The 60,908-nt window shown below is 42.6% G+C and overlaps 1 protein-coding gene across 1 annotated transcript; it reads right to left on the bottom strand.

Moving 5' to 3' along the window:
* Positions 1-26,197: 26,197 nt before the first annotated feature.
* Positions 26,198-57,813, bottom strand: SPTLC1 (serine palmitoyltransferase long chain base subunit 1). Its single transcript, XM_048503908.1, has 15 exons — positions 57,711-57,813; positions 52,679-52,786; positions 51,623-51,717; positions 50,499-50,592; positions 49,650-49,722; positions 46,351-46,483; positions 43,209-43,338; positions 42,277-42,366; positions 39,306-39,413; positions 36,108-36,203; positions 35,769-35,865; positions 34,604-34,658; positions 32,025-32,142; positions 28,094-28,167; positions 26,198-27,621 (listed from the first exon to the last, which is right to left on the bottom strand). Exons 1-15 carry the CDS (start codon positions 57,765-57,767, stop codon positions 27,528-27,530), a joined length of 1,422 nt encoding a protein of 473 aa, XP_048359865.1. The 5' UTR covers positions 57,768-57,813; the 3' UTR covers positions 26,198-27,527.
* Positions 57,814-60,908: the final 3,095 nt, after the last annotated feature.

Genomic DNA, 60,908 nt, shown 5'->3' with positions numbered 1-60,908 from the left:
AGAGCCAGATTCTGAAAGGTTCAGATTCTACTGATGGAAACTACTAGGGCTTACCTTAGGAAGTCTCAAAGATTATTTCAAGGCAGAACAGCTGCCAGGCATCTGTCCTCTGAGCATTTTCTCTGTAAGGTGCTTCATTTACTTTAAGGGTCCCCAAAGCCAGAATGCCTTGAGGCCCAGATTGCCTTCTTTGCATACAAATGGAAGAGACTTTCCCACATTGTAAGCAGCTGCTGTAAATATGCAGTGATAATTGTAAATTGCCTAGATTAATAAGATATGAACATTGTCTGCATATCAGGATTAATGCAGTAGAAACAAAGCAGACGTGCATAGTTAGAATGCAGTAGAAACAAATGCAGTAGAAACAAAGCAGACGTGCATAGTTAAAACGAATGGGGCAAAACAAATGTATTTCCACAGTGCAGTTTTAAAGTGCTAATAGTTATAAATAAGGAGCAAGATGTTATGGAAAAACCATTCCCAAAATGTCCATTACTTCAAATGACCAAGAAAGTTGACAAAAGGCATAATAACAGAATAAATAGTAATGGTTTACAGATGCTAAATTAACAACGTTTTAATAAATAGCATATAGTAAAAAAAACAACAACTATTAAAACCAAACAGTGGAACAAATGATTGAAATACATACCACAAAGTAAAATTATTCAAAATACAAAAAGACAACATTTCTGATCTGACTTTTAAAACACTCACAAGAAGTCGAGCAAATGTTATTTTTTCTTCTGGGCTTTATGAAGTCCACAGTTCCACCAGCACATTAAAAAAAACTCTTGTAATTTTGCAATTATTTTCCATTCTATCTTTTTATTTCTTGGCTGCCATTGGAGCTAAAAACAAAAGGGTTGTCCTTTCTCTAAGTATTGTTGTTTAATAATAAAACACAGTTATTTCCTACATGGCATGCCTCCAAGTTTCATCCTTTCTTGTTAACTGTGGTCTTTTGCAAGGTCCCTTTTTTTCTTTAATATTTTATTCCCCCAAAGTTTTGCAACTTTATATAGTAATACATTTTTAAAAATGTCTTCAGATAACTGTTGATCTGAATGTTTTTAATGCTCTTTCAAAATTGTAGGCAGAAATGTTTGGGTCTTTTTTTCCTGTTGAGTTGGTGTCAGGATTCATTATGATGTTAAAACCTCTCGCACCCAAATAAGTCTCTGTTCCACAAATGCTACCATATGTTCAGCTAAGAATTGATAAAAGAGGTTTTGATTTGGGTTTCCAGTTTATTTATTTAACGGCATCGTTCTAAGACTGTGATTTTAGGCATGCTTAATAGAAAACAAGAGCAAATGTGTATTATTACCACGTTGTCCATATACCACCCCATTTTTTTTATGTACTCATAACAGATCCTTTCTTGTGGCTAGTAGTTTTCTGGTTCATTCATCGTGGGCAGAAGCTGAAATTTCTATATGCCACTGCTTCATATACAACCATACTGGGGAACTTTGTGGTGCAGTGCACAATTTCAGCTCTGTTTGTGGTAAACAAGGGTGCCATGTCAGATTTCAGTTTAGAGTTAACATTTTCCATAGCTTTTAAAAGTCTGCTAAATATAGTCATACATTCTTCTTACACACACAATGTTTTAGAAGCAAAGGCTTTTGGTAGACACACCAAGTAGAATAGGCCCATTTAACTGCTTATAACAATTTTGAGTTTAGAATCAATTTTGAGTTTAGAATCAATTTGCCAAAATAAGTACTAGAGGTATACATCTCAAAATTCCTGAGCTGAACATATATATGAAAAGCACTATTTTGAATTGGTCCAAAAATTTCCAGAACAAATCATAAACCAAAGATTCTTAGGCATCATGAACCCCCCCCCCCATTTTTTTGTGTTTTTTGTTGTCAGCAACAGGAGGCAGTCACCTTGTTTTTCTTTGATTCTCCTAATTTCCCAAGCAACAACTTTTATTTCTTCCAATTTACTAACAAGAACATTAGGATAATTAGGATAACACTCATATCCAATTACTACTGGAAACAAGATTCAGAGACAAGGTTTTAAAGGTAGTCAGATGAGAGTCATTTACCATTTTTCTGAGTTGCTCTGTGCGTGCATGCATGCTTGCCTAAGGAATCTGGTTTGATGTTGACAGTGTGGGTGCTTTCAGGTACCAGTACTGGGATATTATTACTAGGATTGAGCTGCTACCTCTGCCCTCCACTAGCAAAGCCAGTTGGATGAATTGATGGCCTGAGGTGGGGCAAATGGCAATTACAGTGCTGTGAAATGGTGGTGAGCTTGATAAGTTGCTGGCCCATCAACCAAAGGATGAAGAGAATGACTTAGGAAGAAAGAGGGGAGAGAAGGGCGAATGAAGAGAAAAAGAGACTATCTGAAAGAAGGGTGAAGGAGAAAAGAGACTGTGTGAGAGATGGATGGGAGGGAGAGGAAAGGAAAGGAAGCAAAGGTGGATCCTAGCTTCTTGATAAGGCTAATAATGACCTGATCATATTACTTCACTGTGACAGTATCTGCTACATTAGCTTTTTGTTGCATCCTGTTAAATTTTTTCTTTAGACCAATGTGGCTATGTGGTCCCAACCTGATACAACACTCTGTCACGTGAGGCCAGGACCCTGCGAGACTTGATGGAATTCCACAGGGTCCATAAGATGGAGCTGTTCCACCAGGCACATGGTTAAGGCAGCCACAGTTTTCTACCATCAAAAGACCTCCCTCTTTTCCTGTGCTTTATTTTTGTTCTGTTTTATTGGTTGGGATGTTATTGAGATCTGGAATTTCTAGTATCATTAAGATTGATGTGTAGTTGCCATCTATATTTTTATATTGTTATTTAATACATTATTTTTATTGTTTTTACGTGATAGTAGCAGCCCTGAGCCCATGAAAGGAAAGGCAGCATGCATGCTAAGTAAGTAAATGAATTTTAAAAAATAACAACAGCAACAGGTCCTGTTCCCTGTCCCTTGAATCCCAGCTCAGTGTTTTTTTAGATTAGGGAGTGTTTTGCTGAGTGTTAAAATTAGGACTGATTTTGCATGGTGGGATGGCTAAGGGGGTTGTGGGTTCTCTTTTTACTCTCCCCCCTCCCAATCAACATCTTTTGTTGCCTTCTGCCTAGTCTGTTAGACACAGATAATACAGGAGTCATGGAAAATCTGGGTCCAGGAGTTACTGAAGTCTCCTCTGATGAAGGTCAGCCAGAAGCTGTGGCTCCTGCCCACAGCCAGTGGCCGAAGTGATACAGCTCAGAGTAGTTCCCATGGAGTCAGATTTGAACCCACAACCAGGAATCAACCCAGTGATCCCTTAGCCTTGCATCTCTAAACCAGTTGCAGAAAGCCAGATGCTAGTCTGCTCACTTTCTCATCACCAGAGCCTCAAGAATGGCCTAGGAGGAGAACAGGACAGAAGGCAAAGTGCACATCTGGCAGACCAATACAGACCCAACATGGACTGTGAGGATGAGAGTTTGCAGAAGCAGGTCTGACACAGCTAGCAGGTGTATGACATTACAGGACCTCTGTAGAGCATTGTGTGAATCAGCATCTGGAGAGGGAGCATGTGTGGAAGCAACACACTGAATTGCTAGTGACCTTCTGGCTCCTGCTCTCAATTGCCTGGCCTGAATCTCTGGACTTGTGCTGTTGGATTACACTGGGACTCACCACTGTGAATCTGAAAACTTTTGGTGCTTGACTTTTAGTAATAAACTGTGACAAGTGACATGTGTGTGTGTACCAGGGAAACATAATGATGAGAGCATATTTAGGATGTTTGTACAGTTGTTTTGCTGCAACATTTGTGGGGAGTTCTAATGTGGTGTTAGGTGTAAGTTAATTTCTGGGGATGAATACATTATTTAGAGTTAGTGTCCCAAGGTGGCAGATAGATCCACCACCCAGGATTCCTCCGTCGCTCTCAGAGACAGCCCGTGAGCCCCCATGCCTCAAAGAGCTGGCTCCCAAAAGTAACTCCTCTCCACCTTTCCCAGCATTTCTGCATCATGGGTGACCAGACCTATTGGCAAGGAGGAAGGAACTTCAGAGTAGTGCATGCAGCTGGTAGGACATGGCAAAGTGGGGAGACAGCTGCAGGCTTCAGTGTCAGCCAAGACATGGAGGGAGGGCAGGCCCCAGGAAAGGTATAGGAGGGGGTGGAGCCCAGCTTGGAGGCCCTGGTGGGGGATTGGCTCTCAGAGGTCGGACAACCCCTATAATAACAGGGAGTGATGGAGGCCAAAAAGAAGGCTGTTGACTGAGAATTCCTGTAGAGCTGGGGAACTGCCCAAACCATGAGGGAGAGACAGCCAGTAAGTCCTCCTTCCTTCTTTCTGAGGCCTTGAGAAATAATGAAGAACTGGAGACTTTCAGTCCAGGAGAGACTAGCCAGGGGTCCTTGCCAACAGGAGGCACAACAGATAGGTTTTCCAATTAACAGTTTAGAAGGAATAATTAGGCCCTATTTTTTTAACAAATTAACTGGTCTGATCAAATGAAGTCATGCCCGCAGGGTCGCAAGGAAGAGGCGAGACGCGGTGATATCATCTGGTGGAGAGAGCCAGCAGCAGGAAGCGCGGGATCCTTGGATCTGGCAACTCTGCCGTGTGCTAGTCCCTGGCACCTTTTATTAGGGTTTCTCGGGGGGCGTGTAAAGGAGGCAGGCAGGAAGGAAAGCGGGAGAGCGGGAGAGCATCATGTGATGCATGATCTCATCAGGCTGCTACGTGCAGGAGGAAGCATCCGCGTCTGGGTCTAATCCATACCTGGGGGCAGGAGCCCTTTTGTCCCTATGTCTGGGACACCTGGTGACCGTGAGTCAGGTAGTTCATGACCTGTGACTCATGGGGGAACGGGGGGTGGGGGAGCGTGTGCGCCCAGAAGGCCGCAGCTGGCACCGGCATTCCAAGCGCTCTATCTGCGGTTCTGCTGGGTTCGCGGGCTCACCCCTACATCAAAACTGTACTGTTGGGTAGCTTAAACTGTTAACAAACAAATGTATTGTGCATAGGGAGCGGTCAGTTTCCCTCAGGTTTGAATTGGTGCATCACCCTTAATAAAACAAACAAACAGCCTGGGCCAGTTTAGGGACCACAAAAATATAGATTAGTGGAATGGAACTACACATTAAAATAACCTTAGGTTACAGGTTTACGAGAATCTTCCTGAGAAACGAGGAATCAGTGTAGGATTATTAGCTTCACACTAGAAAATTATTGTCAGGGAAGTTCAGGGGGGCCCTGAAGTCCAGTTTAAGAAAAATGGTAAGAGCAGTTGGGGTGCAGGAAGGAAGAGGAAGGCCTCTGGTTTTCTTTCATCTGTGCAGAGGTCAGCATCACAGCAGCACACTAACACCCCTTGAGAGGGGTCTGTAGTCGACCCACGCGGTCAGCGTAAGAACGAGACGAGACGCGGAGATAACATCTGGTGGAGATCGCCAGCAGCGGGAGACCGGAGGTCCGTGTTCCTAGCGAATCTCCCGTCTGCCGGTTCCTGGCACCTTTTATTGTTACTCTATCGGGGCGTAGGAGGTGGAGGACCGGGGAGTTCCGGGAGATAGTAGGATCGGGAGATCATCATGTATGCATGATCTCTATCTGGCTACGTAAGGGAGAGGAGCGACGTCGCTGCCTGAGCTTCCAATCCTCACCTGGGGTAAGATCATTGTCCCTGCTACCGTGACTGAGCTTATACAGTTCATGACCCGGTGGACTCATGGGGATGAGGAGTGGGGTGCGATGTCGCGTCAATGCAGGTCCGCTAATAGCGCCCCAACGCTCTACTAATACGGTGCTGCTGCCAGTCGGCAGTGCACTACTACATCTCCCTCCTTCTTTTTTTAAGACATCTTTAGAGAAGGAGGGCCGCAAATGCTATGCATGATGAAGGGACGCTTTGTCTCCTCCGCCAGCTATCAAGTTGACCAAGCTGCTTTGTGTAACATTAGAACTTACGGCGGGTAAGGGAAATTCTTTGTGCTTCTTTGGCACATGTTACAGGCATAATATTAAGTTAGACACGCGATTGAACGTAAACAAGATCCGGATAACAAGGCACACACAATTAAAACCAATGCAGAGCTTTCGTGTACAATAGCACTCAACTATCCTTCCGCAGCCAGCTCCAGAGGGCCATTGACCACCAATAGGGCAAAAAACATCATAATTTCAGATTAGATAATAACTTCTTGCAGCTCACGATCCTTTCTAAGTGGAATCGAACTGGGAATTTATTCAGGAAAGATTAAAACGCACATATTATGTACATTCTCTACAACCTTTGGTGGTGTAACAACAACAAGTAATCAATAGTAACGATTGTCTAGGGTCGCTTTGATCTATGTTCCTGCTGCCGGAGTGCGCCAGGGCATCCAGAGCGGAGGTAGAGTTGATGGACTTCTCGAAGGGCAATTGGCCAGCCGCCAATAGTCTTAGCATTGCAGGAAGCGAGTCCGGGACCTTTAATTCCACTAGGAAGTTGGCGTAGGAGACTAACTCCGCTTCGAGAGGGCTGGTAATTGCTGGCCGTCCTGAAGAGGAGGGTCGAAAGGCAGAGCTGACGCGGCGGCGAAGGCCCGGGCTCCCCGGCGGAGCCTGGGGTAGGACAAATGGTGAGGGGCTTAATTGAGGCAGCAAAGAGTTCCGCAGGAGTCATGGAAATGTAGTTAACGTCTCTCCCCGCAGGCGGTTCCAGAACCAGCCCCTGGGAGCAGGATGTTCCCGAACACGGGGAATGTCCTCCGCGTGCAGTGTTCCAACTGGCCGAAATGACGTCTGGGCCCGGTTCCCCGCTCGGGTTGCGCCCGCCGTGATGCGGGCGCTGGTGTTAGACCTGGATCGCAAGCGACAGTCTTGCCCACAAGGAGAGAGCCAGTCGGAGTGCTCGGACGACCGGGTCCCCAAAAAACGCCGCGTAGGCATCTTAACCCATGAGGTTTTGATGCAGCGTTGCTCAGCCCGGTTCCGCCATAAAAGTCTCCGGTGCTTTGCAGATGGGAGCAGGCAGAAACTTAGCAGGCTCCCTCGAATTCTGTGGGTACTCGGCCCAGTAAGAAAGATGAGATCGCTGGCAGCCGCAGCAAACTGCTCCTGGTAGATGTTGGTCTGGTGAAAGCTCGCCAGGCAGCCGCATCGCCATCGGCAGGAGGCAGCAGAGCAGGCAAAGTGGATGGTGGTCGCCGAAAGCTGGCGGTGATGACCGCAAAGAGAGCTGCGCGCAGAGGTTCTCGGGTGTTTCGGGTATCTCTTTGCCAGCAGCAGCCTCAGGGCCTGGCTGGTGGTCACTTCGACGCTTCCCCACGGTGTCACCGGTCTTTGGGCATTGGCTTAATGGCGCGTCTGCTGAGATCGGGCGGGATCTCTTAGGGAGATGCTGCTCCATCTCCGGATGGGGGTTGGTTTCTCCTCTACGCCATTCCATGGGTTGGCCTGGTCCGCGCTAATCGAGTCCACGTGGAACTCTGTAGAAGAGGGACTGAAACACACACCCCTTCCCAGGTTACTGGGCTGGTCATCCGCCAGGCTCAAAGGCTCTTAGAGCCGATGCATGGGGATCGGGATCGAAGTTAGTGCTTGGGATTTAATATAGGAAGCTATTAGGCTTGTTTTGGCAGCCTGTGAAGGTTGCTTTTACCGCAACCTCTGGGGCCGCTTCTTACACTCCTCTTTGAAGTTGTTTGACAGGGAGGGCAGGAGGTAGGCGCAATCCCTGGTGGAATTCGGCTTCAGAGCCATCACTGTGGGCGCCACAAGGCGCAGGGTCCGAGCCTCGGTGGGGAGGGAACAGGCGGTCCTGGGGATTGGTATGGGTATGCATAATCAGCAACACAAAAGGCTTGGGGATTTCTTTGGGGATGGGTGCATCCGGGAATGAAGCTAACCGGGCAATTTGGAGAGGCAAAATTCCTCGACATTGACACAAAGCGAAAGCGGAGCGTAGCTTTTGCAAGTGTTGCACTTACCGGTGATCTTGGTGCATAATGCAGGAAGCTGGATGGTGCTAAATTTTGTGATCGACTTATCTCGGGATTGCCGCCTACCGAGACCGCTTCTCTCTTCCTTTAAGGGCTGCTTCGTCGGAAGCGTAAGGCAAAACACCACCTACCCAAATCATGCGAGAGAGGATCTTGTGTTTGCAGCAACCCCAGTGGGTATTAGGGGCATAATGGCGGCAGCCCCTTTAACCAAATGGGCCTGTCCCGACAGTGCGCTACGTATCAGGATCGGCTCCAGATTTTAATCCAGGAGGGCCAACAGTCAATTGGCTCCCTCCCGCCTTTCTGGTCGAAAACAGAAGGAGTAAAGAGGAGGGAGAGGGAAACAGTTTTCCTGCGGAAATTAGAAAATAATTTTCGGAGGGCAAGATTGGGATCAACGATCTGCACGGCTTTAATTCGGGTCCCCAGACCAGAGAGTCGCTTTGACCTGACTCATGAGGTCCCTTCCCCAGAGATTGACATGGGCCGTCCAAAATAATGGGCGGACTGTGAGCTGCCGCCGAAGTCCTGGGTTGTTGATCGCGGAGCTGGGCTGGATGTTCGCCTCGCGGTTTGTCTCCCCTACCCCCCCAGATGTGCGGGAAAAGCCTCGTGCTCTGCCACTGGTCGGGCCACTCGGCTGCTCTGAAGACGGTAACATCAACAGCCGCGTCCACCAGTCTCTTGAACTTACATCCTTCTATGTATAGCTCCAGGTATGGGCTACGATTTCCGAGAGCGCCTCCACCGCTGGGCGATGGTGGTTTACGCTGCTTCATGTTGGCTGCCGGGCTCAGAGTCTTTATTAAGCCGGGCAGCTGGCAGCGATGGGGCAAGAGAATCAGCTGAAATGAAATAGCTCGCAGGCACCTGTGGATGTTTGTCCAGACCTGGAGATGGATAACTTGGTGCGGGAGTCGGTCACCGGACGTATGAACAGTCCTTGTTCACGTAGAGGTTTTGGCAGCATCTAGCCCAATTGTCCCGGTAGGGATGTACCTGCCATACTTGGGTTGGGGCCACAAGAACCTCGCGGGGAACTTAAAGGAGATGGGCTGGGTGGCGAGCCAGATGCCACGCAGAGGGGGGGGGTGGTTTTGGCAGGGCCTTTGGCGCTTTGAGTCTGCTCTCAGTACTTCCTCCTGGTCCTTGCTGGGAGAGCTCGGCGGGAGCCTCTCGACGGGTCTGCTTTCCAGTGGAAGCCTTTCTGGCAACGCGGGCACCGGTTTTGGTGGTGGCCTTCTCCTCCTGGGGAGGACCTCTCCATCGCCAGAATCTACTGGCTGCCTACACTCCTTCGGAAGTTCCCGGTCTGCCGTGAGTTAAGCGCAGTCATCTCTGGGGCTGCTCTCCCGCCGGAGGAGAGTGCTACGGGCGCGCAGGAGGCCAGCTTGGTGGGCTGAGGTGATCCGGCGTCCTGGCAAGTTTTAAGCATGTCGGCCAGTTCAGGATTTTGCCCAGGCCCTGATTGCCCTGGCGGCACTCCGGTGGATAAGCGCTCTCCTTTATATGTAGGCTTACGAGTAGCCTTTCGCTTTGGGCCTCCTCGCCATCTACTCCGCCTCTTGAGCCGCCTTCCTGGTTTCTGTTCACAAAATCGGCATAGGGCTCTCAGTTGGGGTTTTGGCCGGATGGAGGAGAAACTCTGGGTTGGCTTACCGGGCGTTGGGGACCTTTAACAAATGCCTTTATAGGCTTAATTCCAGAAGCGAAACACCGTGAAGGGTACCTTTGGCAGGACAATCAGGAGTTTTGCTAGCACTGGCCATAAAGCTGTAAGGCGGCGCGGCGGTGTAGGCTTTCACCAGAGGTGGCTGCTCTGTTGAAGCACTGCTGGCGGAACTCGCCCTATAACCACAAATCTGTGCAGGGCTCAGGAGCATGCGAAGGTGGTCTTCCAGCCATCTGGAACTATTAGGTGGTTCTCGTATGGCTCTTCCAGCATGCCTCTCACGAGGGTTAGTGACTCCTATCATTCCCGCATTGCTTCTATGAGCTCGGTATGATGTTATAGTTTAGGCTGCGGTAATTCATTAAACTCGGCTGATGACGCCACCTCCCCTCTGTTATGCGTGAAGTGGACGGGCACAGTGCAAGAATTCAGCATCGCCTTCCGCCAGGGTTTTCTTCTGCAGATCGTGGCCTAATACGCTCTGGGCGAGTTTTGGTGTCCATTACGCATGCTGACGGAGGTACGGAGTAGGTTTCGAAAATGAAGGCGGAGCAGAGGCGGTATGAGCCGCCGAGAGCTTCTGAAATGGGTGAAGGAGCCAGGGGCAGGAAGGAGGACAGGGCGTTCAATTTAGTGGGATAGAGAAAATTCGGGTTGAAATTGAAGGTGAAAGATCGAAGGAGGGCGGCTCTGCGCAAGGGAGCCAGCCGATGGTCGGCAAGGCCGATGGCGACAAAACATTGTCTCCACGCCAGTGCTTTATCACGCGCTGCTGAGGCTTCAGCGAAGAGTGCCTCGCGTTTTCCCAGTCCTTTTAAGATCACTGTCCCCCCCTCAAGGTACTCATGGACACTGAGCTTCAATCTCTCAACCAATTTGGCGCGAGCTCCCTTCTCTTTACGGGATCTCTGCGTCGCATTTCGGTTAACGCCAGTCTGGCTAACGGCTTGTCATAAGCCCTGCTTTCGCAAAGCCCGCATACTTCACCGGGTGTTCCGCCGGACGAGAGTGTCCTTGTAGACGCTGCGTTCCCCGATGTCGATCCAGAGGGGACAGGCGATACCGAACGGTGGTCCCTTTGGGATGCGTCATCCAATGATCTCCCCGTATCAGCGCCCCTTCCCTATGCGACGGTGTGAGCAGGGTGAAGGTTCGAGGATTCCTCGGCTCGGCACCAGTTTGTAGCTCGCACTCCACGCTGGCCAGCGAACGGGTATCTGGTATCGATAACCATCTGGTGGAGATCGCCAGCGGGAGACCGGTAACGTCCGGGTGGTTCCAGCGGTAATCTCCCGCCTGGCTGCTCCTGGCACCTTTTATTGTTAATTTATCAGGGCGGTAGGGAGGGAGGACCGGGGAGTTCCGGGAGAGCGGGAGGATCGTGAGTATCACTGCGTGATGCATGACCAATTCAAGCTACGCATGGCGAGAGGAGCGTACGCTGCTGAGCCTAATCCTCACCTGGGGCAAGATCATTGTCCCTGCGCTCGGTGACTGAGCCAGACAGCGTTCATAATCCGTGACTCGCTGGGGATGAGGGGAGGTGCTGGCGCGCATCGGGCAAGGCCGCAGGTCCGTTGGCGTCCCAACGTTCTACTACGGTGCTGCTGGGTCGGCAGTGCACTACTACAGGGTCTATGGAGGCATCATTGGGAAACCTCAAATGGCTCTCTTCAGTGAAACTTACTTTAGTTGCAGGCACCTGTGCAGGTTCCACACATACTGACTGACACTCACTACTCCTAAAACTCCAGCAATTGTTGTCACTCAACATCAGCTGTTGGACTAAGAACAGTTATCTTTTGGGGTGGAGACTCAACTAAGTCTTGGGAACATCCCAAAGGTGCAATGTTCCCAGGCTTCTGGAGGAGCCTGGAGAAGAGGTTGGAGTCCCTTCTCATATAACTTCAGGATCCAGAAGTCCTGAGGTAGGGAAGGAGAGAATCCACAGGTATGTGGATGAAGGAGAGGTGATCCTCATGGAACTACCATAACCCTATTTCTCTTTGGGCATCCTGTCTATCCAAAACACAATGTGTCTGCCTGAGCATCTTCCAGGAGGTGGCTCCATATGCAGTTACCATATTGCCTCTATGCAGGGTTGATCCTCAGACAGCCGTGTAAAGAAGGTATAGAGAGCAAGGATCAGCCAGGAAACATATTGCTCATTTTTCAACTTCTGAGCTGAGAAGCCATTTGAAGAAGCAACAATCTATGGTACTCCCTCAGGGGAGAAAGGAAAGGGCTTATGAGTAGCTGCTCAGTCAATAGCCACACAGGAGGTAAGTTGATCTGCAATCACCACCTCCAGTGATCTTTCTTTCTGGATTCCATTAGTCATAGATGAGGTGCGCCAAAAGTCTCTGACAGAGATGTTTGGTGCTTCTCTGTCTCTGTGAAATGAGAAGAAAAAAACAGTCAGTACATAGACATTTACTGCCATAATTTTATTTAACAGTGTCTCTTCCTCACCAGACAGGCTCACTGCAGACAACACAGTGCTTACAGGAATGTTGTTAGGAAAAGATGAAGTTTGATCCAAGTGCTCTTAAGATGGAAAAGAAAGGAACAGCTCTTATTAGGAAAAAAAGTCCTTTGTATCCTTCATGAGCTCCTGAAAGGACAAAATGTTGTGAATTGCAGCTCACAGACTATATAAGCACAGCTGATAATGTTGAAGCTGTATTAAGACTATCACAAATTAAATGCAAACAACAGTCAGTTAAATAAGATACCCTCAGTAATAGAAGCCAGCAAAGTGAAACTACAAATAAGAGTTACTAAAGGAGGGAGGGAAGGAAATGGCTCGAACCACAGTATCTTCAGCTATACCAGGCAACCCTACCACAAAGTGGCCTGAAACAGAATGAGTAGAATTCAATTAACTGTAAACATTGAAGTACATGGAGCAGCTATCTCCCTATTCTTTCTCCAGTAATGCTTCAACAAGCAGGGGAATAATATGAAATCTTCCCCCCTTATGTTTGAGCTGTCGTTTCATATTGAAAAGGTCATGCAAGGGGAAGGCTATTCCTTTGAGCTACAGCACTCCATACTGCCTTGTTCCAAAGGCTCTTAGAAATCTGGTGCAGGAAGCTGCAGGAGAAATATAAAAAGGAAAATATTTGTTCTGTCTACTTACTGTTTATGGTTCACACAAAATATGGTGGTTCCGTCCAATAAATAGCACCCATAAGGATGAATAAGCCAAATAACCCATGCCTCATGAGCAGGGTCCAGGAACTCAGGGTGCAAATCCAAATGATCACATGCAGTTGTATTTCCTTTATCTATGTATGTTGAAAACTAAGGTGCAAGACTTGCTGGACAAGATAAAAAGGGCTTGGGAGGGATAGAGTCCATTTGATGTACTGGTTAAAGTGCTGGTCTAGGATGTGACAGCTCCAGGTTTGAATCTTCATTCTGCCATGGAAGCTGTAATGGCGACATCCAGGGACAAACACCCTGGGTGCCCCCAGTGAGTCACATGGGGGTGGAAAATAACCCACCATACTTCTGGCTGCTCCATGCAGCCCAGACTCCAGACTCCGAAACCTGCTGGGCAGGCCTGGGCATGGGCTGCGCCGCTGCAGGCTGGCTGCCTAAGGAGGAGCAGCCAGTCAACCCACCCACCCCCCAGCTGGAACCTGGGCTTACATCGGTTGGAACCTGGGCTGCGCAGCACCGGCTCAGGTAAGTGGTGCAGGGAGGGGAATGTAGCTACCATGGGGCACCATTTTGCCCCAGGCACCATTTTGTCCCACTACGCCTCTGCATGGAAGCTCACTGGATATCTTTGGGCCAGTCATACTCTCTTTGCCTAACCTAACTGGAAGTCCATTGTTGTGAGAAGGAGGAAAAAATAATTTTGTAAGCCACTTGGGTCCTCATCAGCAAGGAAAGGGATAATATACATTTCTAAATAGATAAATAATTCCAATGCAAGATGGTCACCTGGTTTGCAGGGCCAATACTGCAGCATTTCAGGGTGACATGCCAATACATGTGTCCAAGATGGGTTGCCAGTACAGAATGAGGGTTTTTGCTGACCAAGTAATTGAACATGTCTTTCCAGGAAGTCATGGAAACTCTTGTTAGTTTCAATGGGAATGATATAAATACATCCAGAGGATGATATACCCCCCTAAAGAATCTATTTAAAAATCCAGGAGAAGTCTTAAAGACAGAGATTTGAATCAGCATTAAGCAATAACTGTCCAACAATTTTGATTTGATCCACACTCTGTGGGGTTCTTTCAGTTATTCAAACCATGTGTCATCTGCCTGGTATTTAGAGTCCAGTACTGCTGCTGTCAGCATTTATTTTAAAATCTGATGCAATATATTAAGTTGATTTAAAGAATAACAACTAGATTTTTTTGTTGTGTGTGTGTGGGGGGGAGACTTGAAACAAAGAGCTTTATAAGATGGAAAGCTTATGGAAATAATAAAATCTCAAATGTTAGAAGGGGAAAAAATGGAGGATTCTCCTGGGAGCAAGTTTACAGCTTTCTTGGCAAATCCTAATCAGACATATGTAACAAAAGTATCCTAACTAGCTTCTATATAAACAAAAACCACACATACCTTCCAACAAAGGGATTAAACATTAACATTGCCATATTTTGTGAAATTACCCTGTACAGAAATATGAATCACTGTTCTGTCGTTAGCTTTAACTAAGAATATTCCATGGATGAAAGAAAAATTCACAAGATGTATCTTTTGTCATCATTTATCTGCTTTTTCATGCTGAAGAAGAACACACTCACATTAACATTTACAAGGTAATTCTATCAGTGCTTTCCCATGTAAGAAGTCCCACAGAGGCTTTTGTGTTGTTGCCATCCCCCCTCCCCCCAGCCAAAGTCTTGAGAGAAACAATACTCGTATTGTCAACTGTAGAATCTTATTGCAGCCATGCAATGCAAATAAAAGTTTATTACTAATGCCTGTTTGTGCTGATCTAATAGGATAGAGCTGTGCTAGGACCCAGAGAGGAAATCAGCAGAAATCAACATTTTTCTATGCAATTCAAACAGTTTTATGCAAATCATGCTGCCAAAGTTATGAAATATCCATTGTAGTTTGAAAAGAGAGAGACGTCTTTTAAAAACAGGAGACTGAATACAATGTGGCAAACACCTCTATAAAAACTGCTACCCACAAGCATCTTCACTAGACACAAGACACAGAGTGAGTTATTTCTAGCTTAACAGGGGTAAAAATAACTGTTGTGAGTCTCTGCTGCCTGGTCACACACAAATAACTGACTGGTTACAAGCCAGGCAAGCAAACAGGAAAGTTTATATTCTAGGGTTGCCAGCAGGATTACCAGGTCTTTTCTGACTACTGGCAGGCGATGGTTGGTAGAGCTGCCAGATCCAGGTTGGAAAACTCCTGGAGATTTGGAGATGGAACCTGAGGAGAACAGGGACTTCATCTGGGTTCAATACCACTCTCCAAAACATCCATTTTCTCCAGGAGAATTGAGCTGAAATTCCAGGGGAGTCCCCAAGTCTCACCTGGAGGCAAGCATTCCTCATTGCCAGCTCTGGGTTGGGAAATTCCTGAATATTTAGGGGTGGAGCTTGAGGAGGGCAGGGTTTGGGGAGAGTGGGGACATCAGTGAGGTATAATGCTGCACAGTCCAAAGCAGCCATTTTCTGCAGGGGAAGGATCTCTGCAGTCTGGAAATAAACTGTAAATCAGGGATGTCTCCAGGCCCCAGCTGGAGGCTGGCAACCCTGATGTACACACTAGGCCTCAACATTTATATATTTGATTAAGCACTATTTGGGACAGTTTCCATGTGTGAGTTTACATGCTGATCAAGAGATAGCAATTGGCCAGATTTGTGCAGAACATACTGTCCAGTGTCTCGGAAGATCTTACAACAGTGTATACAATAGAATTTACAATAGCCCTATTTCCATGAAAACACTGTGGACTTGAAGTACAGTGCCCACGGCACACTTTTTTAATCACACCGGTCTATGACATAGACTCTGCAACGGTGACCCCAGAGGTACAGGGGGATAGACAATCAGGGAATTTTGGCTTTGAACTTGGGATATTGGCTTGGGGAATCAGACTTTAAAGGTGCCACTCCCTCCACAAGGTGCCATTCCCTCCATGACTGAGCTGGTTGTGGATGGAAGGAAGATGTCCAGGGGAAAGCAGTGCTCACTGGCAAATCTGTTTGATTTTGGAAGTGAAACAAAATAAAATCATACTAGATGGTCTCACTTGCTGCAGAGAGAATGGAAAGTGAAAGCAGGGTTTGAGGAAATACATCTGTACAAGAAATCTTGCCACGATTGGCATTCACCCTTATTGCTCAGCAGACACCTTGTTCATAATTGGCCACTAATTATTCCTATAATTTCACCTAAAAAGAAAAAGGAATTCTGATAAAATCTTGCAGGCTCACTATTTCTTTGAAATCATATGTCAATGAAACTAAAATTTCATGAGTTGGAGCCATACAGTTAAAAAAAAAAAACAGTCAGAGGTCCCAAGGGGTCATATAACAGATTTGCCAAAACCTTTGCATTAGCATCTCTCCCATAAAAGCCATCCTACAAACTTAATGTGCTCAAGATACATTTTCTGGCCAGAGTTCAGGGCTTCAGCATGCAGCATATTGGCCAACTTGCTGTAATTACCAACTTAATTAGCCTTTGCAGGGATCAAACTACAATTTTAAAAAAGGTTACAACTTTTCCCTATTGAAAACTGTTCAGGATTTTAAAGTGATAAATATTTGTTTTTTAAAAATTCATCAGCACAAGAAAAAACACAATGAAGCCATAGTTTTGGCGTATAAATAACTGGTTTTACACAACTGTCCTTATTTTTGTTATTGTTTTGCTTTGTTTTCACTGACTAAGAATGTAAATTTAGGTGTAGGGCTTTTGTGCTTTGTTCTCTCCTGGTGGAAATGTGTTCAGCATTAAAGTTCCCAGATAAACTTGAATGGTCCCAAATCTCAGAATTCAGCTTTGTATAACACAAGAGCCAAGAAAAGATAGAGAATGTGGTTTTATGACCAACAGATGGTGTAATTGGTGTCAGAGATGTTTTTTATGTTAAGGGGCTTTAGGTTCAGCTTCCATCTGGAAACTGCTCAGATCTACTGTATCTCTAAATGATTAAAGGAGCTATGTGAATACAAGTTCAAACATAACCACCTTCCTGGAGGAAGAAAGGTGTCACTTTTTCAATGTGGCCATTAATTAAACTTCAATTATCTTTTGTACACGCGCAACAATAGACCTTTTAGAGATGTATGTATGAATATAGCTAAAGACAACAGAGGACTGTGTTGGGGGTGGGGTTGGATCTTTTCATCATATGTTCACTTTGACATTTTACACTTTACATACCTGCTTAAATCAGCCGCGAGCCTTTGGCTTCGCGCAGATGCGCGGATTTTGCCACCCTGTTCAACCACACACACATAAAACCATACTTGTTGGAATGAAAAATGGTCGCGAGTCTCGATGACAACAAATAACACAAAAACTTTTGGAAGCTGGGCAAGCATAATGGGGCACATCCTGGCCAACCAGGCAGCGAACCGCTGACCCTGGTCCTTGTCAGCCCACTGCTGACCCCCGGCCCTTCGGGCAGCAAACCGCTGAACCCAGCACCATCCCCCATACGGGACTGGGACAGGAGGTTTCTAGATGCCCCTTGGGCACCTACCCATTTGTGACACCCCCTCCTGCCGGGGATGGAGAGCTCGAGACAGGACTTCCAGACCTGCGCCCTCAAGCCCTCCACAACCCCCAGACCTCTTATTGAGGCCCCCGCCGTGGAAGGTCTGGCATGCAAGCCTGCCTACCCACAAAGGATGTGCCCCTATGCCCTGAAAACCACCCAGACTGCGACAAATGTATAACAATAAACAACATTCAATGTCAACCGCTCCAACTTATAGGAGGGCGTAATCCATTGACCGCAGAGCTCAGGAGAGGCTGAGCCGAGCCGGGCACTGGCTTAAATAGCCTGCTTGGCTCCCTCGTCATGTGACGGTTCTTTCCCCTATCACGTGACCCATCACCTTGGCATGGGGGAAGGTGAGCTGTCCACTCCAACCTCCCCTGCCGCAAACAGCGCTCCAGGTAAGTCTGGGCGCACTTCTTCCACTGGCTGGTAGAAAATCTCCATACAGATGACAAGAACATGAGTTTAAAGAGAAATGGGAGTTCTACTTTAAGTATTATACAATGTATAGACTTATTTATATGTGGTCTTTTATGATGTTACAGCCTGTGCTTAAGAATACTTAAGAATACTACATATATATTAATAGATAATTTTAAATATAAACATGTAAATAACCTGATTAAAGCAAGAACATTTATTTAATTTATTTATTTTATTTATTGGTCTTATAGATCGCTCTCCCCCGGAGGGCTCAGAGCAGTGAACAATCATATAATAAAACTAACAGCCAACAAATAAAAATAGCATAAAATAAAACAGGAACCATATAAAGGCAGATGGCACCATCACACCCCCTCCCCACCCTTGCACCCACGGGAGGCCAGATGTAATAACAGCGATGAACCTAACCAGGCTGACCAAATGCCCGGCAGAACAGGTATGTCCTACAGGTCCTGTGGAAACTATACAAGCCCTGATCTCCCTCGGGAGCCTGTTCCACCAGGTAGGGGCCAGCAGGGGCGAATCTAGGCAAACTGGAGCCCGGGGACAAAATCTGAGTTTGGTGCCCCCCCACCCCAGGTATGGACGACCACCCTCCCCCACAACGACCAAACAATGATTTTTTGCACCAGCTCACAAAACACCTCCCACCACCAGCAAAACATACATGGCTTTCTCCCCACCAACTCTCTTTCCTAATTGTGTCCTCACACCAACCCTATGAGGTAGGTTGTTAGCCTCAGAAAGAGCTCCAAGCCAGTGCAAGTGGGAATTAACTTTTAAGCATGTAAATCTCTCACAAGTCACCCCCCATCTGAAGGTTTACCAAGCAAACATCAGCATCATCTCTCACAAATCACCTCCTACCCCCAGCAAAACAGGCATGGCTCCCTCCCCACCACTTTCCTAATAGTGTCCTCACACCAACCCTGTGAGGTAGGCTGCTAGCCTGAGAAACAGCTCCAAGCCAGTGCAAGTGGAAATTAATTTTTCAGCATGTAAATCTCTCACAAGTCACCCCCCATCTGAAGGTTTACCAAGCAAACGTCAGCATCATCTTCAGTTCTGCTGCTGCTTCTGGGCTCCCTGCTCAGCTTGCCTTTTCCTGTGCCTGCCGGCGCGAAGGCTTCTGAGTAATGCCACACTTAATTTAAGGCAAATAAGGCATGCTGGGTTAGAGGGAGGGGAGGCAGAGCTCCCCAGTCCTGCTCCTGGGAGCCCAGTGGGACTTCTCCCCCACCCCCTGGACACACCAGGCCACCGTACAGAGTGGGCGGGGCTACGACAGGCACTGGGAGCAGTCGGCTGCTTCAGTGCCTGCTTTCTAGGGCTTGCTCAATCCCTCGCTGTGTAGGAGGATGTTTTGGTGCCCCCCACGTGACCTCAATCGATGCGCCCGGGGACAAGGGGTACCCCATGTTCCTAGGCAGGAACGCCAGTGGGGGCCAGGGCTGTGAAAGCCCTGGCCCTTATTGCTTTAGGGCCAGGGATCACCAACAGGTCTTCCTCCAAAGAACGGAGGGGCCTGACGGGGCAATATGGGGAGAGGCGGTCCCTCAGGTATGCAGGTCCAAAGCCGTGGGTGGCTTTAAAGAATACTTTAAACATGACCCGGTACATCATAACATTGTTTTCTTTTTATGTACAAAAAAGTATATGTATCTAATGATCATTTTAAAAAAATAATCAAAGAGAATGAAGCAAGAAAAAAACTAGATTGCTTAGTGATTAACAATTAAGGTGGTTCCTATCAGTATATTACCTAATGTTAAACTATTTTATTAATGTTACTATGAAATATACAAGATTATAAATGCAGATGCATTTAATATAATCATCTCTAAAATTTATCATCATCATCAACAACAACAACAACATCATGATGTTTGCCCATGTCTTATAAATCCTGGGTTCTTTTTTCTAGATACTCAAAACTGCGTTTTCCAAAGATTTTATTGAAAAAACAAAAAACAAGAAATGTTCTAATACATAGATTTCTCAGCTCTAGCATTACTCCGTGCAGGTTTTGTCTCAGACCTGGGATCAGGGGTTGCTTTCTCCTGTCCGGCCTGGATCAGAAATCCCCTTGTTCCCTCTCTTTGGTTCTCAGGTAAACTCTGTTTCCAGGCTCTGCTGTAAATCAGCTTCTTTGATCTACCACCATTTGGCCTTCTAGCTTCCTTTATGTAATTTATTCAAAAGCTTTGGGCTTCCTATCCGGAGATCAAAGGTCCTTGTCAGGCTAGTGTAAATCTGCCTGATACTGTAACCAGAACAACCTCTTCACATGTTGCCAACCTGTGAGTAACAGAGATCAGTTTCCCTGTGGAAAATGGTGGCTTTGGATGGCAGACTCTATGGCATTATATGCTGCTGAGACCCCTTCTCTATCTAAAACCCGCCCTCCCAAGGCTCCACCCAGGTGTAGTGCTTAAGAGTGGTTGACTCTAATCTGAAGAACTGGGCTTGATTCCCTGCTCTTCCACATGAGCAGTGGATCCTTATCTGGTGAACCGGATTTGTTTTCCCACTCCTCCAAAGCCTGCTGGGTGACCTTGGTTAATCACAATTCAGTCCCACCTCACATGGTGCCTATTGTGGGGAGGGGAAGAGAAAATTCAGGAAATTGTGAAGTATTCAGGAAAATGTGAAATGACCCTCCACCAGTCCTTGCAAATTTCCAGCTGTCAACTGGAACCAACCTGACAGGCAGCAACATGCTACTGGAACCATGCAGAATTTTTCCACAGAGAATCTACCAGGGGGAGGGCAAGCTGATGGCAGGAGGGCAGAGATAGACCAGGGTGTGGCAGCTGGCATCAGGCAACTGGGCCCAACAGTTGATTCTGTACAGCTCAGCCAGAGTTTTTGCATTTGCCAGGGGGAGGGAAAGAGGGAAAACTGAAGATAGAGGGACACACACAGAGAAAGGGTAGGTTTGCCGGTAAGTGTGGAGAGAAAGAAGCAGGAAAAGAGGGCAGGTTATAAGGAGTTTTGGAGAAAGGAAAGAGAAAATAGTGGTTGAAGGGGATATGAAATGCCCCCTGCAAATCCTTGCAGGTTGCCTGCTTGTTTTGTCCTTTTGCTGTATGTTAGTAATGCCTTGTTGGTAATATATGTAAGTGCCATTTTTTAGTGTTCTGCTTCTTAATGGGATAGTGGTAGAAGAATCTTTTTGTTGGAAGTGTCAATGTCAAATGTGCAAAGGAAAAGACAAGATCATCTGGCAGGAGTAAGGCAAGTGTCAGCTGGATAGGACTGTAAGAGGTTAGAGACCCTTCTGGCCTTTTCTGTCACTTCTTGTCTGTCCTTAGTTTGATACTCTCAAGTTTAATTCCTTTTTCTTGGAAGTTGTGTCCTCCCTCCATTCTCTAGCTTGCAAAGTACCTGCAGGCTGTTCCAGTCTGTCAGCTTTTCTTTCTGAAATGTAGTTTCCTAATAAACATTTATCTTTATCTTTTAATCAGTGTGGCTGACACTTCTCTGGGCATCTAGCATCCTTCTAACACTTTTTGCCTAATTCACAAGTATCTAAATGCACATATGTCAACACTCAGGCACCAGGCAATACATAGCCCACCATTTCATACTCTGCAGATCTTGCAGTAAATGCTGAGCTGTGGTAACACATTATCATATAATTATGTTTTTATAATTTATCTTTAATGAAGAACAGGTTCAGACTTGGGGCTAGGCCTCAAGCAAGATGAAGAGCTGAACATGCACAACTACTGAGGAAGAAAAAATGTTTTATTTCAGTGAAAAGACAATGTATTTTTAAAAGTCACGTTTTTGACAAATTCACTTTTTAGCTGAAAGAGACAGCATGCTTTGAGTCAAACAGGATGACATTTAAAAAAAAGACTGTTTCCTCAAAGATCCAGATCTAATACTGTAAACTTAGACATAAGCTTAGAGGCTGTTAACATGGCAGACAGTTTTTCCATGAATGGGTTTTCTATATCCTATTTAGCATTAGAAAATGTCATTGTTACACGATCTATCATGTTCTGGTTACAGCAAAGGATTCCAGTACAACTGGGTGTGGCTTTGATTCACATTTATTTGGAAAATTTCTATGCCACATCTCCAGAGGCCCTGCTGAATCTTTTTTATACTCCCAAGTCCGTTGAGATACATCTATATGCATTCAGAAATTGTACATAGAAACACAGACACCAGTATTTAGTACAGAATGTGGCACACCTGTGGATATTCTTCTTTAAAGCAAATTAAGGCTGAAAAGCCAAGTATGTGGCAGTGGTTGGTTAGCATGCTAGAAAGATGCATGGGGGGAACAGAGGGTCAAAGACCATGGATCAAAAGTGCCAAGGATCCAGATAGAGAGTTCATGCTTGGCTCCCTGTTTGGAAGACCAGTGTTTCCTTGACCACTTTCCTGCCATGTCTGGGAATGTGGGTTACTGGGGGAAAGATGCATCAGGGCCATCTCCTATTGTTAGTGACATCTTGCTTGCATTCCTAAATCCCTGCTTTAGAAGCTTCTTTTTGGGTGAGATTCTTGGGTGTCACAAAACACAGCAAAAATATGTGTGCTTGTACAGTATATTTTATTACCTATCAGTTATAATGGATCAAGGCTGAGCTTCTGTTTCCCTTCCTGTTTTGGGTACTAAAGTCTGGGTATAGTCAGAGGTGCAAGGTTTTGGGCTAGAGCCAAAGGGATTACAACCTGTGGTCTTCAGTGAGCTAGCACAGCTGGGTCAGGACTTGTGCTGAAATTAGCTCCCTCCAGTTACAGCTTGTCTGAAAGGGGGAAATGTTCATCATGTTGTTTGATCTTCCTAGTGCCAGGTTATCACTGATTTCTTTACTGGCAAAGTGTTCATCACTGTGTCAGCAGAATGGGCAGAGAGAGCAGCGTTCCATGTTGACTAGTTTCTGTGTGTGATTCTATTGCATCTGTGCAAACAGAGTTGCGCCATCCCAGTGGGAGCCAGTGAGGCCAAGATAGGAGTGATATGGCCCCTATGACCCACTCCAGTCTACATCCTGGCTGCAGTATTCTGTACCAAGCACTTTTCAAGGACAGTCCAAGGCAGATTGCATTGCAGTAATCTAATCCAGAAGCTATCAGGGCAATATATCCTAGCGGTCAGATCCTTTCTGCCCAGGAAAAGCCGCAGCTAGCTAGTCTCTAAAATGTGATAGCTACAGCCACCCTGTGAGGTAACTAATTTTAAATGAGGATCATTCAAGATGACCGAAATCTTCCATTAGGATCTCTCATCTACTTAGCAAGTCCATCCAATAACTCTGAAGATTAAGTAAGGGGGGAGGGTTACCATTTAAAGCATCTTCCTTTCGCTTGGGTAGTGAGAAGACAGGTGACCTTCCCCCCAACCCCCGTTAGGGATTGAGGGATAGAATAAAAATAACAAAAAAGGAAACTAGTCACAGACCTCTAGACCCATTTCTTTCTGATCCCCAGTGCGCCACCATTTTAATATTACTCTCTAACATAGCCTATTTGAGTTGCTACCACTTCCACATAACTGGATTTGAGATTATTTGAGATTGTCTGGATTGCTGTCAACTCCTCCCTCAAAATTATGGAACTGAATTTACTACCCTTGGTCTATGATGCTGTGATCTCATGTAGTATCTTAACCAATAATTTGCATTAACTATGCCAAGGGAAGAAAGAAGATGAAACACAGAAATGATTCATCTAGTGTTTAGTTTCTGCAACATATTTCTGGTATTAAAGCTGAAGTTATCAGGCACAAAATACAATATGTGATCAAAGGTGGCTGAAAACCATCGTTTCAGTTGATACCTGATGTGATTCATTCATGCATTCTTTGGGCGTTTTTACTGTGCATGTTCTGAGCAGATCCAAATCTAGAAGAAAATCTAAAAACAAGCCAATCATTTATTGATGAAGCTTCATCTCTTAGTTCTACAAAGAATGCTAAGCAACCCCAAAAACACTTTCCAGACATTTCCTTTTATTGGAGCTCCAAAACTGTTAAATACACAAATGCTTGGGGTTAACCCTAAATATTTCTTTTGCTAAAGCAGCATTTACAGCTCCTGTCAATTTTGTGAATCATCACAGGATGCAAGCATGGTTTGCAGCAGCAGCAGCTTCAGAGATCAGCAAATGCCTACACCCACAACCTTTTTTAAAGTAATAAATACCAGATGGGAGTTATTTTAAAAAAGCAAAAAAGAGAAAAAGCCAGTCCTCCGTTTTTTGCAATGACCAGGATCATATTTCAAAAAGTGTTTTTAAAAATTGAAGATTTTCAGCTGTACATCCACTTCTAGGTTAATAGTTTCCTGGTGAATTACTGCAAATCTCAAAGTATCAACAGAGGACTGCAACTGAGATTGAAAAGACATTGCATTTTTTACTGTATTTCAATAGGTTCCTTAGCTAAATTATGGACTAGAATATGCCACTTACCTTGAATGTCAGCTTACATTCCACACATTTTGAACATAGTAAAACTAATCTTGGGATGGGGATATGCTGGTGATGTCACAGAACCCAAAGCAGAAACTGATGATGCTATGTCTGTCTTCACAAAGTAGTAAAGGGGAGGGAAGGGAGAAGACATCCAGACTACTAATTACCATTAAAGATTTATATCTATAGTTATACCTTTTACCTTACCCTCGGTATTAGCTATTAACTGCAGAGATCTAAATGACCTTAGAGTAAAAAGTAGATCAGTTTGTCTCTGCAAATAATTTCTAATTTAACATTTTTTTCTGTTTTGTTAGTAGAGGTTACTGGTTTGTGTGTGTATTGTATTGTGAAATATGACAGTATGTACACGTTCAAAATCTTTTTTTAAGCAGACATAAAGCAAGCTGAAGCAGTTGTAAGAATAAATTTGTTCAAACACATACTAGGCAATCCAGGGCACTAACTTTAATTTTCGGAAAAGTTACTCTGTTTCATGCTTGGTAGACAATTATCTTAGCACCATAAATAAATAAATAAATAAATAAATAAATAAATAATGCAAATCTACTCCAATCTCCACTTAAAGGAAGACATAAAGATTGACCCCCTCCAAATACCTAACCAGTATTTTTTGGCTATCCCCCCCAACCCCCACCCCCAGCAAGAAACAAAGGTAGCCAGCATTCCTGATATGAAAAAGCTGGGTGTGGGGAAAGAAATCAGCTTTTGGGGGATCAAGATTGCCAGCTACAACCTGTAAAGGGGGGGGGGCTTCCCTCTCAACTACTGGACTGTGTCTGAGTTCTGAGGGGCTTCTGAATATCGTAATGAGTTCACCGGGGCTTGCAAAACCATCTCCCTTCAGTTTGTTCTGCAGAGATCCTCCATTTTGACAATGGTTCTCTTGGACGTGATCCTGAGTTCTGTAGGGCTTGTAAGATTCCCTCCTTTCATTTGTTCTATAGAGGCCTCCATGTTGACAATGGCTCGATCCTAGGTTCTGCAGGCTTGCAAGATCCCTACCCATGTACCTTCAATTTCCACTGTTGAGATTATATGGTGTGAAATTGGTTTGGCTGTTCTTGCATTGTCTGCGGGCCCTGATTTCTGATGTGCACCTGCTTAAGATTGTTGTGCAGGGTTTCAGTAAAATTGTACCCCCCCCCCTTAATCTTCATCAAACTTGGAGGTTCTTCTTAGGACAGGCACCAACAGATCTGCTGCACACTTGGAATCTCTACCTTTACAAAATAGGTCCTATAGACCCCTGGAGATTCTTGATAGGCTATAATGGAGTTGATTTTTTCTCAAATTCTCCAAAAGGCTCTTACTGGTATGGGAATTTGGGAATATCCAAGACACCCTGCCCCCCAAAAATTCAGCTTCAATATACCCCAATATGAATTTTACCAGAATTTTATGTACCTAGTTATTATAGTGAATTGGGCTATACACTTACATTCTCCCCTTCGCTTTGGCCACATCCCATGCTCCCCCCAATACTCTGTCTGTTCTCCTCAGCCCTTTCTACAACACTGATAAACTCCTCATTAGGCTACACATACTCTAGAATCCTTTTTGCAAAGAAGTGTGTTTTTAGTTCCAAATCAGCACTCTAACTATAAGCAGCTAATGAAATCATATTTAGCCTATTTGGCCACAGTCCAGAAGCCACATTTTGCAAAAATCCTGCCAAGTCAGGAGCATTTTGGGTATGTGGCTTTGGCACAGCAACCACTGAACTCCATTGAAATGGAACAGCAGCATGAACAATACAGTAGCCAGATTAGCGATCTAAAATCCAGCTAGAAGACTGATAAACAACAAGTTAACATAATAGAAAATACTTTTACCTAAACAGATTCAGTCTCATTGAATCTAGGGTAGCATAAGCCCCTAATGCTAATAGCTTCAAGAAATGACACAAAACCTGAATCAAATAAATGCTTTTATTTAAAAAAATATGTCTCAAATATAGTACTAGAATCCACGTAGCAGCAACCAAAAAGGCACAGAAGTGTAGAAACAACCCAGATAATACAGAGTCTTAGAATTAGTCTGTCAGAAGTTCAGAATACTTATTGTGAGGATTCATATTCCTTGAACAACAGCAAAGAATTTGGGTGTATCATAATTTCTTTAATAAGAACTACTATTTCTATATCTGTTCTTGGCAGAAAATGTTTGATCACAGACCTCAGTAGAGGTCATATGCAAACACTTAAATGTTCAAATTTAATATTTTTGGAGCATTTTACAGTATACAATATCGAGAACAAGACAAAATTTATTTTGCCAACAATTTATGGCCCTATTAGATTACGGTAAAGGCTCGGTATTTATTCTCCAGGTTGAAGATTACCTGAGCCAGATCTAAGTGTGTCAGGCCCACAGAGGTTATGTATGCAGACTCTTGCATCCAGTTCATAGGATGGAGCAGCTCTGCGCATATATCTTTGTGTGTGCACAGTGTTGCCGACTACACTGAAATGAGTATGTCAGAAGTTTCAGGTCTACATTGCACCCATGGGTTAGGGCACCAGAGTACAAGATAAATACATGGATATAGAAAAATCTATCCATATGTCTAGCAATACAACATTAATGCCTTTGTTATGAGAGGAGACACTATGGAGATTTGACAAATTAGAAACCTGCTTCTTCTGAAAAAGCCATAACAATATTAGATAAGTTAGAAAAAATTAGTAATATGTCATATAATAAAAGCTATTTAAGCTCATAGCTTAAAAGATTGATTCCATTTAACTACCCAATCTGACCAAGAGAATAGGAACATTTTTGGGAAAAGATTATTTTTAAACAATGCACTTTATTAAGAATAGTTGAATAAAGATTATTCTGCAAATGTCTGTTTCTGCATTCTTTCCATGCTCAGAAGCATTAAACATGAACTCTCAAAATAGCTTGTTTTTCTTTTTACATATTCATAGAACTAGGAAAGGAACTGGAAACTGTACCCTTCAAGAACAAAATTTAAATCAATGTAAAAAACTACTGTAACAATAACCCACAATCTAAACAGTACTGAAAAACAGAAGTGAGTTATGTACATACAGTGAGTGTTCAGTACTTCCATATTCAAGACATTTTATTTGTTCAGGAATAACTCAGTAAAAGTCAAGCTTTCAGTTCCATCAGCTGATAAATCAATAAACTTGACCCTCTGGAGTGAAAGCCAACCCGTCGGAGTAGAAAATAGGTATCCCAACTATGTGTGAAGAACAAATATCCAAGAGCACAGATCTTAATTCAGTACAGCTTCTGCAGCTTCTCTGATAAGTGAGGCAGCTTTGTCCAATTCTAGATCCGTTTGTTCTACTGTCACAACAACACGAATGCTGCAAAGGGCAAAACACAGGACAGTCAAGCTCCAAGTGTAACAACAATTTGCTGGTTTCCCTAGGGTCAGCTCATCTGAGTAATATTTTTATTTCATATTAGACTATTAGACAGTTGCCTTTGTCAACTCAATGCAAGTTGCGAATCCTAGGATAGATCACCAGAAATATACCATGGTAAAGAAGTTACACTGTTCCTTGTGAATACTTTATTCATTATTCCTCCAATCATGTTTTATACAGCATATTGTCAGAATTTTACTGGTTTCTTTTCAAGTCATACAATGATAGATTAGAAACTTAAAGAATGATGAGAAACACTTCATGCAAAGTCTGCCTATTCAGCAGACCATATCCACTATCTGAGATCTTCATCATCTAAACATGCAAAAGAACTACCATGCCTTCATACAGCAGAAGCACAACACAGTTAAAAAGCTTTGATTTAATACTAATACAAGTGTCTACTAACCTAGGTGGTGAAAGACATTTTTCTTCTTTCTCCAGATAGCGGGCCTGAGTTAATGCAATACCTCTATTCATACACTAGGGAACAAATATGAAAACATGAACATTAAATGCTATACTGATGGGTTAACGATTACAAATTCTCAGTAAAAGTGTCATCCTCATCATCCCTACTTGTCATACTATAACCTGTTCTCTATCAACCCTCATCATTGCTCCTCCCACCCAGATTTTTAATCATGACAATTGGTGTGTGTGCGTGTCAGTGTAACAATGATAAGCAGAAAATATTTGAACTGGTAAGACTTACAGCATGTTGCTGTCTAGTCTCAATCTGATTTACGGGACACAAGGTTCCCAATTAAACTATACAGAAACAAAAACACCCAAGTAGATTTTCTAGTGTTATATTCATATGTCTCAGTGGTTCTTGTTCTTTAGTTTTCTGGTCCTAGTGAATAGATTCAGTGATTGTAAAACTGCTTGTCATTACTAGTGCTTGTTTTGAGTAGTTCTTGTTTTGAGTTGTTGTTTGAGCTTATGCACATAATACTTATGAGACATTGGGAACCTTGTGTCCTATAAATCAGATTAAGACTAGACAGCAGTGTGCTGCGAGCTTTACCAGTGTAAATATTTTCTGCTTATCACCCAGATATTTAAAGCACTTCAACTATATTTTTACTGATTTAATACAACAAGGCAAATAATGAGATGAAAGAAACTCCAGGCGTTATCCCATTAGTACAGTGCAATGTCAACTACTAATATTTGTAATACTCTAATCAGTACTTTTTTTTTAATGTCTTCACTTAAAACTTAACATATTTGGTGCCACAAATCAGTACTTTAGAAACTGGGGGAGGGGGCCTTCTCTGGAGTTCTTCAAGTAGGCAATCCTTCTCTAGATTTCATACCCCTCTATCTATTTTAACATGGAAGCCCCTGAATCTCTCAAAATAGACCACTGAGAGGAAATTTACAAACTCAGAACTCCAATCTCACCTTTCAAAAGGGCTGTAGGAGAAGAGAGAGTGACATTTCTGAACAACATGCTCATCCATGTATTAAAAAAACCCACTCCAAGTTAGTTACTTAGGCTCAGGACTTGCTTAACATTTCTACAGATTGAGAGATTGCTGTCCATTAAGTGCATCTTTCAAGTCCCCTATCCTACTACAGCTTCTGAAATGCTGGTCCTGGAGGATGGAAGACCCACCCCCAACAGGTTTTTTTGGGGGGGGGGGGAGGGAATCTGTCCTCCGAGGAACTCTCCAACCTTTACTTGCCACCTTCTTCCTCTAGCTTCAAGCAGCCCTGAAGAAGTCAAGGGTCTTTTCTGCTGTCCCCATTCTGGTCTAAAGGGTCCAATTTGGAGTAGGCTCAGAAACCCTTCCAAGCAGGACCTCTCTACTGGTGGGCACTGCCAGGCTTAAAACAGACCCCAAATTGTGAGGACCCAGGCAAGATAAAACAACTGGCTCATTGAACAAAACAAGACTGTAAACTAAAGTTATAAACAAGCAGGTTTCCAAAAAGGAGGACAAAATAGACAAGCAAAAGAAACAAAACCCTTTCTAGCAAGAAAACAAACCCTTTCTAAAGCTGTTACCTCTCTGATTCCTATCAACCTCAGGATTTGGCTTTTCCAGGGCAGACTTACCCTCCTTGGGTAAATGATCACTTTGTGCTATGAGCCACCCAGATCTTTGGAGAAGAACAAAGGCCTCATTGGAGTGTCTTATATTAACTTTCCTGAGGTCCACCCTCCTCTGTGGCTATTGGCCCACTTTTTCCTTCCAATTGCACCAGGCTCAATCCCAGAATTTGAGTTTCTGGGAAATGAAGGCTCAAATGGAAAATTCACAGCAAGCCTTTGTGAGGGAAAGGCTTCTCTAAGGCCTGCAGGTCTCTCCACTCCTCAGATTCAAGCTTAGAATTATGATGGAGGAGTTGGATATCTGCCACAGAGTGGGAGGGGATAGTTGAAAATCACACTCATACATCCACCTGTAAAAGCTTAAGGTGGGACCCAAGCCTTAGCACTGATTTCTGTAAATTTTCTACTTTATTGGTGGTTAAACCAAAACAGGGAATTTGCTTCTGTGCTATTATTAGATCATTTCAAAATCAGTGAAAATGGAGAAGTTATGTAATATTTATGTAACTTCTAATGTTGCCACAATAAGTCTAAACACATTTGCTTTGAACTGTACAAAGTTAAGAGTCAATATTTATGTTCAGAAGAATGATGTGGTATAAGCCACTGGGAGCTGAAGTGTTCCTTGTTCCCTTTTTTAAAAATCTCCCTGTTGGGATATCTGAGGAAGCTTCATCTTTTTCCTGACATTTTTTCTTTCTGTAGGCTGAAAGGTTTCCACTAGAGGCAGAAGCCACTGGGTTTCATAATTACAGCAAAGCTTTCAACTGTGTGGATCATGAAAAGCTATGGCTGGTTTTAAAAGAAATGCACGTGCCATAGCATCTGATTGTTTTGATGCGCAACTGGTACTCTGGACAAAAGGCTCTACAGTTATGAAGAAACAGACTGTTTTCCAGTTGGCAAAGCATTAGACGAGGATGTATTCTATCTCCCTATCTGTTCAATCTATGAGCAGAATGTATCATAAGGAAAGCTGGATTAGATAAAGGTGGGATGAAAATTGGCAGAAGGAAAACCAGCAATTTGAGATATGCAGATGATACCACATTACTGGCAGAAAACAGGGAAGATTTGAACTGACTACTGGTGAAAGTTAAAGCAAAAAGTGCCAAAGCAGGATTACAGCTGAACATCAAGAAGACAAAAGTAATGACAACTGGGGAATTACTCAATTTTAAGACTGACAATGAGGAACCTGAAATTATTCAAGACTTTCTTTTTCTTGGTTCCATCATCAACCAAATGGGAGACTGCAACCAAGAAATCAGAAGGAGGAACCGAGTTTGATTCTCTGCTCTGCCGTCTGAGCTGTGGAGGCTTATCTGGGGAATTCAGATTAGCCTGTACACTCCCACACACGCCAGCTGGGTGACCTTGGGCTAGTCATAGCTTCTTGGAGCTCTCTCAGCCCCACCCACCTCACAGGGTGTTTGTTGTGAGGGGGGAAGGGCAAGGAGATTGTAAGCCCCTTTGAGTCTCCTGCAGGAGAGAAAGGGGGGATATAAATCCAAACTCTTCTCTTCTTCTCTTCTACTATAGCATTCCACATTACTATGTATGAGTGTGAAAGTGGGACAATGAAGAAATCTGAGAGAAAGAAAGTAGATTCCTTTGGAGGAGAGTTTTACCACTACCATGTGCCGCCAAAAAGACAAATAAATGGGTTCTATATCAAATCAAGCTTGAACTGTCCCTGGAAGCTAAAATGACTAATAAGAGGCTATGGAAATTTGGTCCAATTATGAGAAGACCAGACTCACTAGAGAAGACAATAATGCTAGGACAAGTTAAAGGCAGCAGGAAAAAAGGAAAACACAACATGAGATGGATTGACTTGATAAAGGGAGCCATGGCCCTCAGTTGGCAAGACCTGGGCTAGGCTGTTAACAATAGGATGTTTAGGAGGACATTAACTCATATGGTTGACATGATTTGGAAGCAACCTGATGGCACTTAACAAACAGAGGAGCAATTCACTATCACCATTTGACCACTTGCCGTCTGATGTGGTACTGCCCACAAAGGGCAATAGCTGAATATGTTTTACTCTTCATGTGCTCAAATTCAGGACTTTAGTTTATATATCACATACCTCTTAAAGGCAAGGACTGATATGCTGCAGACATCTGATATTTTTCAAATGCTATTTAACTCCCACTCAGACTGTAATTCAGTAAGGCAGTGTTATCAAAAGCGTTCTAAAAATACAGACTGCCTCATTACTTTATTTTAATTGCTAGACATGAAAAAGTTTTTTTAAAAGGGACCTTACATAATCCACCATTTCCTTCAGCAGCCTCATGTCACTGTCTCGAGTTCCAGTGCTCTCTTCTAACTGGAGGTGTAATGCTGGAGAAAGTGACTGACCTGCCACTCGTAGACCAGGAATCCTAAAAGAAAAGGCCAACACATCAAGATCTACAGGATTAGAAACTGAACTGTACATATGCAAAACACAAACATTAATTTAATGTAAACCTTATTTTATTATAACATCACAAACATAGAAGACACAGTGTACTGTGCCCACGCCCAATCCTTTCAATACTATACCATCCATTAGGGCCCACTCCATTCTTAGCATTTATTCATGTAAACCAACATAAGAGGTGTCACAACAGAGATAGGACCCAGCAGAATGCCTTGAGTAAACAGAGCCTGGTTACAAGCTACAGGAATGTGTGAATATCCATTCAATCTCCTTGGCTACATTTCCTTCCACATTTTAGATCAGATATCTCATTATTCAAAACAAGTAATCTATGAATGCATATTTTTATCTGCTATGGTACAGCACGCCAGAAAAGCTTTCCTGTAACATAATCTAGTTCTAGACATAGTTCTGATAAGTCTTCATTGTTCTTATAGTGTCTTCTTCTATTTTGACTTTGCTGTGGGTGTTAAACATTTTATCAAAAACAAAGTGTTGGTTGTCCAAAATAGTAAAATCACCTGGCCTATGAAATTGGAAGAAGGAAGTCCGGCTCTTCTCTACACAAAAAATCACCTAGACAAAGCTCTATGAACAGTTTCAGTTTGTCCCTGAGCATCAAAAGGTTAAAAAAAAAGAAGTAACAACAACTAATAGAACACAGTGCCCAAGCTTCTCTTGTAAGCCAGTTAGGTAGGAACAGGCTATTCTTCTCTCTTCCAGGTTTATATTTTTCTGCTACTAGTTTAGCATAAGAAATCCTTTTATAAAAGTGGATTGTGACCAAATAGGGAAAAGATGCAAGAACATACATCCGAGTATTACTGAAGTCATGCATTAAGAATGTTGCTTTAAATTAGCACTATTGTATCACTTCAAACTCATAACATTTGCAGAAGATGTCAGCACAATTATCTCTACACAAATCTCAGCTTCTAACAGTTGCACTTTACATTTGCTTGTAAAATGTTTATTGCTAAAAACAGTTTACAATGCTGTGGAACATTTCTGTGGAAGCTACTTAATGGCAAGATATTACTGCTGCCAAGAACACATTCGGAAAAACAGTTGGAAAACAGTAAAACACAAGCAACATCTAGATGCCAACAGGAGCACAACAGGAAGTCTGAAGAACAGTTAACAGATTTTTACCTAGGTATGTGAAGATCTGGTACACTGGCGAAAAAGGTGTTTAAGATCACTCTAAAACTCAGCACTTATCTTGTCGCTATTCATACCAAACGGAGAAAGTTAGCTGACCTTTTCAGGACAACCTACTAAACTATGTCAACAAATGAATTGTAGTTTGGTTCAATCTGATAATAAAGAATCTCAGAATGAGCATCTACAGCGGGTAAGAGCTAATATTAATTCTAAATCTACAGTAGACAGAATAGCATGCAAGAACTTGTCACTAACAGGGAAAACAGTCTTTTACTAAAAACTCTTCCCTATAAGAAGGCAATGTAACATGCCTTAAACATGCCTTATAGAAAGCAAGGTATTAATGGTCCATATCAAACTATGGCAGACCTTAAAGTCAAAACAAGTCATTAGCAAGCTCCAGAAGTCAACACAACTGAGTGGTGCAAAAGATGGATAAAAATTAGAGGTGAGAAGCCACTTTTGAACTAAAGCCAATTCAAAAATTTGTGGGTATAGCTCACACAATAGAGCTTTGTAGTAAACTACATTTCTGAACCCAAGTTGATATCCAATCTCCTTCTGTCAGTTACTTTAAATAAACCATCATTTGACTCAAGTATACATCCAACTAAGGAAAAACAATAAGCAAAAAACCTGCCAGAGCTCTACCAGACAAAAGGTCAGTTAATGCTTGTACTGGAGAAGAAAGGCTGTCTTGTCTACATATCAAATAATATTCTCAAAGAAATTACAGATGAGTGCAGTTGTGCAATATCCATGCTACAGAAAACCTAGTAAAAATATAGGAGAAGCCAAGAATTAATAGATCAATAAGATGTGCCTGGCAGAACAGGATGTACAATGCGGCCAATACTTTTCTCTGCAATTTCTTGAAAGAATGTGCCCCACAATCCAAGAGGAAATGTGTCACAAATCCAGATCAAAGACACTTATTGGGCATGATACATCAGAACCAATCTGGTGCAAAAAATCTACTGAAATGGACTCTGCCTTTCATATTCAGGCACTTAAGCACACAGGTTAAAGAATGTATACTAAACTCTATTTTGCCACTGAGAGCTGGAAAATGGATTGACTTGAGATGAATTAGGTATAGACTGTCCAAAGCAGTCTGTACAGCCATACCATATTATAAAAAGGCATGAGAACTTTTTTGTCCCCTTAGACAAGCGTGAAAGCTGTATTTGCTGACAGCTTGTTAACAAAAACTCTTCAATGTATATTTTCAAAGCAACAAGAATATATTTACTCACCCTTGTAAAGCCTTATGCATTTTCTTGCATTTTTGTTGTAAAATATGGAAGATGCCTACATACACACAGAAAGAAACAAAAAGGAGGGAAGAGAATTCAAAACTACTTGGAAATTTGTAGAAGTGGTTAGGCTTATTTGTTTACTACAAGTTTAAGATTAATTCGCTGCAGGGGAAGCTGCAGAGAAAACAAACTGCTTTAACTTTCTAGATGTACAAACCTGCAGCCACAGATGCTGCCCAAGATCATGGGTCAGACAGCTCTGGCTTTGCAAACATGTCACAGTGGGATCACTCTTCTCAGCCTAACCAAAAATCAGAAACTCTGCCCCTTGCAAACACTAGAGCCCTCAATATACAACCGTTTGCACATTGACTGAACACCCAGGAAGGGATGCAGGCACTTATAGTGTAAGTGTGTGAAGTGCCTGTGAGTACGCTCCTTCCCCATGATTGAAGACCCTGGTCATTGACAGCTGCTGATCACTGAGAAGAGTACACAAGGACAGCTGCCCATCTAAGGCCATCGTGCTTGTGTCAACTCTCCTTTTCTACATGCTCAGTCAAAGCATAGACAGATTGTGTAAACAGGGCTCAGGAGATTTTTCAGAACAGCAGCAAAGGATTACTGGCACTAACAGAAATGTCAGCTTTGTAGCACCATTCTAACCACTTTCTTCCTGGCTTAACAGAAAAAGGGTTTGTAGCACAGGTCTCCAGATAACCATTTTATTACTGCTGAGTCAATCCTTCTGGTGTCCTAGCCAAAGTGTCTTACTGAACAGTTTACAAAGGACAGAGAGGGAGTGATCTTGAGGATTTCCAAGCAAGGCATTTCAACCTCTACATCTTTTTCATCTGTGCTTTTTGTGTCTCTTTTCCATAACTAAAATATCTTCCTTAAGATGTGACAACTGCACATCTGTGCTTCTTAAGGACCTGTGCTTCTTAAGGAATTCTGTCTATATCACTTTGGAACCAGTTTAGATCACTCCCCCCCCCCCCAAAAAAAAAATTGTTTTAGTGTCATCTCAAGACTCTGCTTATTAACAACCTCTATCTCCAAATCATTAACACACAAGTTACATTATAAATCTCAAATAGTTTTCAGATACTGTTGTACTTTACACTATTTTACATACACAACATTTTCTAAAAGAAGATACCTGGATTTTCTTCCATTATATTTAGGGCTTCAATAGCAGCAGCAGCTAGGAGGGGAGGCAAAGAGGCTGAAAAGCAGTAACCTTGCCCTGACAATCTCTGAAGGAAAAAAAAGAACATTTTAGTCAGCAAACCTCAAACAAAAGTTAAAAGATCATCTGCTGACAAAACAAGCAGAATGTATTCAAATGTTGGGGCTCCGTATCCTGAGGTTTAATCTTAACTTGTTTAGATTGACAACAGCTAAATTGTTCCATGATTGGCAACACCAGTTTCCATTCCATGAAGAAAGATAGAGTACTTAGATGATTTTTCTTTGCACTTTAAGATCAAGAACATACCTGGTGATCAATAACAAAGGATCTTCCACAGCAAAATCCTCCAACCGAGGCAAGTGAGTTTTCCATGTTTGCACTTATAAGATCAATATCATCTATCTATTGTAAAAGACAAAAAGACACCACAGATTTTTAAAAAATGGGTTAAAGAAGAGACTTGACAGAGCAATCTTATCCAAATTTGACTTCCATTGGCTCATACTGGAATAACTTTGCATAAGATTGCACTGTTAATTTCATTTCAGTAAATATTTAAATCTTCAATTTAACATCTGATTGTCCTAAAGCCTTCACATTCATGATACTTGAAATACACCGCACACTCTAAATGCCATTCCAATTTTAAAGACAGTTTGCTCAAACCCACTTAAATACAGCAAGGAAAGGAAATGACAAAAAAAATCACTATTACAGTGGTAAAACTTTATAATAAAGCTTTTTAGGTACCAATATGTAGACAAGAAGAACAGTTTGGATTTATATCCTGCCTTTCTCTCCTGTAAGGAGTCTCAAAGTGGCTTACAAACTCATTCCTTCTCCCCACAACAGTCACCTTGTGAGGTAGGTGGGGCTGAGAGAGTAGAGAACTGTGATTAGTCCAAGGTAACTCAGCAGGCTTCATGTGTAGGAGCAGGAAAACCAATCCATTTCACCAGCTAAGAGTCCACTGCTCAAGTGGAGAGTGGGGAATCAAACTTGGTTGTTCAGATGAGAGTCCATCTAGTGGTGCAGAGAGCTGTGACTTTGTATTAAAAACTGCATGTTTAGTAATGTATTGTACAGCTGTTGAAAGCCTACATACACTCACACAATGTCCTATGCACTACCCTAAATTAAAAAAACGTTTATAAATTGATCTGGAAAATTACTAAGATACAACCCATAAAATATAAGTTTCTAATGTTGGCAACTTTTTCTATCCTGAACATTTCCATAAGGGTCTCAGGTCTACAAGAATGATACTTATTTGGCTTCAAGATTCAACTCCAGAATTTTTACACTTGACCAAAGTGCTGTAAAAGGTATTTTCATGAACCTTGCAGAACACCTGAAACAGAACAATGATCCAAAACAAGCAATTCAGCAACCAGAGAAGCCCACATGCAGTCACCTTTGTTGATCTTGCTTCCACTGGCAGTGCTACCAAGGAGTACTACCGTGGAGGGTCTTTGAGAATGGCTTGTGAAGGACTGGGGATAATCCTTTAGGAAGAGGGATTACTAAAGGCAGCTCATACACACAAAGCAAGACAGCACAAAGCCTTTTCAACTCTTGTCAGAAATCACACACACATACACAGAGAGACGCAAATAAATATGCTCTTGTCTCTGTCAAGAAATTGTTTCAGGTTAGTATGATGGAATTCACAGAAGACACAGATAACCCACAGAAATCACAACTGGGCAAGCTGCCAATTAGTAACAAGGGAGAAATCTGTACAGGGAAGAAACATGCCAATACAAGAGTAAGCTCAGCCCAGCCCCTTCTGCACTGGGGCCTCAGCTTGTATAGCAGCTCACTTCCACAGGAAGGCCTTCGGGCTTTCCTTACTATCAGCACTCTTTCCTAAATTTCCTGGCAGAGAGATAAGATGGCAGCAAGATGTCTTTGTTCTCTGCTCTCGCTGGAGTACCTACAAGGCAGCAATGGCAGCATTCTAGGAACAAGAGGTCCTCTAAAAAAGTTTTTACTGTTGCCTCTACTACCTCGAAGGAATGGGGGGGGGGGGGTTTGGCAGTAGGGCACTGATGTTGCAATTTCTGTTTTTCACAGTCTTCATTTATGGATGCCGGAAACCATTTGATGCTAATCAGTCCTAAGTCCACAGAGGTTCTAGAACAGGGTTCTGCAACCTGCGGCTCTCCAGATGTTCATGGACTACAAATCCCATCAGCCCCTGCCAGCATGGCCAATTGGCTGCTGTAAATTTCGTTGTGCGTGCACAATGACAATAAAAATGCTTATGCTTATGCACAGGTTGCAGACCCCTGTTCTAGAAGATACTGAGAAAATTAGAATACCGGAAGTGTACAGCTAGTAGAAATAGGTGTATAAGAAGGCAAATGCATAAAGTTTAAATGTTCAGGTGGAAATGACAGACTATATCCAGCTACACATTTCCAAGACTTTAAGGGCAGTTCTCATCTCTAGCGTGGTGCAGTGGTTAAGAGCAAATGCACTCTAATCTGGAGAACCAGGTTTGATTCCCCACTCTGCCACTTGAGCTGTGGAGGCTTCTCTGGGGAACTAGAGTAGCCTGTGCACTCTAACACACGCCAGCTGGGTGACCTTGGGCTAGACACAGTTCTTTGGAGCTCTCTCAGCCCCACCCTCCTCACAGAGTGTTTATTGGGGGGGGGGGAAGGAAAAGGAGATTGTAAGCACCTTTGAGTCTCCTACAGGAGAGAAAGGGGGAGGGGATAATATATTGGTGTTCATTAAATAATAATAGTTAAATAATAATTTATGTATTGGGTGTATGTCATTTGCATTGAAGATGTATGAAGCTGTGGGCTGGTTTGCACATGTAAAATCATCATTTGATAATTTATCATGTGGTGCCATAGTTATCTCAGATCAGGTGTGAATGATTTATCATAGTGTGAATGAGTTATCTCAGATCAGGTCCAATCTAGTTCAATCCATGAGTCAGGATGGTGAAGTGGTTAAGAGCTTGGGCTAGTCACAGTTCTTCAGAGCTCTCTCAGCCCCACCCACCTCACAGGGTGTTTGTTGGTTTTTTGGGGGGGGAAGGGAAAGGACATTGTACGCCCCTTTGAGTCTCATTACAGGAGAGAAAGTGGGTGGGGGTATAAATCCAAACACTTCTTCTTTTCCTCCTCAACCAATCATAAGAAAAGGTCATAAAAAGTTAGTACAAGCCGTAGTGAACCCAGAAAATTCTTGCCATTACCTGGTCTAATAGAGAATTCCAGGTAAAAATGCAACAGTTTATACTAATTTTTTTAAAAAAACCACCCTAACAATCCAACCAAAAGAAACTAACAATCTAACCTTCAGTTAGCGCTGCTATGAAAAGTAGTAATTAAGAGATTACACATGACTATAACAAACAAGATTATATACAAACAACATGTGACATCACTCCTAAATGGCTGTAAAGCCACTGCTAAAAACAAGATCGCCTCCTCCCACCCCAAGCACCAAACAGATTTTTCTACATGGCCATTAGGTACTTACGTTTATTCCAAAATGTTCTGTGACACCTCGTCCATGTTCTCCCAGTACTCCAAAGGAAAGACTTTCTTCCAAAAAGATCCGCACTTTGTATTTGTATTTTAATTTTACCTACAGATTCATTCAATTTTCAAGTGACACAAGATGACACAAAGTTACTTATTGCTTGCCACAAGGAACAAGTTCAAGCACAAAAAGTTTAATTATTCCTATTGCCAGACCTGTTGGTCTCTATCCAATCATGTAGTTCCAAAGACTTAAGGAAATTTAAGTTTTCTTAAGACGGAGAAACAATTTCTTTAGGTTCTCCCTCCCACTTCAGTCCACTGATCCACCAGCAGCTCCTTAAGAACTGCACACTGAGGGGGAAAAAAGGGGGGTCTACAGTGGGAAAGAAGAAAAAGAGAAGACTTTGGATTTACACCCCACCGCTCTCTCTCCTATAAAGAGACTCAAGGCGGCTTACAAACCCCTTTCCCTTCCTCTCCCCACAACAGTCACCTTGGCTGTGCGGAAAGGGTGCTGCTCCACCAGCAGAAATTATGCTGGTGGAGGGGAGGGGGCCGTTCGCACGGGAGCGTGCGAGCGGCCACAGCAGAGGCCAGCACAGAAGCTGCGTCCCCCCCACTCACCCCGTCCTCCAGCATCGGTCTAGAGGGCTGCAGGGACCCGCCCATGCTGCCCTCCGACCGCCAGGGGTCAGAGGGCAGCGTGGGCGGGTCTCAGCAGCCCTCCAGACCAATGCTGGAGGACGAGGTGAGTGGGGGGGACGGGAAAGTGGCGCCTTTGGCGCAGTGCGACTCGCACCGCGCCAATGGGAAGGCGGCGCTTTCCAAAAACCTCCCTCAGGAAGGGAGGTGGAAAGCGGTGCCTTCACGCCGCTTGGGGCCACACAGGATGGCACTGCTGTGTTGCAGCAGCGCTGCCTGTGCAAACAGCTGCCCAGGGACAGCGTTTTTGTCGTCCCTGGGCAGCTGTAAATGGCCCGTGCGGAAAGGGCCCTTGTGAGGTAGGTGGGGCTAAGAGAGATCCAAAGAACAGCACCTACACCTTGCTCACAAAAAGATAGAACCTCAATGTTGAACTAATCTGCAGCCACTTCTTGGACCTTCTTTGTACTGAAAGGATGTGGTAACCATCTTAAGGGACCAGGAAAAAATGATAAAATTGGAAGATTTGAGTTCTGAAAAAATTGATGGGTGGAGAAGAATCCCTAGGTGATCCCAAGCACAATGCAGTTAAAACCGCTGTGATAGCCCACGGGATTCCAAAGATACAGGAGTTTTTACCTGTGGTGGTCATTTTGGAAAAATCGAGGGGGTGGGTCCAAATTGAAAAAAACTGATTAGTGGCAGAGAATCTTCAGGGGCCATTGAGCAGAATGCAGTTAAAAACCCAGTGTGATAGCCATTTTAATATTGGGATTTTTTTTCTACAGCAGAAGCATATTACTTTCACTTCCTCTGAACAATGCAAAACCACATTTTTATCTTTTGGTGGGACAGAGTATAGCCAAGGTCACCCAGTGGGCTTCATGTGCAGGAGAGGGAAAACAAATCCAGGTCACCAGGTAAGAGTCACCACTCATGTGGAGAAGTGGGGAATCAAACTTAGGACCGTACTGCTAAGCTGTCTAGTTTTAAAGCTACTGATGCAAATTTTATCTATTAGAGCATTTCCAAGCATTTATTTGGACAACTGGCCTGTGATTCCTACCTCCTCAAATTTGGCATTCTACAATCAAAGATAGGTATATCACTGAAATAAACATCTCCTCTTTCCCCCGCCTCCATTCAGAAAAAAAAGAAAAGTGATATTATTATTGATGTTACCCCACTTTTAAATTAAGCAGGTTTGCATGTATTTCATTTGTTTGCATAATTAATTTTGCTTCTGCTAATTTTGGGGGGAAAGTGGGTTATGCAGGATACACTGAACTACCATTCCCTGAACGAAGTGAAAGTCTCACAAATCCCCTCCCCTTTTCTGAAAGATAAACAGACATTACCAAACTCTTTAAATATTATTGTCACAACCATAAGTGCTGAAGATTGACTTGAATAGAAAATGAAAGTGGGGGTTCTTTGTGTGCTGAAATCTTTGGTGCCTTATGAATAACTACAGAACACATATGAATTTGATTATAGAAAGTCACTTATTGCCTATTCCAGTGATGGTGAACCTTTTCGATACCGAGTGCCCAAATTGCAATCCAAAACCCACTTATTTATCACAAAGTGCTAACCCGGCAATTTAACCTGAATACTGAGGTTCTAGTTTAGAAAAAATGGTTGGCTCTGAGGCACTTGTTACTGAGGAGTAAGCTTGGTGGTAGTCGGTGGCTTTGTTTTGAAGCAACTATGCAACTCTTCGAACAGGTGAATCACAACCTTAGGAGGGTTAACTCAAAAGCAAGCCCCATTGCCAGCAACCGAGCTTACTCCCAGGTAAAGGATCGTGCTTTAGTTCTTCCCATGCAAATCAGTGGGGTTTAACAGCACTTCCCCCCCACATGACACACTCTGTGTGCACATGCCCACAGAGAGGGGTCTGAGTGCCACCTCTGGCACCCGTGCCATAGGTTCGCCACCACTGGCCTATTCTATGGATGCAGAGAAAAACACTGATTAGCCAATAAATGCGCATCTCAAATAGCTACTTCCTTCAGGCCAGACAGCAAGGACACAAGAATGGGACACAGCAACGTCTGACCAGAAGACAATTTCCACATGACAGAAAGCTACCTCCTGCCTTGGCACCACTGCACTCCATTCCTCTGCTCCCAAATCACCCATGACCTACTGTTCATAGCTGGTAAGAGGCACCAAAACAGTACCAACTGTTATCTGCATAAGCTCAACAGTTTCTCATAGCAAACAAACTATTGTTTCCAATTCTTATTTCAGAGCGCATAGTATCTGGTTACAGTAGATGCTAAAAACAAACAAAACCCCCAAAGCAATTACATACTTACCAACTCTGGTAGATGGCAAATGTTTCCAGTATTAATATACAAACCCTCAACCACAATAAACCTTCGGGTTACACGGGCTTTTCGAGGATTCTACCAAGAAACAATTTAAAAAGCAAATGCATCTTTATATCCATTTGTTAGTTAGCATATCACTTCAAAAATACGGTCAAAAGTTGACAACATGCTGAGAACCAGTCTCAGAACCGCAAAAAGTCAACTATATAATACAAATTTCAGTGGGAAGATTTTTGGGGGGGTCAAGAATTCTTTAGGTCAATAAACATTTTGGGTTCTTCAAATGATTGATGGTATTTTAGGTAACATGCAAGTACCAGGTCATTACTGATCCATGCGATGATGTCACATCATGATATTTACTAGACAAACTATGTTTACGCGGTGTTATGCCATTGCCTTCCCCAGTCATCTACACTCTACCCCCAGCAAGCTGAGTACTCATTTTTCTGACCTCAGAAGAATGGAAGGCAGTCAACTTTGAGCTGGCTACCTGAAACTGACTTCTGTCGGGAATGAAATCAAGTTGCGAGCAGAGCTTTGATTTCAGTGCTGCAGCTTACCACTCTGTACCAAGGGGCCTTAAAAAAAGTTGGATGAACAGAAAACTGTGCAGTCTTCCATTACAACATCTTTTCTACTCTAGTATAGATTTTTCAATAGAGTTGCAGTTCAAACTAGCAAGTAAAATAAGAAGGAATAGTGGAAAATATCTATAGCTTGGCAGCTTTTTCTTCTGTTATCTTCCCCTGGTTTTCCTATTAGATCCATCAAAGTAAACGTACTATAGCAGCTAGATGCATTTCAAATGTTACACAACATTCAGAAGGGCTTCAAAAAGAAATAATGAGCAATATAACCATTGAATAATTTGCCCAGTTTAAAAGTGCCTTTGGTTTCCTTCAAAGGAATCATACCTTTTGATCTTCAATCTCTTGCTCTTTCAGTAGACGTTCAAGGTCAGCCATATCATTATGCTTAAAAAGCTTAATGTTACTTCTGGATGCCTGTAATCCTTTCTGAATAGCAAAACAAGCTGCTTCATCACTGTGAACACAAGAATCCTCACAGTTCACCCAGGTTTAGCAAAAGACAGCTTAAACTGCTTTTTTATGACTGATCTGCCACAATACAGTTATCTAGTGCTGATTTGCTCAACATGTTCTTAGGCTATGCAAGCATCTCCTCTGTTCCCAGCTGCATACTCATGTGGACAAAAATATTGAGTGTACTGGTCAATGGAGGATATGGTCAGCATCAATGCACACAATTTCTGAAAGAATCTAACAGCTATGTTCATCAGGCTGGATCCAGACAAAATTCTTAATCCTGCTTCCTACTGTTCTCCACAAAACAATGCTCCTGGGAGATAGCAGTCCATAGTGGGAAAGGATAAATCAGCAGAAACTCCCAACTTAGTCTGGATCCAACCCATGGGAATTATTACGTCACACTAGTGGTCACTCAGTTTACGAATTGTGTAGACTGAAATACTAAGGCTCTACACTGGCACACACAGCACAGTAGACTAAAATACTAAGGCTTCAACTGGCACACACAGCATTAAATAGACCTGTAAGACTTCTTTAGCCAAGTTTTTTGTCTTTTAACATTAAATGAACCTTGCTTGCCAGCTACACTTCTTTGCCTGGCTAACCTATGGGAATACTGCAGAACTAGCCCAACAATTACTAGCAATCTTAAAGAAGTTTATTTTGAATTAGTTATTGATTGTTAAAAACAGATCATTGGTTTAAAAAATTTTCATAACTGATTAAAAACTATATGTTCAGGCCCTTAAAAGTGGTATCAAGACACAGTGATATGGACAAGATTAAATAAATGCTCTGACATGACATCTAATGTAAATCAGATCAGACCAGTCACATGTGAACATTTGTGAGTTCCAATCCCACTTCTATAATTTAAAAAGGTGTTTTGAAAGCAGGTAATATATCCAATAACAATTAATACATCCAGTTTGAGAACTTATCAATACAAACATCTCTGAAGATGAAATGCAGTTTCCCCTAAGAGGAGGTTAACATGCTCAAACATGCAATCAAAATAAACATTTGTGAACACAGATTGCACTTAAAACATGGAATAGTAGCTGCTCCTCTTGTCAGCCAGCAGCAGGTCACAATCATGACATGAAATTTCTGATCCTTTGGGTACTTCAACATGGACAGTTTGATTATAAAGATATAGCCAAGGGTTTTTTTTAAGGCAGGAAGTAACATTCATTCATTTATTTGACACCTTAGACCAAAGGGACTAAACACCCAGCTGAAATATGCAAGTTGACTTCAAGCCATGTGAGACTGTGTGAATACTACAGTATAACTGGTCCCATCTGCAAACATTCTCTGCTCCTCAAATTGGGTAAGCAGAACAGCCTTTGCGGGACACTATTTTAGTTCTCAAGTGTGTATCCTGCATTCCAAAAGACTGTGCTACAAAGAAAGTTGTCATAAGGGTGCTTAAGTGTGTGTGGCCAGTTGATAAGTACACTATTGTACCTCTGGGATATTCTAAGAGGATATTATGTAATTCAATGAGGATTACTAGATGTATTATGCTTTACCATATCTCTTAGAATAGATCACTGAGAAACATCTTTGTTGAAACAGGGAAGACAACCAGACCTCTGTTTGCGCACATATTTCAAGATCTTCGTACTGTGACAAGTAGTATAGAGTGTGGACTTAACTATAGCTATATCCTCTTTTGTATGAGGATCTATGGTGTACTGTGCCTTCAAGACATTTGGTAAGTTCCCCTGTAACCACATTTAAGAACCAAGAGCTATGTAGTGTTATTTGTAATCACAGTAAGTAAAATTGTATACCCATAGAGCATTTATATTGTTACTATGAGATAGCTACACAGCAGCAGTGCCTTTTCAGTTTTGTAGACCAGTTGAATAATTTATATAGTACTGGCAACATTGGGGACTGTTACTTCCAAGGCAGCTGCACAGCAGCACTGCTTTCTTGTCTTATATGTTAGTTGAGAATTTTTGTTGTTCTGGCAAACATTATGCTTTGATAACTATAATAAAAACAATAAGCCTTGACAATAGCAAACTTAGCACACACCTGTAAATGTCAGACCTAGCCTTAGCATTTTTTCATAATTTATGGTCTTTGTTGCGTGCAGCCTATTTTTGTGTGTTTTTGGAAAACACGCTCAAAAAGAAACTACTTGTCCCTTGTACATTATTTCTCCCAGTTAGAAAACCACAGAGAAAAACAGAACTGGATTGTACACAAAAATAAACAGCAGCTGACAAAACCTCCTGACATAAATTTATCCAGAAAAGAAAAAAGTTAGGTTGCAGTTAAGGAAAATGTTGACGCCTCACTGTACAGCCCAGCAAGTCTTCTATGCAATTCAGGAGATGGAAGTTTTCATTAGGGAGACAAGCAGCGGCCACACGCATTTGGACACGGCCCAATACTTGACTTAAGCCCACTAAGGAACACCTAATCTCAAGCCCACACTAATATTGCATGTATTGTGATTCTCTTCTGTTTGAATGGTCTTCAATAGACATTCAGTCAGAAGAGGAAGGAAAGCTGGGTTTCTGCTATTTTTATATGACAGTTGAATGGATTTTATTGTCTTTTGGAGAGAAGGATAAATGGAGGCAGTTCCTAAAACAGTCTTTCTACACAGAAGTCTCCCATCCCTGCTTATCCACTTTCAGGCATAACATACAGCCTAGTAATAACAAATGCAGCAGGAACAGTCACAGTTGGTAGCTGCTTTTTCCACTGCCACTGAAGATCTGTAACTTCCTCAGGCATGATTATCTGGTTCACAAAGGTACATAGCAGGGATTCTTGTGCAGACAGAGATCAATATATGAATTACTTGCTTAATTAATTTTGCTTCTGCTACTTGTCACAGTACGAAGATCTTGAAATATGTGCGCAAACTACTTTTTAGTCCTGGGTGTTTGGGATGGAACACCTAGAATTAAATTCTACATGTCATAAATCTTTTTTTTTAAAAAAACAGACATACATTGCAGCAAATATGAAAAATACATACACAAATATAATGTCTCCTCGTTTTGAATAGGCAGGGATAGCACTGGCAATGGTAGCAAATCCATATGAATATATGATAGCTTCTTCAGTCTTCATAAATTTGGCAATTCGCTCCTCCAATTCTAAATGTACATCTGTTAGAGAAAATTAGTCTTTGTAATTATAATATAACAATTCTTTTTTTAAAAGCCGTCTTCTACCTGGTTTTGCAGTCAGTTACCTGTGGCCTGAGGCTTGGACTTAGGCCTCCCTTTTGGATGGTGCAAGTCCATTAAGCCCTATAAGTGGCTTTCCAGTGGTGGGAGTTTTTTGTTTTGCCTCCCCATGCTACCAGAAAACCCTCTGGAAACACTTGGGGGGGGGGGGGGCAGGGGGCAGCAGCCTGGGGCTGTGGATTCGCCTGCCCATTTGATGCAACTCACTTTACCTTTTGACTACATCACCTGAAGGGAGCCTCTTATATTTTAAAACAATTGGACTAAACCTAAATACCTGCCAGATATATTCACAAAAGAGAGGTGGTATTGAAAGGCATCTATCGAAGAGAAATTAATTTATTCAGAAAAAGATATGATAAACCGATAGTGAAAAGTTTCACAGGCTCAGTTAGAAGCTTCAGGATAATTTTCTTTGTTCTGAATTAATGCAGAGAAATTCCAGTTGAAATTCCCTGGGCAATCTAAATGCTAGATGAAGAGCAAATCAGTGGAGTTAAATCTTTTCACCAGATGTTCATTCCCATCTTTTTCACACTTCAAGTTTTTTTCATATTATTTCTCACCCCCACCCCCACCTCCCTGGCCCACCCTCCCTACTCCCAACTTTTTATGCTGTTGAATCTGTCTCTTATTTAGCACTTTCACTTGAGGCATGAAACATATTGTATGACTATTTACTCAGTATTATTTCATGGATTCACTCATGTTAGTATGATATGCCATTCTAGAAAATAGTATTGTAATCAAAATGGGAAATAGGGGAATAGTTATATTCGGAAATAAGGTTGAATTCAAGATGTCAGATTTTGGAAATTTTGAAGACATAGGAAAAAGCTCCCCCCGCCATTTCATAAAAAGCTGAAATATAAAATGCATCATTTGTATTGTATTTAGTACATAAACTGTATTATTTGATATATTTATAAAACTATAAATGTCTCCGTTTTCTAAAACTGCAAATGTACCCAATAATCAAGAGAGAGCAGCAAGCTTCTACCCCCAGCCCTTCCTTAACATTGTATCTTGATTTTTGCTGTCTGAGAGGTAGTGAGAAGGAAAGGGCATCCAAGGAAAAAGATGGGATGAGGTGGCAGTAGCAGAAAACAGTAAAAGAAGGTGGCTATGAGCAGGTATCAAGTCAGAAAACAAAGTACAGTAAGGGAATTTCCCCACAGGTAATTATCCAAAATAAAAGATTGTTTTACATTTCAAAAAAACCTTTCATGCAACACATTTTAAGTAAAGCTTATTTACTGGGTGGAAGGACTCCTATACTTGCACAAATTACCCAATTTTCCATTGAAAAAAATTTCGGGGGGGAACCAACCCTCAGGCAACAATGGAAAAAACCTCAGGGCCTTCAGATCTCCAGGTCCAATCCAGTTGAATATGGGCTTACCACGCACACACTAGGTGGTCCAACAGAGCTCACGAGAAAACTGTTTCACTGCACCTTCCACCACATGAGTGTCTTGGAGGAAGAGGAACTACCCATATATCCACCTAATCTTCACTTCATGGAGGGGAAGGGAAACAGAAGTGTGTAGGAATTTCTTCTTATACATATGTCTGACTGTAATTAAGTCATATTTTTTTGGCATGTAAACTATTTGTCTGACCTATATTTGTCTGACCAATATTAATACACATAATCACATTTACACATAAAACCATTGTGAGCACTCCTCTGCCAGCCCCTCTCCTCCGCCCACAAGACAGGCCACCTTGGTCGATAGGGACTTAGCTACTCGTCTGGAACAAACAAGACATGATTTTGAATTCTGTTCAAAAGCTCTTCCGTCAGGCAGTTACCAGCATTCCTGCAAACTCAAGCCCATGTACCACACCAGCTTCCTCCCTCCTATCCGGCCTCCCTTTTATCTTTCTTAGGAGGCTCCATCCCTACAGGGAGCTCCCTGCTCCAAGCGGCTAGCAAGCTGTCTGTCTTGTCCTGTCAGCCTGAGATTGGCTCTTCAGCCTTCCTGGCCCTCCTCCCTGATTGCAGCCTGGCTGTGGCTGCCCCACTCCACTCTCTATGGCTGCTGAGGACTACTGATTGCAGCTTGGCAAAGGCTGTGCTGCCTCCACTCTGTTCGCCAGGGTCCCTGGGTGGGCATTTACTGTTACCACAATGGTTAGAGAAAGAGATAAAGAAAATGTTGCAAAATGTAATTGATAATGTGAACAGTTTGCTGTGGAAATCTGAACAGTCCTAAATTTCAGGACACCACCAAGGAATCAAACTAAAACTTGATGTACTCATTTCATAATTGAAACTATCCTCTATGCATGGCTGTCTATGCTGTGCTCTGTTGAGACAGAAGAGGAATGTGAAACATCCTCATGTCTTGTGATAAACATAAATAGGGAACTTCATAGGAAGATCTGCATTACAGAACTTCCCTATTTGAGGCTTAGGCTTCAAACCTCTTAATCACCACACACATCTAGTATGTCAGAATAGGCACTGCAACCCAGCAAGGCAGATATCAGTTTTTAAGTATTTAATCCAAAAATCAGACTGCCCTCTTGTGGCCTCTATAAAACCATCTGCTTACATTTGATGCATCCTGGTCTTCCCTTCACTCATTCTACAATACTTTTACCACAGCCTTCCACTGAATGACAGAAACTTCCTTGGTCTCCAGCAGCTCGGGGTTAAAGCAGTGCCTATAGCCCACATACTAGGAAGGGGTTAAACTGAATATGGTGCCTGTGATGACAGTATAAGTAGTAGTGTGAGCCAGCTGCCAAATTCTTAGTGTGAATATATTAGAATGCCCTCTCATGTACAGTTCCTTTGCAGAAGGTTATTTTTATTTATTAGTATCTTCAGTACTCCTGATCTGGATAGCCTGGGCTAGTTCAATCTCAGAAGCTAAGAGGGTTAGCCCTAGTTAGAATTGGATGGGAGACCATGGGTCACTATGCAGAAACAGGCAATGGCAAACCACCTATGTTAGTTTCTTTCGTTGAAAACTTTATGGGGTTACCAAAAGCCAGCTGTGACCTCATGGCAGAATGCCCATGCACAGACATTTTCAATACTGTATAGGAGCAAGAAAAATATGCTATAACTTACCAAAAGTCCCATAAAATCCTCTAGGCCCACAGGTTCCAACACCATATTTTGTCACAGAAGCTCGGGCTGCATTCTTTAAAGGAACATGGGGGAGGGAGGAAACAGTTAAAACACAGTTCGGTGGTAGAAGACAAATCATTACTGTCCTGTTCTGAATTATCAGCACTGACACTCTCAGTGTAGTTTGTTCAGATTGATAAAACACAACCATCTTATGAACTAGATTACAGAGAGAGAGAACACCGAAGGATTCACTTAAATCACTAAAGCTATGTAAGCTGAACTGTAGGATCAAGGACTGAAAACCTCAGGCTCTGAGTAACATATACTTAAATAATCCCACCATTCCAAATAACCATTTCAATCACAACAGATTAGTAAATCCTAGGCCTGCACCATTCCTCCTTAGAAAACAGGCATTTGAAAAGCTCCTGTTCTGAAGTTCTGATTCCACAGTGGCCATTTGGAATACCTGTGTCACATAATTATGTTAAAAAAAGACTAGAAACTGCACTGTCACTTTGAACAATGGAGAAAGGTAAAACTTTCCCTTTAACAAGCTTTTATTTTATAAGTTGACATGCAAACATTCACAATAACTAAAAGCTTCAACTAAGAATAAATAGGACATGAGTATCTGCAGTCACATATTCTGCACACAAAGAAAACACGAGGGAAGAATATTTGAAGACGTCAGTTATTGCTCATGAAAAATTTCTTTAGTTCAAGATGACACATCTAGTTAGGGAAGTATGAGATTTGGGTAGATAATTCATGAAGTTACCAAGTTTGTAAAACTTTAAGTCTTTACTATGTACTGACATTTCAGCAGCTATATAAGATACTCACCTTAATCCTTTCATTATCCAGAAGTCCAAGGAAATTAAACGATGCAAAGTTTATGCATTCTTTGCCATTCACAATAATGTTATGACTTGGGGGCCTTTAAAAAAATTAAACACCACTCAGTTTAAGAACAGTCACTATAACTTTGTGTTTCAAGTAGAAGATATGTTTCTGAGAATACCATTTCAGCCATTTATGCAACCTCTGAAATATACTGAAGTTTAAATCACCAGTCTATTGCAGAAATTGTAGTTCATTCTACTTTATGATCTGGCTATCAGTAATTCTAACTCTCAACATGACAAGGGACAGCTTTATTGCCACATAGTCCTTACTTGTTTCACTATATAAGCTTCATTGGGGGTTCAGAGTTCCTTTTTACTGAGTTCTATTAATTGTGTGAAAAGCAAAAAATATACAGAGAAAAGCATAGGGGTTTTACATGACAATAAAGATTCTATCAGTCCGTTTGCATCTTGTCTCCTTTTTTCATTTGCTGGCAGGTTGCTTTAGAGTAGGCTCCTATTTGTCTTCCTCTCCCTGATTTCATGTTTTAAATTCTCTAGGTACTACCTGCACTTCTGGAAGCTGGCACCACTTAATATACCTAGTGATCTTATATTTTATTTTAAAGGACCATGTAGTAACGAGACAACAGCTATGAGTGTCAGGATTGCAGTGCTAGTTCACATGAGTAATTCAACTCAATCTACCAGTCATTATTGTACAGTGAATTCAAACATACCATGACAGGTAAATTTGTAGTGTTTCCTATCCTTTATTTTCCCACAACTAAGCAATCAGTCACTGAAATAATCTTAAACAGTTATACATATTTAAGGATTTGACACTTCTGTGAAAGTACATTTCAACCCACCACAGAGCTTCCAACCATCAGGAGATACCTATTATTCTGCAAGAACAAATTTAGTCACATTTCATTATACTTCCCCCTTGACTGGAAGGGACTTTGCAAGAGAGACAGCAAGAAACTATAATATCAGTTAATGACATCTAGCTGGAAGTGCAACCAACAGGGACTTGGAAACTTTCAGAAATGCTCATTGAGAGTAAAACACATAGGATTAGTACATGTCTAATCTGAAATTCCCTCATTCCAGATTTACCCTGAAACAACATTATAGTTGAGAGCTGGATGGTCTTTTGATACAGGAGGAACAAGAGGTTCTGGCTGCCATTCTTCAATCAATTCTTCTTTTTCCTAAAAACAGACATAAAACCAAAATATTGGGCTTTACCACAACTAGAAGAATAGCAAAAAGTCTGCTAGATCGAAGAAGTTGGTGACAGTTAAGTGTTTGATGAATCAAACAGATATAAAAGTATTAAAGGTAAACATGTTGATTGATTTAATTATTTGAAGTTTCATGATGTAAAATTAATTTAAATTTAACGCACGCAGTTCACATATTTCTATGTTGAAACAGGGAACTTTTACAAACAAAGTTCAAGTTTACATGAAGCACAACTTTGCTACAATATAGGAACACACGTTACACTACCCAGGAGAAACATAGTTATCATGTACATACCATGTTTTCTGTACTATATAACTATTTTTCCTTAGAGACAATTACCTTATGAAATTTATATCATCAGAATAGATAGCTTTAAAAATGATATCAACAAACATTCCATGAATAGGTACTACTGCAAAATGAAACAGCCAAATGAAAAGTTACTACTGAAAATAGTTGCGAGAAGTTGACAAATAAACAAAAACCTGCTTGTCACTTCAAGAAATTAATTTCAGACTTAAGATATTGTAAAAACAATTCATTTTCTCTTAACTCTTTACTCAACCCTTTCAGCAGCACCCCCCCATTTTATAACTACAGCATCCCTAAACATGATAAATAATTATATGTTTGTAACCTCAGAAAGGTTTGGCAGGGAGGAATCATCCTGATAGAGTACTAAGTGCTCATATGACAAATACATACATTCCTCCTCCCTACTCTCACTTTGCAAGTTCAGGCTGCTCCAGGGCCAACTCACTAACAGTAAGCAGTACTCTAACCAAGGTTGCATTTCAGCACAGTCACATATTGCTCAAATAGACTTGATTGAGTACATAGCAGCTCTATCAAGCATTACAACAATCATAAATACTGAACATTAGCTTTCTGTTACAGAACTGATTTGTATATTACACATCGAACCTTTGGTGTAAGATCAGATCGTTCCTGAAGCTTGTATGTTTTGGAAAAAAGTAGTCTGATTATCCAAAGGATTAGAATACCTTCCAAAATAAGGTGGTAAGTTGGAGCCTGGAAATTAAAACAAAATATTGGATATTAATAATTTATTCAAGATAACCATGTACTTAATATGTTTAGTTCACCATTTTAGCTATACCTTCAGTCACTTTATAGCATAATTACATTGATTTTGTAAACATTACTTTAGGAAGCTCAGCAATGTTTGACCAGAAAGCCAAGGGGCAGCTAAGCATCCCACTGTGGGAACCATGTGTCTCAGATGACTCCCAGCCATTTTTTAGTCTCTAAAAGGTTACTGGTTGGAAGGGGGGGGGAGGCTGAAGTCTCTCCTCCGGGTATACTAGGCTGCAGGGCAGACTCTGTTTTTCAGGGCAAGTCCTTACTTACATGTCTCATGCAATGATACTAAAAAGGCAAAAGAGAAGAATAGAAGCTGTATGTATTCTCATGAATGTACTTAAAGCATGAATGTTTATTTATTCATCCCAGCCTGAATATAATATGGAAGGATTTTGAGCTTCTCAACTACAAACTTACAGTTTATAGATACATCATACTTTATAGGGGTGCTTCTGCAGAAGGCTTCAACCTGATGAGACTAAAGGGTGCAACTTTGAAGATGCCATGCAGGATTTTGGTAACCTCTGAATTCCAGTAATTGATAAAAACCCTGAGCGCAATCAGCGAAATATGGAACAAACTGCTTTAGTGCACTTGAACAGTCCCACCACAAAGTATCGTCATCATCACCATCCATTAGAACAAACACTGAAAACACACAACCACGTGGCACTCCTGCCCAAAAAACTCATGAGAAACTTAAGCAGTATCAGATCAGTCTCCTAACTGTATGTGGGATTGAAAAGGTTTCAGAACATGTCTCTGCTTCTGAAACACCAGCAGAAGGTTATTATGATTTCAGAAACAGAAGCATACAAGCAAGGAACCTGCAAGGATTTGCAGGGTTCACTTCATTTTTCCTTTCTCCACACTTTGTTCTTTTTCTTTCTGCCTTGGAGCCTCATATCATCTCCCACTTACATTCACCAACCAACTTTATTTTATATAGCCCCACTCTTCACCTTATATATACTTTTTTAAAATATCCCACCCTTCCCAACAGGGTGACAACATAGAAACCAATACAAAATAAAATAACCAACAGAACAAAATTAAAACAGTAAAAACCAACCATAGATGGCGTGACTCCGCCCCTCCCCCCTGCTAGGCCAGTGATAAATATGGTCAGGCCGGCTGGCTAGATGGGAATGGCTGGCATAAAAGCTCTGTCTTGTAGGCCCTGTGGAACTCATTCAAGTTCCTACCTTCTTTCCCATGGGGAACCCAAAGTAGCTTAAATCATTCTCCTCTCCTCCACTTTAGGAGGAGCAGCAGTGGCATAATGGTTAAGAGCAGGTGCATTCTAATCTGGAGGAACCGGTTTGATTCCCTGCTCTGCCGCCTGAGCTGTGGAGGCTTATCTGGGGAATTCAGATTCACCTGTGCACTCCCACACACGCCAGCTGGGTGACCTTGGGCTAGTCACAGTTCTTCTGAGCTCTCTCAGCCCCACCTACCTCACAGGGTATTTGTTGTCAGGGGGGAAGGGCAAGGAGATTGTAAGCCCCTTTAAGTCTCCTACAGGACAGAAAGGGGGGATATAAATCCAAACTACTACTACTACTACTACTACTACTACTACTCTTTATCCTTATAACAACCCAGTGAGGTTTCCAACAAAAAGAACTAAGTAGAATTGTAATTTCATCCACCACATGCCGGACTGTCTGTGTTTCAGAATGCTCTGCTTGGGTCCTAGTGCCAAGCAGAGCGTTCTAAAACAAAGCCAGTGTACCATGTGGCAGATGAAGTTCTACTTAGTTCTTTTTGTTGAAGAGGGTATAGGTTAGGCTGAGCATATACAACTAGCCCAAATTCACCATGGCAGAATAATTATTTGAACTTGCGTCTCCCAGATCCTAATTTTAAATTCCAACCACCACACCACACTGGCTTTCATGTAGTGACTGCTGTTAAGTGTAGCAAGCAGCCAGACTGGGTGAGTCACGAAAGTCAGATGGTAGCAAGTTGCCCAGTGGCTGCTGCGCAACCTGGCCCCATGAGTCCAAATAGCCCTGCAAAGTGCTTTCTCTCATCCCCCACCCCATTTGCAGAAACTAATTCTTGGATGCTAGCAATAATGTTGTGGTTACCTAGCAATGGCCACTGGAAGAATTAGTTCCTTAAAGCTACAAGCACTAGAAGTAGAAGAAGAGGAGGAGTTTGGATTTATATCCCCCCTTTCTCTCCTGTAGGAGACTCAAGGGGGCTTACTCTCCTTGCCCTTCCCCCCTCACAACAAACACCCTGTGAGGGGGGTGGGGCTGAGAGAGCTCTGAAAAGCTGTGACTAACCCAAGGTCACCCAGCTGGCGTGTGTGGGAGTGTTCAGGCTAATCTGAATTCCCCAGATAAGCCTCCACAACTCAAGCGGCAAAGCTGGGAATCAAACCCGGTTCCTCCAGATCAGAATGCACCTGCTCTTAGCCGCTGCTCTTAGCCACTATGCCACTGCTGCTCCCTGTGTAATGCTGGAAGGTTTTAATCCCCCAGTGTTTTTGTTCGTTTAAACTGCGTTTTTTTTTCCTGAAAACCTAGGACTTTTCTCAGGTTTGTAGAAATATCTATCTTTTCTCAAACCGGTAGTTCCAGTCTCCAGATACAATCTGGCCATGTTGAGAATTAGATATATTGATGATGTGTTGGTTCTGTTGAACATTATTAAACTACATGTGTGAAGTCAAGGAGACTGGAGGGGTCTCTTAAAATACCTAGGGAAATCATTCTTTGTTCTTGTTACAATGCAGAATAAATCAATCAAATTTATCTGACTTACAGATATGTGGAGTATATTTTTTTTATTTCTTCTCAAGGCTGGTCTGCAGTCTCTGCACTTTGAATTTATAAGATATTGCTTCTGACTAGAACTGTGGTGGCGAACCTTTGGCACTCCAGATGTTATGGACTACAATTCCCAATTGGCCATGCTGGCAGGGGCTGATGGGAATTGTAGTCCATAACATCTGGAGTGCCAAAGGTTCGCCACCACTGGACTAGAGCCTATGCTACTTCTGGTCGAATGGGATCATCAAACTGTTAATTAGTATTGTCTCCTGAATCAAACTGCTTACCTATTTAACCCAGTGAACACACATGAACTTGACTTTATTAGTCAAGCTAACAAAGTACTGCCTACTGCAACTGGTGGCACCTCTATAAAGTCTCTGGTACAGTTATTTGTCTCCATTATGTGATCAATTAACTGGAAATGCTGGGGATTAAATGTGGGATCTGCTAGATGCACAGCATGTAACCTTCCTCTGAGTTATGGGTCCTCCCTTGACAACTACTAATCAATTCTTCATGCTGGATGAGGGAGATATCTGGGGAGCTACTGGAGATATTCTGGCAGGTGCTGCCTAGGTTTGAAGCTGGACTCTTGTGCATACAAAGCATAATCTCTACCACTGGGGCTCACAGGACCCACCCACTATCTCCTTACTTTCCATTCAAAAACTAACTTAAGTTTTTCAGTTACACTTTGTATACTAGGGGAACTAATGATCAATTGATTGACACAAAATACTTTCGGGGAGAAAATGGAATCACAGTAGGACATGGAGCTGTTGTAATACAGGATCTAAAGAAAACTGTAACTGAATAATGCTCAAAACTAAAAGCCAAACACTAAATGTATTTACCCTACATTGACCCCAACAAATTAAATTGGATTTGTGCTTGTTTACTTAGAAACCAAATTTACTAAGTTCAGTGAAAGCACTTGGTTTGGTCCAGGTAAGTGGACTCTAAATTATGTTTCTCCTCATTCGACCTAGCAAGTAATTTTAAAACTACCATCTTAACAAGATTTCATAGCTGCCTTTTATCCAAGCGACAGTAAGTATAAGAGACAATCCCACAGCCAACCTTTTAATCCCAGCTTGTAAGTTCGAAGACCAGAATCTACATCCCACATTAATACACTAGAATTTCTTGGATTATAAAGAATCATTTGGGATATTTTGGAGTGGAAAAGCAGGATGACCACTGTAAGTTTACCTTTGAATTTTAACTGACCAATCTGAACTGTAACTGGAAAATTTCCCGGAACACTGATTGAATGCCCTGTGTACAGTATGACAAGATTTAGTGTGCTTATTTTGACAATAAACAAGAATAAATGTTTGTCTCAATGCCAACTCTTGAACTGAAATACCTGGTTAGGAAAAAATAATAAAGTGTTTAATGTTAAATTCAAATTAACTGGCAGACTTATGTACAACTTTTTGGAGGACTAAAGTCACAGGTAACTCCCCTACAGTATTTATACTTAAGGAATAAACCTGAAGGCACAGGAAACTATTGACACATTAACAGCCCAATTGGGGGGGGGGAGAGGGGAGAGGAGGGCGAAGAGTTCCAGTTCTGCACCCATTCTGTTCAATAGAGTTAATTTACACATAAGCATGACCTGAATTATTACTTTAAATTACTACCATTCGAGGCTCAGTATGAGGACCAGACACAAACACATTTATAAGCACCGTGTCTTCTGCAAAGACTGGACCAAATAAGGTTTAAACTTTTTTTCGATTAGGGGTGCCTCATTCACAGAGACATCATCATGGGCTTTACAGACATGGAAATCTCATTAAAGAATTTCCAGATTTTTTTGCATCTCTTCCGAACCCGGGAATGTGAGTACTCCTCCCTGGCCCAGGCGTCGCCTCCCTTCTCCCCTCCTCTCCTTGCCACAGAGTCCCACTGTCTTCTCTCCCCAGTCCCAGCAGCACTTCCCAGTCAGGGGATGAGGCAAGACGGCTCTGCCCTGCCATGCAGCCAATTTCTTTCTCAGCCCCGTGGGATCTCCTTTAACGCCGCCCAGAGGCTGTCCCGCCTTCCTGCCTCTTCACCTCGTAAAAGGCCTGGACCATCTCCACCAGCACCCACTGCTGCCCCACGCCTTCCATGGCCGCAGTCACTTCGGACGGCTTCCGGGTCCTGACGGGTGCTTTCGTCACGTCACCTAGAAAAAACAAGGGGCGGGGCTAGAATGACACGAAGGACGGGTCAGAACCTGAGCGCCACTGCCCCTCCCCCCCAAGGCAGCCGCCGGGTGGGAGGGAGCTAGCTGGAGTGTTTCCAGCTGGCTCTGCCAGGGCGGGTCTGGCGACGCTCCCTGTTTGAAGATCTTATGCTAGAAGCCTTGAGCGTCCCAATTGCAAGGAGGCGGGGGTAAATGAGCTGCATCACGTCCGCTGCAGAAGCCGGGCGTCTGGAGTCTGCAGAGCTCGTAGTGAGGATTCCCCCTTCGCAAATGGGCAGGAGTCCCGGAGGAACGACCCTTGCGAATTTTTTAAAAGCACATTTATGCTTTATGGCCTCTAAATGGAATGCTGACATATCTCGCTCAACTGTGTACCTGCTATAAGTATGACACTGCATGTAATCTGTGTGAACTGAAATTCGCTCACATTACGAAGTAGGCTGACTTTGTCTTAAAAGTCCCACCAGACTCTAAAACCGACAGACCCACTTGTACGGCCTTACACCAATTCCTGACCTTTCAGGGTTCAAGTCTGCGTGTACCTAAATTGCTTTCAACCATGAAAACCAACGTGTATGGGGAAGGATTGTAATGTGAAAGATTAAGATTAAAACAGACGCAGCCCCTCCCCCATTTGCATTTAGTTGTATAGTGCAATCCTGAGCAAAGCTACACCTTAATGGGTTTAGAAAGGTGTAACTATTTAGGTGTAACTGTAAGTCTCCAAATTTGGTGCTAGTCTTGCACTGATTTAGGTATGTTCCTTAAACAGGATACTTAATCTTGGAGATACTGAGTTCCACTGTACACTTCTAGACAAGCAGGCACTGGGCCAGACCACAGGGCAATTTTCAGGTGATACTAAAGCCTTTCAGCCTTCAGAGAATCACTTTTAAACTTAATGCAGGGCGAGAAAGGAGCCACACTAGCAGTACAATTCTAAGAATACTTTCCTAGGAATAAGCTCCATTGAACAGACCTGAGTATGATTTTGAATAGACCTGTTTAGGTTTGCTCTTTTTTCAAATGCGGCAGTCAAGTGACTGAGGGAGAACAAATTGAATTTGAATCCAGATAAGACAGTGATGATGCTAGGTGTAAGGGCCAAAGCTTTATATGGGGCTATTATTTGTACCATCAATAGTATGCTGCTTTTGAAAGATTATGTTAAGAGTTTGGGAGACTTTCTGGATCCTGATCTCCTGTTAGTTAAACAGGTGTCGATGACAACTAAAAATACTTGTTTAACCCTATGGCACCTTACTAGTCACTTCTCTCCAGGATGAAGATGAGCAATTCATGAGCACTCTTTGACTTTGGTCACTAAGTCCAGCCCATATTTTACTAGCTTAAGCTGTTAAGAATAATGCTGGGTGCTACTGTCAGAGGCCTTCTACTGAAAATGAATGTATGCTGGGCATCCACAGCATTCCCTTCTCACCCCAAGCTTATCACTCTATCAAAAAAAGATATTAGTCTGGCATGACTTGTTTTTGAGAAAGTCATGCGACTTTTAGTGATTACATTCTAGTGAGGAGGCGTGGCCCTGTCCCCAGGGGTGGGTGAGGGCATGGTCCCACCCCTTGAGCCCCCAGTGCTTATAAAAGCAGCTCTCTGAGGCCTGGGATGGCAATCTCTTCTGCCCCCATACTGCTGGCTGGGCTCCTAGCTGGCAGCTCCTTCTACCCTCCCTTCAGGGGAGGCCAGAAGAGACTGCTGACCGAGCCTCAGAGATCTGCTTTTATAAGTGTAACCTCAGCTTGTGGGTTCTGTGGGGCAGTACTTGGAATGAGCTACGTAGCAATTTTAAACAAAATGGTTTTACTTTTTCTTACAATTAACACTTTTAAAACATCAACATTTTAACATTACACCAAGGTCCTGTTCAGCTGTATTTCAAGTCCCTTCTATTGTACAGTCTACTGATAGCCCTGCTAAGTCCAAATCTTCTGTACCAAGTTGGCTTTATGCGCTTGAAGAGGAACTATAAGGGCTTATTGAACAGGTTGCTAACTTATGATGAAGGTCTCCAGGAGGACTCTCACTCATTACAACCACAAAAGCAAGCCCTGAAACAGTCACCTCCAACATTTACACCATAGCAACAATAAACAACTACCTTCCCAGTAGTTCCCAACAATATTGAAATTACCCCTTAACATGCTAAGGGGTTTATAGAGTCATCAAATGGGTCCCAGGTCTATAGCCTTGTTCTTCTGCAAAGAGCTCTTTCAGCCTCTCTGTTGCTCCTGAAGCCTCCACCCTTACTGGGTCAATAAACTCATTTCTGGAGCCCAACCCATTCTTGGGCATGGGGCTACATTTCTCCCCACTAAAATTCTGTCTCACAGTAATTATATCAGTAACTCTTGAAATCATTGCACAATGAGTTTCTAGAGATTCCTGTAATTGAGGGAACTACATTTGGTGCGCATCTGGAATGCAGAACATTGTCTTTCTTCCCTGTAAGGATTTCCAACTGTTCCAAAACTTTCTAGCTGCACTGGAAGTTTGCAAAACTCTTCTGTGCAAATGTTGGCTCTTCAGCCAATTAGTTTGTGGCAGATGGGATTGGGGGTTTGCAACTGAAATCCCTCCTTCATGCAACTGCCAAACAGAATCATGTGCTTCAAATTCACATAGCAACATCTCTTTGAAACTTACATCACATAACAGCCCAGTTATATGGGATCAAAACCCCAACTCTTGTTGCAATACTTCCACCTCGCAAGTAATTTATATTTGCAATTCACTCTTCCAAGCCCTACTTCTACGCGTCATTTTGTAACTCCCCAGCTTGTGGGTTCTGTGGGCAGTACTTGAATGAGTTGTAACAACAATTTTTAAAACAAAATGGTTTTACTTTTCTTTACAATTAACACTTTTAAAACATCAACATTTAACATTACAATTCAAGGTCCTGTTCAGGTTGCATTTCAAGTCCTTCTATTTACAGTCTACTGATATTGCCAAGTCCAAATTCCTTCTTTTGGTACCACAGAGTTGGCTGGCTTCGCCTAAAGACTCCATAAGGCTTGATGAACAGGGTTGCAACATGATGAAG

The sequence above is a fragment of the Sphaerodactylus townsendi genome, linkage group LG07 (assembly GCF_021028975.2).
Source record: "Sphaerodactylus townsendi isolate TG3544 linkage group LG07, MPM_Stown_v2.3, whole genome shotgun sequence".
NCBI lineage: Eukaryota > Metazoa > Chordata > Lepidosauria > Squamata > Sphaerodactylidae > Sphaerodactylus > Sphaerodactylus townsendi.
Note: the sequence above shows the minus strand (reverse complement) of the source record. Positions and strands in the feature narration are given on the sequence as shown.

Excerpts from the sequence above, each read along its gene's own strand:
- SPTLC1 (XM_048503908.1), bottom strand. The coding sequence starts at position 57,767 with ATGGAAGGCGTGGGGCAGCAGTGGGTGCTGGTGGAGATGGTCCAGGCC. Across the intron at positions 52,787-57,710 it reads TGGTCCAGGCCTTTTACGAG|GCTCCAACTTACCACCTTAT; the intron begins GTGAAGAGGCAG and ends TTTAATTTCCAG. Across the intron at positions 43,339-46,350 it reads CGAGGAGACATTATATTTGT|TGATGAAGCAGCTTGTTTTG; the intron begins GTATGTATTTTT and ends TTGTGTTCACAG.